General features: G+C 49.6%; 24 protein-coding genes across 24 annotated transcripts; 13 read left to right on the plus strand and 11 right to left on the minus strand.

Annotated features, from left to right (window-relative positions):
- Positions 1–2402: 2402 nt before the first annotated feature.
- Positions 2403–3557, plus strand: FIESC28_04425 (uncharacterized protein; the record flags this gene model as incomplete). The annotated part of the gene is made up of 1 exon (XM_031158572.1): positions 2403–3557. One exon carries the CDS (start codon positions 2403–2405, stop codon positions 3555–3557), a length of 1155 nt encoding a protein of 384 aa, XP_031017341.1.
- A 1038-nt stretch (positions 3558–4595) lies between these two features.
- On the plus strand, positions 4596–6071 carry FIESC28_04426 (uncharacterized protein; the record flags this gene model as incomplete). Its single annotated transcript, XM_031158573.1, has 1 exon — positions 4596–6071. One exon carries the CDS (start codon positions 4596–4598, stop codon positions 6069–6071), a length of 1476 nt encoding a protein of 491 aa, XP_031017342.1.
- A 461-nt stretch (positions 6072–6532) lies between these two features.
- Positions 6533–8875, minus strand: FIESC28_04427 (uncharacterized protein; the record flags this gene model as incomplete). The annotated part of the gene is made up of 2 exons (XM_031158574.1): positions 6533–8808; positions 8863–8875. The coding sequence occupies 2 exons, from the start codon at positions 8873–8875 to the stop codon at positions 6533–6535; spliced, it is 2289 nt and encodes a 762-aa protein (XP_031017343.1).
- A 1947-nt stretch (positions 8876–10822) lies between these two features.
- FIESC28_04428 (uncharacterized protein) lies at positions 10823–11590 on the plus strand (the record flags this gene model as incomplete). Its single annotated transcript, XM_031158575.1, has 1 exon — positions 10823–11590. One exon carries the CDS (start codon positions 10823–10825, stop codon positions 11588–11590), a length of 768 nt encoding a protein of 255 aa, XP_031017344.1.
- A 487-nt stretch (positions 11591–12077) lies between these two features.
- On the minus strand, positions 12078–14511 carry FIESC28_04429 (uncharacterized protein; the record flags this gene model as incomplete). Its single annotated transcript, XM_031158576.1, has 5 exons — positions 12078–12721; positions 12772–13531; positions 13584–14136; positions 14191–14321; positions 14377–14511. The coding sequence occupies 5 exons, from the start codon at positions 14509–14511 to the stop codon at positions 12078–12080; spliced, it is 2223 nt and encodes a 740-aa protein (XP_031017345.1).
- Positions 14512–16719: 2208 nt separating this feature from the next.
- On the plus strand, positions 16720–18622 carry FIESC28_04430 (uncharacterized protein; the record flags this gene model as incomplete). Its single annotated transcript, XM_031158577.1, has 2 exons — positions 16720–17757; positions 17807–18622. 2 exons carry the CDS (start codon positions 16720–16722, stop codon positions 18620–18622), a joined length of 1854 nt encoding a protein of 617 aa, XP_031017346.1.
- Positions 18623–19021: 399 nt separating this feature from the next.
- Positions 19022–19367, minus strand: FIESC28_04431 (uncharacterized protein; the record flags this gene model as incomplete). Its single annotated transcript, XM_031158578.1, has 3 exons — positions 19022–19093; positions 19155–19232; positions 19296–19367. 3 exons carry the CDS (start codon positions 19365–19367, stop codon positions 19022–19024), a joined length of 222 nt encoding a protein of 73 aa, XP_031017347.1.
- Positions 19368–19906: 539 nt separating this feature from the next.
- On the minus strand, positions 19907–20734 carry FIESC28_04432 (uncharacterized protein; the record flags this gene model as incomplete). The annotated part of the gene is made up of 2 exons (XM_031158579.1): positions 19907–20454; positions 20509–20734. 2 exons carry the CDS (start codon positions 20732–20734, stop codon positions 19907–19909), a joined length of 774 nt encoding a protein of 257 aa, XP_031017348.1.
- An 847-nt stretch (positions 20735–21581) lies between these two features.
- Positions 21582–24386, plus strand: FIESC28_04433 (uncharacterized protein; the record flags this gene model as incomplete). Its single annotated transcript, XM_031158580.1, has 1 exon — positions 21582–24386. One exon carries the CDS (start codon positions 21582–21584, stop codon positions 24384–24386), a length of 2805 nt encoding a protein of 934 aa, XP_031017349.1.
- A 324-nt stretch (positions 24387–24710) lies between these two features.
- Positions 24711–25433, plus strand: FIESC28_04434 (uncharacterized protein; the record flags this gene model as incomplete). Its single annotated transcript, XM_031158581.1, has 2 exons — positions 24711–24958; positions 25010–25433. 2 exons carry the CDS (start codon positions 24711–24713, stop codon positions 25431–25433), a joined length of 672 nt encoding a protein of 223 aa, XP_031017350.1.
- Positions 25434–25603: 170 nt separating this feature from the next.
- On the plus strand, positions 25604–26782 carry FIESC28_04435 (uncharacterized protein; the record flags this gene model as incomplete). The annotated part of the gene is made up of 1 exon (XM_031158582.1): positions 25604–26782. The coding sequence occupies one exon, from the start codon at positions 25604–25606 to the stop codon at positions 26780–26782; it is 1179 nt and encodes a 392-aa protein (XP_031017351.1).
- A 195-nt stretch (positions 26783–26977) lies between these two features.
- Positions 26978–27681, minus strand: FIESC28_04436 (uncharacterized protein; the record flags this gene model as incomplete). The annotated part of the gene is made up of 2 exons (XM_031158583.1): positions 26978–27459; positions 27516–27681. 2 exons carry the CDS (start codon positions 27679–27681, stop codon positions 26978–26980), a joined length of 648 nt encoding a protein of 215 aa, XP_031017352.1.
- A 322-nt stretch (positions 27682–28003) lies between these two features.
- FIESC28_04437 (uncharacterized protein) lies at positions 28004–28779 on the plus strand (the record flags this gene model as incomplete). Its single annotated transcript, XM_031158584.1, has 2 exons — positions 28004–28103; positions 28157–28779. The coding sequence occupies 2 exons, from the start codon at positions 28004–28006 to the stop codon at positions 28777–28779; spliced, it is 723 nt and encodes a 240-aa protein (XP_031017353.1).
- Positions 28780–28933: 154 nt separating this feature from the next.
- Positions 28934–32765, minus strand: FIESC28_04438 (uncharacterized protein; the record flags this gene model as incomplete). Its single annotated transcript, XM_031158585.1, has 6 exons — positions 28934–29116; positions 29176–31812; positions 31875–31925; positions 31991–32113; positions 32562–32646; positions 32695–32765. 6 exons carry the CDS (start codon positions 32763–32765, stop codon positions 28934–28936), a joined length of 3150 nt encoding a protein of 1049 aa, XP_031017354.1.
- Positions 32766–35416: 2651 nt separating this feature from the next.
- Positions 35417–36804, minus strand: FIESC28_04439 (uncharacterized protein; the record flags this gene model as incomplete). The annotated part of the gene is made up of 3 exons (XM_031158586.1): positions 35417–35808; positions 35857–36369; positions 36423–36804. The coding sequence occupies 3 exons, from the start codon at positions 36802–36804 to the stop codon at positions 35417–35419; spliced, it is 1287 nt and encodes a 428-aa protein (XP_031017355.1).
- Positions 36805–37369: 565 nt separating this feature from the next.
- FIESC28_04440 (uncharacterized protein) lies at positions 37370–39457 on the plus strand (the record flags this gene model as incomplete). Its single annotated transcript, XM_031158587.1, has 2 exons — positions 37370–37591; positions 37643–39457. The coding sequence occupies 2 exons, from the start codon at positions 37370–37372 to the stop codon at positions 39455–39457; spliced, it is 2037 nt and encodes a 678-aa protein (XP_031017356.1).
- A 3377-nt stretch (positions 39458–42834) lies between these two features.
- On the plus strand, positions 42835–45136 carry FIESC28_04441 (uncharacterized protein; the record flags this gene model as incomplete). The annotated part of the gene is made up of 3 exons (XM_031158588.1): positions 42835–43034; positions 43113–44840; positions 44893–45136. 3 exons carry the CDS (start codon positions 42835–42837, stop codon positions 45134–45136), a joined length of 2172 nt encoding a protein of 723 aa, XP_031017357.1.
- A 3673-nt stretch (positions 45137–48809) lies between these two features.
- Positions 48810–50156, plus strand: FIESC28_04442 (uncharacterized protein; the record flags this gene model as incomplete). Its single annotated transcript, XM_031158589.1, has 1 exon — positions 48810–50156. One exon carries the CDS (start codon positions 48810–48812, stop codon positions 50154–50156), a length of 1347 nt encoding a protein of 448 aa, XP_031017358.1.
- A 1103-nt stretch (positions 50157–51259) lies between these two features.
- On the minus strand, positions 51260–53361 carry FIESC28_04443 (uncharacterized protein; the record flags this gene model as incomplete). Its single annotated transcript, XM_031158590.1, has 2 exons — positions 51260–52881; positions 52968–53361. 2 exons carry the CDS (start codon positions 53359–53361, stop codon positions 51260–51262), a joined length of 2016 nt encoding a protein of 671 aa, XP_031017359.1.
- Positions 53362–55155: 1794 nt separating this feature from the next.
- FIESC28_04444 (uncharacterized protein) lies at positions 55156–55685 on the minus strand (the record flags this gene model as incomplete). Its single annotated transcript, XM_031158591.1, has 3 exons — positions 55156–55313; positions 55364–55423; positions 55472–55685. 3 exons carry the CDS (start codon positions 55683–55685, stop codon positions 55156–55158), a joined length of 432 nt encoding a protein of 143 aa, XP_031017360.1.
- Positions 55686–56004: 319 nt separating this feature from the next.
- Positions 56005–58137, plus strand: FIESC28_04445 (uncharacterized protein; the record flags this gene model as incomplete). The annotated part of the gene is made up of 3 exons (XM_031158592.1): positions 56005–56053; positions 56124–56556; positions 56604–58137. 3 exons carry the CDS (start codon positions 56005–56007, stop codon positions 58135–58137), a joined length of 2016 nt encoding a protein of 671 aa, XP_031017361.1.
- A 402-nt stretch (positions 58138–58539) lies between these two features.
- On the minus strand, positions 58540–59263 carry FIESC28_04446 (uncharacterized protein; the record flags this gene model as incomplete). The annotated part of the gene is made up of 3 exons (XM_031158593.1): positions 58540–58668; positions 58721–59131; positions 59195–59263. The coding sequence occupies 3 exons, from the start codon at positions 59261–59263 to the stop codon at positions 58540–58542; spliced, it is 609 nt and encodes a 202-aa protein (XP_031017362.1).
- Positions 59264–59637: 374 nt separating this feature from the next.
- FIESC28_04447 (uncharacterized protein) lies at positions 59638–63422 on the plus strand (the record flags this gene model as incomplete). The annotated part of the gene is made up of 2 exons (XM_031158594.1): positions 59638–59706; positions 59781–63422. 2 exons carry the CDS (start codon positions 59638–59640, stop codon positions 63420–63422), a joined length of 3711 nt encoding a protein of 1236 aa, XP_031017363.1.
- A 411-nt stretch (positions 63423–63833) lies between these two features.
- FIESC28_04448 (uncharacterized protein) lies at positions 63834–66494 on the minus strand (the record flags this gene model as incomplete). Its single annotated transcript, XM_031158595.1, has 6 exons — positions 63834–63981; positions 64033–65693; positions 65751–66017; positions 66081–66200; positions 66256–66447; positions 66492–66494. The coding sequence occupies 6 exons, from the start codon at positions 66492–66494 to the stop codon at positions 63834–63836; spliced, it is 2391 nt and encodes a 796-aa protein (XP_031017364.1).
- Positions 66495–67000: the final 506 nt, after the last annotated feature.

Consider the following 67000-nt stretch of genomic DNA (forward strand, 5'->3'; position numbering starts at 1 on the left):
GGTTTTAGGATCTACGACACCAACGGAAGAATAACAGAACGAAACTTGGGGGCTTGAGCCATCTCTCCTTATTACCAGTTCTTTCCCAGCTTAAACCCTGGGCCTGTAGAGACTGATGAACATGATCTACCAACCCTAGAGAGGTGAATAATACTTCCGATAAGGCATATATGGTAGTAATATGAGATCTCGTCTTACATCCAGTAATAATGATTCATAAACCACAGTAATCTAGACCCCTTTCCTTGCCCGACTCTCACTGTGAAAATCTCCTCTAAATCGCTGGCATTGATATCCACTTACCGGACGGACGGTGTAGACTCCCAAGCAGGAGTTCTTCCGACAGCCTCAGATTGTTTGTAAGTTTGATGGGTTTCTGATGGAGCAAGCAAAGACACGGAACAAACGGAAGTCAAGCTTTCATAGAAACAATACAGTCTAGTCTAGATGATTCAAACTTTATGTGGGATGTCATGTAGATCTATGGTACGATAAAATCGACTTGGCTACGGATACGGATACCGCTACTTTGGTTCAACGGCGCAACATGCCACGATCTAATCAGAGATTGATAAAGCAAGTTTCATCTCTAGCCCGGAAATCAATTTCCTAGCCGTAAATGAACCTGGTCGGCAGTTGAGACAGTTATATGGAGACGGAACATTTGTAAGTTTATTGGTCTCTTGACTAATCATACAGAAGAGAGAAAAAACCAAGAATTGTAACTGACCGACAAGGAATTGTCGCCGAGATGAAAGGGACCATGCTGGAAATCCACCGAGGATGTCACCCATGGATGATATCTAGATACACTGATACAGCACCCCTGCTCATTCTTCTTACTGCAAGGGGAAGTCTCGGAAGGAAGGGTTTGTTCCCTGCTTGGAAGGATTCCAGAAGAAAGAAGTAGATGGCATGATAGAGTAAGCAGGAATGGATAATTGTTCAACCAGCTTGAGTAAAGCCTCAGTTGCAACGTCAGTCACGTCGTAGTCAGTAAACGCATGACGAGTAAATAAACTCTAATTATTGGAATCATGTCACTGTCTTCAAAGAAACCAAGTGGGCTTCCCGAGTGGGATAATCTTGTTAGTGAAAGCTAGAGCCAGCAGAGTGACCTACCTCTCGACTCTGAAGAAAAGACTCCACCATGAGAAATGGGAGGTGAAACAGGACATTTTTTTGTCTCAATCGAAATGATCAAGAGACCCAGCACAGACAATTTAGGTGCAACAGTGGGTTGCCTCAGACTCAGACCCTGCCAGATATGGACAATGGCCGACAGAACAGTCCTGAGTCAACTGAGGCAGAGACAAAGCAGTGACGTTATTCTAAGCTTAAACATGGTTAAACTTTTTAGAGCACAAGGGGCAGGAGATTGTTTTTTTTTATGCAACCTAAAGCTGAGAAACAAGAAAAGAGGCGTCTATCAATCTTGGAGCTAACGTTGACAACCGTCTCTCCCGTTATTAACCTTTTTTGCTAACCTAGTTTTTAGGTTATTGCATTCACTATACTAGTAATTACATATGGATCTCAGGTGCTGTACGTGGATCATAGCGCCAAGAGCATTGTTAATATCAGTTCAGTTCGGCCCCAGCATTGCTACTGTAACTGTACTCCATTAATTCCCCAGTATCGATTGGGGTAGAAGTAGAACGGACGAATTCATAACCGATTGTGTTAATGTGCCAAGATGTGACAGACTAGACTTCAGAGTAACCTTCTCTTCTTGGTTGTGCGTTATGCGAACATGTTTGACATGACGATATTGACTCTTGCTGCCAAGTTATTAGACTCAATGCGTAAGAGGAATGTAAACTCCTTGCAACTAGTCCATGGTACTAATTCTCTGTCTTTATCTGTCTCTGTTATTCACGAAGGAATATCTCCACTACATCTCAATCCTTTGCACCTGTTACTGAAACAGAGCAGATGCATGCAGAGGCAAGATAACAACATCTCGTACACATGCAATTTAAGCAGTGGACCCTACGAATTGCTTTGCCTCGTTTTGAAAGCACATATACATGCCATTGGTTGTGCCGGGTCCTTGTTTAGACTTTACCAGGGAAGTCTTGACATGTCGCACTAACAAACATCCTCCATCAATCCCATCGCAGCACAGAGAAGCCATGACCAAGGTAACGGTACACGGTCCGATTTTATCGATCCTGGTCTCAAGCCAAGAGTATCCCACAGAAACAAGATACTAGATATCCTTGGCCGAGTAGTTAAAAGTTTAAAAGAGCCGCTCCGCCCTTTAGATCAGATCAACATCCGGTTGCTACTCTATTCAACTCTTCAGCGAAGACAAATACTTTCATTTCTCCCACTTTATACAGTCTTTCTTTCTTTCTTTCTACATTCATTACATTCACTCATTCATCTTCACATCCACCATGCGTTGCCAAATCCTCGCCTCTGCCCTCATCTCGGGGGCCATGGCTGCCCGACCTTTCCTCGACCAGCCTGATACTGGTCTCGACCTGATTGTCGGAAACCTCACAAAGGGAGAGCTTCCCAGCCTTGATGCCATGGTTGGTCTCCCTGACTTCGAGTGGGCTGCCCAGAACTACCTCCCCGTTGAGAACTTCACCTACTACCGTAACGGTGCCGCTGGCGAGTGGTCTTACCGTAACAACCTCGAGGCTTTCCAGCGTTACCGCTTCAAGCCCCGTGTCATGGTTGATGTCACCAACGTCGCCAACACTCTGCCCACTACCATCCTGGGCCACAACTTCTCTGCTCCCTTCTTCATCAGCCCTGCTGCCAAGGCTGGTAACGCTCACCCTGAGGCTGAGAAGAACCTGATGAAGGGTGCTGCTGAGGGTGATATCCTCTACATGCCCGCTCTCTACGCCTCTCTTACCATTGAGGAGATTGCCAAGGCCAAGGCTGAGGGTCAGGTCGTCTTCCAGCAGCTCTACCTCAAGACTGACAACGACACTGCCACTAAGCAGCTCCTCGAGCGCTCTGAGAAGGCTGGCGCTGCTGCCATTGTCTTCACCGTTGACTCTGCCGCCAACGGTAACCGTCACCGTGCTGCCCGCTTCGGTGTTGGTTCTGCCAACACTGACTACACCTACATTACTTGGGACTACTACAAGAAGCTCCAGAAGATGACCAAGCTTCCCGTCATCCTCAAGGGCATCAACTCTGCTGCCGATGCTAAGCTCGCTGTTGAGCACGGTGTCCCCGCTATCATCATCTCCAACCACGGTGGTCGTCAGGTCGATGGCAGCCCCTCTCCTCTCGAGGTCGCTCTTGAGATCCACGAGGAGGATCCTGAGATCTTCAAGAAGATCGAGGTCTACGCTGACGGTGGTGTCCGCTACGGTGCTGACATCCTCAAGCTTCTGTCCCTCGGTGTCAAGGCTGTTGGTCTTGGCCGTCCTTTCATGTACTCCAACATCTACGGTGTTGAGGGTGTCAAGAAGGTCATCGACATCCTCAAGTACGAGGTCTCTGTCGATGCCGGTAACATTGGTGTCGGTGATCTTAAGAAGATTGACACCAGCTACGTCAAGTGGCAGTACAACAACTGGGGTATGTAAATGTTGCATAGCGCTGGACGTTGAGCATTGATACCTATATATACACACATCCTTTTTCAAGTGTTTATATTTTTATTCGTATAGAGAGCAAAGAACAAAGGTTCAAAACCTTTTCATGACCTAAATCTGATCAACCTTTGACGTGTATGAAGTGATAAAGTTGACACCTGCCTGTTTTGACTACGACTTATCAATGTTTCACGGGCGAAAGGAATATGAATATGTACAAGGGACATGGATCGCTGACAACTGGCAACCTTAACAAACCCGAGTATTGCATACATCAATTGGCTTTATCATTCGTCGAGAACAATCATGCGTCATGCAGACTCGGCTTTGAAACATGCAAGGCGTTCTCTGTTCTGCACCGCGATGGACTCTCCCGTCTTGGCGAGAACATAAGTATATTAAATATTAAATACAGTAAAGTATATCTCAGCGCACCTGGCTGGACTGTAGACATTTAGAGCATCAGAGCCCTATCAACGTTTGTCTAAGCAATCTTGCTCTTCCTGGACCGAGTTACCTGTGGTATAGCAAAATTGGGTTGAAGAGAGACATCCCGGCTCGGATCCGGCCCCTCCCGGGCTTAACCGGAGTGGAAGTCCGGGGACCAACGATATCCCCTGTTGCATCAACCACAACAAAAGTAAACATACTCTCAGCTGAGGTTATAAGATGTGCATCCTAGTCGTATATCCTCGCAGCTCCAATGTCTTGCAGATATTCATGTGCCGATGACCAATACTCATGAATCAGGTGGAACAAAAGGTCTCTCAGCTGTCGTGTTTTGCAGCTGCTCAACATGGATCATCCATACAGATATATCTTTCATGGGGCGTAATGTCCCTAGTTGCCGCTTGAAAAGTATGGCGGCTATACGAAGATGAGGGATAAATATCTAGGGTTCTCCTGAGATTTGTCCAACTGTTCGTTTCTTCGGATTGGATCTCGTCATTCGTCACTCGGCTCCTCTGCTCTTCTTGTCCATCTCGTGCATCGATCGTACAGTCATCAATCTTACTCTTTGTTCTCACAATGCCTGGATCTATCAAATCCGTCAAGCGTAAGCCGACTGCTAAGTCAGCTGTCAAACGCATTGGCCGGATGTTCAAGCGTACAAACAGCGAAGACCCTGAAATGACCGCCGCCATAGAAACTGGCTCTCCCAAAGTATCCTACGACGCCCCTCGGCCCTCGACGTCTTCTCGATTCTCAATAAGTTCGCGTTTTGGATCGAAAGATGATGCTGAAGCAACTCCTCGGGCGTCCAAGGACCAGTCTCGAATCTTTGCATCGTGGTTTGATCCTGCTACTCCCAAGAATGAGAAGGGCCCTGAAGTGATGGCTCCGCCATCTCTGGTTTCTGCTTACTCGGAGCCTGTACTCGACCATGGCAAGCCAATTGTGCCCATGATGCCGGACGAGTCAATCAAGCATCTTCAGGCTGAAGCTCTCCCCTCGCCTGCACAACAACGACCTATGAGAGAGTCAAGGACAACTGAAAGTCTGCTCGAGAGAAACATCGGACCCATGAGTGAACCGGAGAAGATCGACCAGAAGGCCCAGAAACAACCCCAACCGGAGGCCAGACCTTTGCCATCCTCTCCGAGACCAAAGGCTGTGGCATATGAGCCTGAGTCTCCCATCATTCCCGTATTGCCTGAAGAAAAGCCCAAACAGAAGCGGAATCCTACTCCCTTGGCTGAGCCAAAAGTATTTCCTCCGCCAGAACTCAAGCCCCAGCTTGAGTATTTGGCTCAGTCTAAGCCAGGTCCCGAGCCCAAGTCCAGTATTGAACCAGTCAAGCAGGAAAACGATCTTCACTCCCTTGCGAGATATACACCCAAGCCCTCAGTATCAACGGAACAAGCACCAAAACTAAGCCCTACCCCCTTGAAGAAATTCACAGTGCCGCGCCCTACCGTCGAAGATGAGCCAGAGCCCATTTCCAAGCCAGTCGAAGCACCGAAAGAGTACTCAAAGACGAAAGTCAGAAGCGAAACAAAGTCAGAACCCAAGAGAGAGCCGAAGGATATGTCCCCAAAGCCTCAACAGAAAGAAACCAAGCCAAAGACCGACCCTCCCACTAGACCGAAGAGAAATATCCCTCCTCCTATTATCCCTGAAGCCATCCGCAAGCACGCAGAGTTGAGAATTTCTCCCAAGCCCTCGCCGACAATCTCTTTCGCACCAAAGATCTCTCTGGTCTCAGCTCCAACGCCAGTTCAAGTTTCACCTCCAGCTCCCCTATCTGTCCCCAAAGCAGTCGCATATACTGCAAAACACTCATTCGCCCCCAGCATATCCTTCCAGCCTTCACGAACAGTCTATTTCCCCAGAATCGCACCAGCACCCAAGACAGCTCGTGCCCCTGCTACTGCACGAGCTCCAACCATAGCTTCGACGCCTCAAGTTGTTGTGTCGATGCTTACTCGGGCTGCTCCCAAGACTGCGCCACTCCCAAGTATTGCTTCGACCCCGGCGACTTCATGGGTAATGTCGTCTGCTTAATCATCTACTTGACACTGTCATCTTCAGAATGGTTACGAAGTTTGTTTCTTTTGTATTATGATATGATGAGTAGTTGGAATGCTTTGTTTGTTCAGTCATGATAAGTTCGGCCCAGAATGAATATTCCTTATTAGTTACAAACTTTACAGTGTTGAATGATATGACATGATGTCTTGGATGATCGCATCCCCGTTGCCGGGCCCCCTTAAAGGTCACACAATTGACATCTGTGATCATCCAGGCATATATTGACATGTGACCTTAACTTACACGGCTCAGCTTCTGTTTAAACCTCATCATATTCAAATCTACGATTGGCCTATCGCATCTGATGCCATCCTCAAAATGAAATTGATCGATTGAACGTATCCCTGAATTCTCACTGGTATGGGTCTATCCCTCCCAAAATCCTGACCCAAAAACGCCAGCTGTAACGAAATCTCAACAAAGAAAATATACATCTAGGCATACTCCAACGAATCACCTCCCCGACGCTCTCCAAACAAGTATGCTGCTTCGAGACAGAAGCGACCATGTCCTCGCTCCATACGCCTTTCGCTACCGTAGCAAATCAGAACTGCATCGACGATTCCGCTCAAGATACCTTCCACCGCGCCCATAACAGAGTATCCAATGAAACTTGCCATCATACCAACAACGTAGGCGTAAGCAGAACCTCGAACACCTGCTCCGTCTGGCATTTGGAAACGGAGCTGCTTGGCGGTAATCACCCATCCAGCAAAACCGAGACCAGTAGCCATAATGAGTCGGGTTGCTACAAGAAGCAGTTTGGCTAGTCGGTATGGTAAAAGGCCGTTAGGTTGTCCACGATTACGCAAAGCCCGAGGTGTCAGTGTTGTTGTTGGCACAGCCGGGGAAACAAGCTCCATCTGATCCAAGCCTCTAGCTGACGTTGCAAGATTCTGCGAGTGGATGGCAGAGTAAGTAATAGTTAACGGGTTCATCAGAGCAACAACAGGTGTAGGGATCCAGAAAGAGGCGATGTTTGTCACAGCAGCACCGAGCTTTCTAGGCAGGAAGATCAGTGGAGCTCGAATCAGTAGTGATAAGAGAGTCGATTCGCATAGACTGCCAAAAATTGTCGTCAGGGCATGGTTAAGAGCAGCCGAAACAATCTCTCGCGATGGTGTGGCAGGGGCGGCATTTCGATGGAAGTACCACTGAGATACAGTGGCAGCCGTGGTCGCACGATGAACAGCGTTGATGACCGAAACTGTCCACATATACAGTAAGATGAAACCAGCTCCAAGCCACCAACTTGATAGTTGAATCACGAAGCGAACGAGACGCTTGGAGAAATAACCACCCATAAAGACTCTGGTGAACATGGCAAGCCATGCCCAAGTCCACAGCACAATCAAGGCCAAGCATCCAAAACCAACGAACAGCAGCGCTGAATTTTGGGCCAGAATGCGGCTGGAAAATTGTAGGATCTCGATCGCCTGTTGGATAGCACGCCGTCCTTTTACCACGAGCCAAATCCAGAGTACACATGAAGCGGCGGGGACGATAGAGGCCCATCGCATGACTGAATCCTGGAAGCTAGTTCCGTGTGTACGACCCTTGAAGGAGGACACAAAGGAGAAGATTGAAAAGGAAAACATGATAACGGGCACCGCAACTAAGATGACGCTGACCAGAGGCCGTACAAAGGAGCGGAGAGCTGCTAACCAGATGAAAGATACAAACACGGCCACTACTGTATCGACTGCAAGCATGTGGAATGACTTTTGTAATGTCGTATAAATCGTATCGCCAACAGGGCTCTTCCGCGGCGATGTATGAAGCCATACCAGGAAAAATGTCGATAACATGCCGGCGAGAGCGATAAGGAAGATCCAGGCAAAGAAAGGGTCATGTCTGAATATTTCGCCTTCAATGTATTGAATAGTGGTTTGCACGCGCTCCTCTTGGGGAGGGGCGTCTCGTCGTATGCTCATATCGGTTTCTGTAGTAGAATCCCGCCTTGCCATAAAAGGCGTTCGTTCCGTATCCGTACCCTTAAATCGCTGAAATGCCGGAGGGCTACTATCTCGTGGAGTTTCCCCGCCTAGCAAGGAAGCTGGAGGGTCCTCGTCCGGGTCCTCTTGCGATTCGAGTCCAACATCGACCATCTTACCCTTAACATCTGTTCGATTGCTTGTTTGGTCTTCGCTCGAACGGGAGTCATCCTCAGCTTCTTCCAATACGGTATCTCTAGCCACACCAGGACGGTGGGTGCTTCTAGTGCCGTTCCAACTGCTTCGAATACCGCGGCGCATGCTCATATCTCGATAAGGATCCTCCTGGTTCAAGCTGTCTTCCATAGATCCCCGACTGTGAGCATCAGACTCGACACTATCGGCAAGTTTGCTCGCTGCTGCTACTCGTCTTGACCTTTGGAGGGCGAACATGTCGGCCCTTTCCCTCTCTTCCTCGTCATCCTCTTCTCGAAATTCGTCCAGGGTGCTGTGAAATAAAGGTGCATCTTGGGCGGCTGATATTCGCGATGCGAAGGCTAGCTGACCGAATCGAGAGCCAGCCCCGGTTTGTTGATATGGGTTCCCTCGACCTAAGAAAGACCTACTGCCCGGTCCATTACTTCTTCCCGTATCGCGCTGGTTCCGTGTAGGTCGTGATGACCAGTCTGATTGTCGTGGCGGGTTCTCGTTATTGTTGTCGGCCTGGCCAAAGTTGGATATCCTTGACTGCGACTGGGCCAGGAACCTTGATGCATCTAGAGATCAGGTCAGTACTGAAGAACGCTGCAGATAAATATCAAAAGACATACACTCCGAGAACATCTCGCTCTTTCGACTCCTTCCACCTCACGTGCGCGTAAGCTTGTAATTACCAGTCGGTTTTGTTCGTGTGAAATAAGTTTATTGACGTGACGTAAATACGATAACAGGCAGCCAACGACGCTCGTGGTGTAAGCTACACCGTATAGATGACGATTATTTGGTTTGTCGTATCGCGAGATATGGGGCGAGGGGAATAAAGGAAAGAGTTGAGGGGATAAGAAGTTGACGTTAATACGAAAGGTAAAAATCACGTCCGAGTTGCAGATGAATGAATGGCTGGGCTGGATTGGATGTCAAGGCTCGAGGTACCGTACTGTACAGTACGGTCATGAGGCAAGGCGGCAGATGGCAGATGAATGGGGCTTATCAGCCAGCGAATGAGTCGCTGACCGATTGCGTCCCGCAGGTGCAGTGCCTTGAGTGCCTAGGCAGATCCGCTGGAGGACCCTTGTTAGTGGAGGTCGTGTCCATCATTCAAGGGACAACCTTAGGTATCTAAACATTTTGGGCAGGCGGTCAATGACACTGAACTCTCCATACTCCACTAAAACCAACTTTTGGACCCAGACGCCACAAGGCAGCCGTACCCCAGTCAGGTCGTGGGGATGATGAGTTGAATGCGGAAGAGGCACACGACGTGACAAGTACTGACTGCTCTTAGAGACCGTCTAAGAGACCTTCACGTGAGGGAGAGAAATGCTGTTGATGAAAATGCACAGAATCACTCATGTCAAGAGGTAGCACCAAGCAATGACCTCCACTTCAGTTGACGGTATTCTCACTTGAATATCGTCTGCATTGCCACAAGTCTTGCAGTAATAGACTGATCGCCTACAACAAGTGATGTGATAAATACATTATAAAATGTCATGACTTCTCTTTTTTTCAAACTCTCTTGACTCGTAGCTTATCGAGCAGACCACTAGACTTTGCTTGGTCTTGTGACGCTTGAAGATCCCTTCCAACACTCACGCGGAAATGTTCCTTATCAACATTAAACAAAACCATGAATGACTCCCGAAACAAAGACCCCAGATCAAACGACTCATATCCATCCTAAACAAGATACCCTACAATACAAATACAGAGCGAGACAATAGCCATCAACTGATCAAAGTCCCATTAACGAAGATTGCAAGGGCCTTGTGCCTTATCGCTCCATGCCCCTTGCGTCACCGTCGCTAAGAAACCTCCTAATCCCCATTCGGAGGCGAGCTCCCAGGCACGGGTACACTTCTACTGATACGTTACGACTTGTATGAGTGCCTGAGAGATAATCTGACTGTGGAGTTGATCTTGTTGAGGTTTGACAGTTGTGTTGTACAAATTGCACAAGTCAGTCCAGTCCTGCGTACCTAGGTATTGAGTGGCCTGTGACAGCTCATAGCCCGTCCAGTCCAGTCCAGAACCTCAAAACCACAAAGTCGACTCGTCCTTCTTGTCCCTCCAACACCTGAATTCTCTTGCTCCGACTCTTTGGCATTACCTGCCATAACTACCTATCGTTTGGTTTCCAAGGCCTCCTTATCTCTTGTGAACATTGAGTCGCTTGAACTTTAAGTCTCGGCTTTTGCTTTGGTCCTTATTGGCGACTATTGCTATCCATCTTCATCCATCCCTGGTAGTCTAAGCTAGCCCACCTCGAACCACGTCGCAGATCAACCAACCAAGCTTGCGTCAACTCTAAAACTCTGCCACTTACAAAACCAGATCTTCATCTTCATTGCCAGTCGCACTTACAAAAAGTCAGCGTCACCAACTCAAAGATATCTCACACCCGATCTGTACCTCGGTTTTCACCTCGCACAACCCCAGAGGACAGCTTGCACGTGCTTGACTTGTCTTAGCTCGAACACACCAAACGAACCATCGAGTAGCTCGCGCTCTACCCTCAACACACTTTCGACTCTTACCTAGTCCCCATCGAAACCTCTTCAGCCTCTCCCCATGTCGTCCACACCTTGGGATTACATCGCCAAACTCGTCTGCATCGGCGACTCAGGATGCGGCAAGTCTAGTCTCACCATTCGTCTTTGCGAGGGTCGCTTTTCGCCCCATCACGACGTCACCATTGGTGTTGAATTCGGCTCTCGTATCGTCCCTGTCGGTCCTCCTCACTCAAAACCCGGTCCTCCTGCCTCTTCAGAAGACGAAGATAGAGATCAAGAGGCAGCGGATGGCCTTCCTGAACCACCTCGGGAAGCAGCCAACACGCCCCAGAAGCATATGAAGCTTAGTCTCTGGGACACAGCGGGGCAGGAAACGTACAAGTCTGTCACTCGGTCATACTTCCGCGGCGCAAGCGGCGCCTTACTCGTCTTCGATTTGTCCCGCAAGCAGACCTTTCAGCACGTCACCGACTGGCTCAACGATCTGCGGCAGATTGCCGAGCCCGATATCGTGGTTATCCTGGTTGGCAACAAGGCCGATTTGACGCAGCAAGAGGATAACAAGCGAGAGGTCACACGCGAGGAGGCAGAGGAGTGGGCCAAGCGCAATGGAGTCATGGAATACGTCGAGACGAGCGCCAAGAGCGGCGAAAATGTCGAAAAAGCTTTCATGCGCGTCGCCGAGAGGATATACAACAACATCCAGGCTGGCAAATATGATCTCAATGATAGAAGATCTGGCGTCAAGGGTGCAGGGGCCGGTGGAAACCGTCAGGTCAAGCTGGCAGGCGATGCCAACAAGTCATCAGGGGGTGGCTGTTGCTAAGAGCACACATTAAGGTAAATTGAAGAGGAGGAAGACACAAATCTACAGAAACACGACGTATCATGATACCCAGTCAGCCAGCAACGTCGTCATGTCAATATCGAACAAGTGTGCGAAAAGCTCAATATGGATTGTACCCAATAATGCATAATACATCGTCGGCCTTGGTTGGGCCACCTTGATTAGAACCCAGAAATGAAACTCATATTGCATTACCGACGCAAAATTCATTCCGTAACTAGTTGTCTCGTCTCTTCTGACTGTTTCGTCTTTTCTTTTCTTTTCTCCATGCTTCGCTCTGCCAAACGGCCCATGCGAATTGTCCTTTCCATAAGACCCCAAATTCTATATCCTCGCAGAATATTCCCGAAACCCGATTATTACAAAGACATCTACATGGTGATCCATGAGACATTCTGTCTAGATCACACACAATATGCAATCGAGAGAACAGCGATCGTCCAAATCAAAAGAATTGACCAATCCCTTAGTCAGTGACTCGCCAGTTGTCGAACCACTTCATGTACTTGTACTCCTTGTGGGGGCCGGTCATACCCCAACAGATAGGGATGAAGTAGATGTAAAGGCCGACGATGACGGTGTACAGAACGCCATAAACAATGGATTTGATGGTGTTGTTGCGGTTGCGTGTGAACCAATCAACAAGGAATCCGAAGTTGAGGATGGCGAAGTAAAGAGCAGGGTAGTAGTGGTGCACGTAGGTCACACGAGCCATGATAACAAAGGGAAGGTAGTGCAGGAACCAGCCAGCCAGAGGATACAAAGCTGCGTAGTGGATGTGGTCGATCTCGCCATCGGAGAGGTCGTTAACGCCTCGCTGCCATCGAAGGATGTACCAGACGATGACCAGACCGGCAATACCAAGAGAAGCGGTGGAGCCCCAGTAGATGAGAGGGTTGCCGAGAAGGAAGTACTTGACGATATCATCACCCCAACCGCACATGCGAAGACCAACGTGAAGGAAAGGCCACTGCCACCACTTGGAAGCAAGGTCATCCTGCTTATCGGGATCGGGAACCAGAGCGTTGTTAGATGTCATCATAGCGACGTTCAGGTGGACGAAGTCATGGAAGAAAGGAGACTTGTACACGCCAGCCTCAGCAGGAGGAACTGTCTATCATCAGTATTGCATTATGAAGGAGATTCTGACAAAAACTTACGCTTGTCGTTCCAGTGAGCCTCAACGTTCCAGTGGGTGTAAGTGTCGCGAGGATTGTTCTCCTTGGTGCAAGTAACCTCGATTTGCTTGAAACCCCATTGAGGCAGGTTCACGTTACCGGCTCGGAGGTAGCAACCAAGAACCTCATGCTTAAGACGGAAGGCAGTGGTGAGAGTGCGAATCTTGCTACGGTCACGAGAAGCAGAGTCGCGGATGACCTCAACCTTCCAGTGGTCCTTCTCGTCACCAACAGTCAGGTTACCGTAACTGGAAACCTCCTTGTGGCCTCGTGAGACAGGGGCAGCAATATCGTGAGAGTGTAGGTTGCGGCCGGTCTGAGCGTGGATGAGTCGGATAACAGAGTTGTCGCCAATGAATCGGAGATCGCCCTCGGGGTCGTAGTCCTCCTCTCGACGGTTAGGATAAAAGAACCAGTCGTTGTTGGTGTCCTTGTGGTGGTAGCAAGTAACCTGCTGCTGCTTAGATCCCTCAGGGTAGGTCTGGACGTGAGAGTGAAGAAGACCACCACCGTAGCCCATGTTCTTGATTGTGGCGCGAGAGCCAATTGCGATCTCCAGAGGGCTGTCCTTTCCGACCTGGGTACCCTTGAGGTTGGCTTGGAAGAGGGAGCTCATCTGGGCGTCACCAGGACCACTGCGGTCGAGGATGGCGAAATGAAGAGCGAAAGAGAGGAGGTAGATCAGGAAAGGAATGACGATGAGTCCGACGACGCGGGTGACGACATGAGCACCGAAGGTTGTCTAGGACATGTTAGCGATGAAAGCCAATTCGATGGACTGTGAGAGCACTTACAACAGGCATCTTGGTGTCGCCGAACTTTCGCCAGAGGTCCTCAACGGTGTAGAGACCGACGAGAGCAGTAACGAACAGACCGACAAGCTTGACACTACAGACACAACCAATGCTGATACCAGTCATGAAAAGCCAGAAGAACCACTCGGGCTCGAAGCTGCTGTGGCGCTGGTTGTGGAACTTGGACCAGCAGAAGACAGTGGCCACAGTACCGCACAGAAGCATAGAGTCGAGAAGGATGAACCGGCTGATGGTGGTGTACGAGTTCTCGCAGAGCACCATGAGAGTTACAAGCCAGACAGCAGGACGACGGAGCTTGAGCTCGCGAGCAGTGAAGTATGCCAGAGGAATGCAGAAAATACCGAAGGCCGCATTGAAGATACGCATGATGGTGTAGTTGACCTCCTCGGGATACTTCTCGCCAGACTTGAATTCGAAGGTTCCGTTGTAGCCAGCAAGGACTCCGGAGAGACCAACAAGCATCTTGCCGAGAGGAGGGTGCACATCGAAGTAGTACTCATGCTTGATATAGTAGGAACCGAACTTGCCAAAGCTGTAGAGAAGTTAGGGGCGTGTCTCGAGATGCATGGGAATCAATTCGACGTACTGAGCTTCATCCCAGGTGACAATGTTGCTGATACCAATCTTGTATAGTCGAGTGAAGATAGCCAAAAGTGTGGAGATCAGCGGGGCAATGACAACCTCCCATCGAGAGAGAGTTTCGAGGAACGAAGGCTCCTAAGTAATGGTCAGCATCTTTCAAGTGCAATTCGTCGGTAGTAAGGCGCGGTACCTTCTTGACGAGCTTCTTGTTGTCCTCGGGCTGAGGAGTCGGGGGCGTTGAGGTAGCCTGTCCAGCGACGGGACGCTGTCTGAGACCATCGCCCAGATCAGCGCCTGAGGCGACGGCAGCCTTGTCGGCGGCCATTGTTTATTCAATCGTATAATATATCGGCTCGATGTTGATGTCGCAGGGTTTGAAAGAAGGATGTAAGGTGCAAGCCAAAAGGGGTGAGGTTGGCGAAGCTGGGATAGAAAAAAGATTGGACGAGCTGTTGAGACTCAAGGGAGGACCACCAACTTCAACCAAAGAGCTGATGCGGGGAGAGGAATGCCTAATTGGCAAGGACCTGTGGTTAAGAAAAAGACAACTCAGATCGGAAAAAAGAATAAGATCCAGAGAGAAAAAGAAGACAAAAAATAAAGATCCCGAGCCAAAGGAACAGGCGTTTAATGGTGGTTCTAAGAATATTGCTACACGACACGAATCGATGTCCCCTGAAATGCCACATATGCTCTACTGACCGCGCTAAACAGCTGCTCCCGTACGTTCCAGTGGTGGCGCCAGCTCCGATCCAGTCGATAGCACCCCACTTCAGCCTAGCCCAAGCCCAGGCCTTCCAGCTCCCATGTCCGGTTTCGATAGTGGCGTTGCACCCAATGTTTTAGGGGCAATCACCAGCAAGGATCCTCTCAGTAGAAAGTGGCATCTGCTGTCAGCTCCCCAAACATCCAGCGACATGTATGCTTTGTGAGCACGAATTTTCATTAACAAACGAGGTCGCGTGGCCCAATGGCAAGGCGTCTGACTACGAATCAGAAGATTCTGGGTTCGATCCCCAGCGTGATCATTCTTTTTTGCGATTTTTAGTAAATATCTTTCTTGTCTCGAATTATTTATTGTTTCAGGTTCGCCAATGGTTCCACTTGAGCAGTTGTTGTTCTCCAAGACTGTCGTGAGCCACCATCGTGTAGGTACAGTAAGAAGAACACAACTGAACATCTTAACTACTGGTGGCCAAGTCTACTTGGCTGATACATATTTGGCAATCACATGTCTTAGTTACTCCAAGTTATCAGCTCTGAAAGCAATTGTGCAAGACATTCTCTACGGGCGATTATCCGATGACGTTTCGTATATTGTTTGCGTACCTGACTATCCATGGCAGAGACATGCCGATGTCTGAAAGCCATAGAGACCCACGGTTCGGCATCTAAACCGGATTGCCGGGTTCATGACGCTTCCCAGAGCCTCTTACTGTACGAATATTTTCAGCTTATCACTTATGTACCACAGCGGTTGAGCGATAACATTTTGAATTGAATTGTGAAAGGCCGACAAAGTTTGCGAATAATTCTTGATTCAGTGACCAACCGTGTGAGTTCAACTCAATATAAGAAACATCTACACCCAAGATCTCGGCAAGGTATAAATAGTCTAGACCCTGAGCACGACTACGCCGTACTCGTGCAGATGGTCCAAGTGATCCAAGTGATCCAATCTTGACCGCCGATTTCAACAGAGATTCTCATTTTACGTTTCTTTTTCGCTGTTGCCAATTTTGGCGCCATCGTCCCCTTTTTCGTGCTTTGTATCGTTCAGTTTCCCCACCAATGTCCCTCTATATCCGAATCCTCGTCTGATTCAGGTCGCGACAACATGCGGTTTGGGTTGTTCCCGTCATCGGAGCTAGAGGTTTGGTGGTACTTCTCTGCAACCAATATATTGAATAAATCGATGAAATGTGATCATCATTGATCCTACTGTTATCATCTAGCCATTCACAGAACTTCACTTCTAAGTTAATTGTAAACCGTCAGTCGCTGAAGCGCAGTCACATGCTAAAAGCGATCCCCTTTCCCTCCAACTTTCGCCTCCCCCTTCTCAGCATCGCATCCATCCAATCCACCATCAGCCGCCAACCTGACCTACCTATGCTCCGCTGTTCGGGAACCTCCAACTCCACTGCATCAATGTCACTGGCGACCAAATCATCTTATGTCATCCACTCAAGTCGTGTTCAAAGCTCGAGCTAGACCAGAGACGCCGTAGAGACTCTGCTTTCCCCAGTCTCTCGTCATTCCGAGGCGTTAGACCCGTACCATTACTCCTCTTTAACCTGGATATTACGGCAACTTACTCTCCTTTGACATTATCAGATTACCTATCCTCCTGTCCTTCTCACCCTCCATTTCCTCTGTTGGGCTGTATCGACTTCGGCGCAAGCATCAATACGTCTACTCTAGTGCGCCCGTACAGTATCGTTATTGGCACCTTGGATCGCCGCTCAGGCCCTCCCCTCCTCTCGACTTAACCTTTTAAGCTTCCGCTGCTACCTACCTACCTACCTACTTGATGTCTTCTCTCGTCTCCGACTTTCTCATTAATCCGGTCCTGCGTCAAGCTCGTCGATTCTCCGAAATCTCACGATCTACCTTCATTGGCGATGGAGGCGATTCGACCGAACATGCCGACGCAGTAAGCGATTATAGTCACGCCGATAGTCCTGTGTCTTCGCCTGTATCTGCACCCGTACCTGAACCGGCACCTGCGCCGATCGTCGATTCTCCCCTCACTCGACCCCTCAGCGTCTCGACCTTGGAAACAAGAGTCGAGGAACCCGAACCGTTACCAATCATGTCTCAAGACTCACCTCCTCGCGATCATATCGGCATAGCTTTGAGCCCACTCGGCTCCCGTCGAATTCCGGAAGATGATGGCATGCGGGAGCTGCGATCTCGTATACATATAATCAATAATAAGGATATACCTCAATCTGACAAGGCGCGGTTAATCCACGATGCTCTATTGGAAGGCTACAAGTCCTCAAAGACCGTCCCGCTTGTCAATAAGATCCTGGCGAATGGCGACAACTTGGATCAACCACTTTCACAGTCTCCGTCGTCACCAGCGTCACACCCATTGAAGTTCTGGCAGAACCAAACCGAAGAGACATTCACCTTGAGCGAGGAGGATAAAACCCCGACATTTGTACCAGCGAAACCGCCGAAGCGACATGGAAGTGAAACCCCGGTGGAACCATACGACTTGCTACCAGAAACGGAACAGCCTCTCGGATGCCAGCACTATGAACGAAACGTTAAGCTTCAATGCTTTACCTGTAAGAAATGGTATACGTGCCGTTTCTGTCACGACGCAAACGAAGATCATAACCTCATCCGCACGGAGACTAAGAACATGCTCTGCATGCTCTGTACAACACCACAGAAGGCTTCGGATATGTGCATCAACTGCGGAGAATTATCCGCTTACTATTATTGTGATATATGCCACTTGTGGGAAAACCGTCAGAGTAGACCCGTTTACCATTGTAATGACTGTGGTATTTGCCGTCGAGGCCTAGGTCTCGGCAAGGACTTTTTCCACTGCAAGGTGAGAAAGCCGCTGTTGCTTCACGATATCGATCGCTAACTTGCACTAGACTTGCCGTGCATGTATCTCCACCTCGATTGAGGGCTCTCATAAGTGCATTGAAAGGTCGACAGAATGCGATTGTCCTATTTGCGGCGAGTACCTCTTTACATCTCCGCGACCGGTAGTCTTCATGGCCTGTGGTCATAGTATTCATAGGAGATGCTATGAACAGCACATGAAAGTATCGTACAAATGTCCGATTTGCAACAAGAGTCTCACAAATATGGAAAGCCAATTCCGGAATCTGGACGTTGCCATCCAGGCCCAGCCGATGCCGCCTGAATTCCGGGATACTACCGCTGTTATATTGTGCAATGACTGTTCTGGAAGGAGCACAGTTCGGTACCACTGGTTGGGTCTGAAATGTTCCATATGTCGGTCGTATAATACTGTGGAACTGAACATTATCGGGGGCGACCGGTCAACAGCACAACCGTCTTTGAATGGCGAGGGGCAGCCTGTAGTGGAAGCAGGACGAGAACCTTCTGGCTCGATTAGTGGCAACCGAGGAGCAGTGGCTGTAGGGAATAGACGAAGGCACTCATCCCATGCCGCTGAAACTCAATTCCGTGCGCCCGACAGAGTCGCAAGATCAGTATCACCTGGCAATCTGGGCTTCGATTCAATCATGTCACATCTGCCACCGGACGAAGAAGATGAGGATGATATCCTAGGGCTTTGGCGAAGCCGGAACCGTGGCAACGCGTCGGACCATGATGAAGACTCTGAGTTGGAAGATCTCAGTGATGCGCTATCAGATATTGAAGATGATGACGAGGACGAAGATGATGACAACGATATTGTTCTTTTTGGACATCGATGAGTGGTTCTTTATACCACAGCCTGCTGCTGTCATACTACTTTACAATCAGACTGGCTGAATTTCTGCAAGGCGTTTTGGGGGAATGGGTGCATGATTGGGCGACGGACCCCGGATGGAGACTGTTTGATTACATGCTTATGATGGGACATGGTATAGGCGGTTTGCATCTTGGGCGCTCAGTATTCTTCTTTGATCTTGGTGTTTCGAAATTGGGACCAAACGAATAGCATGACTTTTTGTATAAGTGAACAAGGATAAATCAGACTCTATTCAGACCAAATTCGCGATCTGTACTTATAAGGTGAAATGCAGTTTCCCGTGAACGCCTACCATAACCATATTTCCATAAATGCCACGTCCAATCATCATTGAATCTGGTTTGACTGTCTATTTTTCGCATCAGCGTCTTCGGGCTGCAGCGGCAGGTTGTTCCACCCGCTGTCCCTCCTGTCTAAGTTCCTTGATAACTTGCTATATGTGCAAAGCACTCATCAGCACGGCTTAAACTCTCTCAAACATGATCATGACATACCGCCAAAGCCTCTGGGTTAACGCCGCGCTCGATCATAGAGATACAGATAGATAGAGTGCGACGATCAAGATGGCAGTTCTGCAGTGGTACAAGTTAGCGGTCTAATCAAAACATGAGTTGTATCGCAGCAGGCTTTCATACAAGAATTGTAGATATCTCATGGAGGATATCCACGGCCTGTTGGGCGGCAGCGTGTTTGTCTGGTTCGGGCATGTTGGCGATTGATGTGAGTTGGGTTTGATATGGAGTGTGAAAGAGAGGGAAGTGTAGGTGGAGATTTACAAGTTACAGCGGGCAGACGATCATGGCGGGGGAGACGCGGAACGCGATTTGGCTTGGGTTGGCATTCATATCATGAAACTGAAACAACCTGATTGCAAAAAAAGTGATTATGAACAAACCCAAGTAACTTTCAGCTGCTGAAAGCGTCACATAGGTAGACATGCTATTGTTCAAGAGTTCCAACAGATTCACGAACTCATTGGGGCTCTGTTCATCAATTAAGGTATACAACAGTATTGGATTAGATCCATATCAGAGAAATTGTCCTTAGAGGCTTAGGCCGCCAAAATAAAATAGTCTGGTTAATGGTCCGAACATCTCCAATGCAGATCAATAATTCACAAGCTCAAGATATAAACATCATGGCTAATTGAGTATGTTATAAACAAAACAGTGGACTTCGTATACAGGTATAATATCGTTTGAATCGCACATAAGGTCATAACTGCATAATTCAATCAACCAACTCTTCAAGACTTTATAGCCTCCACAAACAATTCTCTCATCCCCTTGAGCAAAACCACCAACTCTCTCGATTCATTGAGCTTATCAAGAACCTTTTCAACCTTTTCTCTCTCAAGCTTGGGCCGGCAATGCTTTACATCGTAGTCGCGTGAGCTCGTCACCAGCTCAAACCAAGCCTCGCGCTCCCAATCTTTCTCGTCAATATGTGTGTACACAAACTTGAGCCGATCGTCGTGACCAGCCCCCTCGATCTTAAGACATAGGTTGGTGATCCAAAAGTCCAGCTCGGGTACGTTGAAGCGTGATTGAGCTTGTTGCTGCTGAGCGTACTCGCGCTGAGCGGAAAGTCGGGCTTCGATCTCGGCCTGGGTCTGAGCAATTTCTGCCTTGAGGCTTTCCCGAGTAGAAAGGTGGTTGTCGCGTTGGGAGGCGAGAGAGTTGATAGCAGTCTCCATCTCGCGGGTCTCGGCCTCTTCCTTTTCGATTGTCTGCTGGTGCGTTGAAGTCTTGGCCTGGATAATTTCGATGTCTCGCTTCTTCATCCGTTGGTCCTCTGTACCAAGGTTAGCAGACATTCAATGCGCTTCTAGGAATTAAGTTATCGTACCTTGGAGCTCAGCAACGTTCATGCGGAATTGGTTGCGCTCATCGAGAACCCGCTTACGACCTTCTTCAATGAAGGCATCGAACCGAGCGGTGAACTTTGCCATGCGATCGCGCAGATCATCGAAGCCAAAGTTGATATTGGGCAATTGGTTTGCGACAGAGGGGCCAACAGGTGCCATGCTCTGTCGCATACTAGCGGAAAAGGAGGATTGGAAGTCGGTGGCCATCGCGAACAGCTTAGATACCAGAAGAGTTGTCGATAGTTTAAGCAAAATGTTATTCGGCTTGCAATTTGTTGTCGCGAAAAGAGTGTGAGTGGTCTTGATCTTGGTCATGCGAATCGGGCATTAATCTAACAATGCATGTGGATGTATTTACACCATTAGATTGCGTTGCTCGGTCGACTATCCAGGTGTGGCGCATGACGCTTGCACCGCCACGTGGGGCTGTCGAAAGCTTCAATCCGTCCAATCCGTCTTGTATCGCGTAACATGCATAGAACAAAGCCTTTACAGAAATTTACTTTACTCACCGCTACAGCTTTCATATTAATGGTTTGCTGTCTGCGCTCACGTTACTCTCATTCTATCCCCACAAGTGACCTAGGATGCCTTTTTAGTGCTCCAAATACAAACAGTTCCCGCTCGAGACTCTCTTGCGCCTGCACCTGCACCAGCCCATCTCGCGATGAAGAAAGAAATATCGACCAAATTTTTATTACACTGGAAATCGATAGTCGGACCAAATGGTTGAGGTTGAGAAAAGGAAATTCTTCACGGACCAAACACACGGTCACGTAGGGAAACTTACTTACTTACCAGCAAAAGATGCGACAACCCAAGTTGGCGCTCTGCACACCAGTCGCATAACGTCTGAAGGTGAGTTTCGGAACATTTACTTGCGCGCATCGTAGTATTGACCCAAGTTTCTTCAGCGCCGTACTTTAAAGTCATTGGGTCTTCAGCAGAGCTCTATCCGCCTTCAAAAAGTCCATCCCCAGAAATCTCTTCAAATCTTTGGCAGGAACGAAGAATTCAGAAGCGATGGCTTCTTCAGGCTCACCCCGAAGCCTTCATGGGCAACTCTGCTATTTCTGGACTATTGGAAGAGAATATGGTTCGCTATTCCAAAGTTGAAGGAGAGTTGAGTGACCGACCTCTGCTTTCTATCGGTCAAATGACAAATATAGCCGATCATTGGATGGTTTCGGGAACGCCAATGCTCGCGGCTGCTACAGGAGAATCAGGAGAACTGCTAAGACTAGCCCGCATTGATGAATCAAAATGGCAATGGGAAGCTGACAAACACACGACTCTTACGTCCTCTGTAATTGACCCTGATGATCCTGAGGAAGAGGCTATCTGGAGTAGCGATGGCCTGCCAATTTCTCAAGTCAAATTCGCAACCAGCTTATCGCGATACGAAGCTGTCCGTTGGCTCATCGTTCAAAAGCAGACTTCAACCACGATCCTTAACCCAGAGTACCACAAAGTCCCAGTAGCGCAGTCTTCTATTGCCAACTTCAACACTGAGCAACCTCGACTATCTCGAATTAATCCTAACCCTATTCTGATCATTCCACATAAGATGACCGGCGGCAACGCCCAGATGGATGTTGCCTTTAACCCAAACGCAAAAGGACAATCACCACAAATTGCCATCATCGATGAGTGCGGATATTGGTCCATATGGGACACCTTTGGAGGCAGAGCGAGAACGCGACTGTCATCTTCGAAACTCGGGCATATCTCAGATGGGTTGTTGAACGAGATTCCCCCCACATCGGAGCACAAGGCTGCAAAGCACGGGATTCTGTTTGTTGGCACTGCCAAGGTGGACAGTTTCTGGGAGGACGAATCGCAGAACGACGAAAATCCTGAAGGCCTAGCAAAGCGTGCAAGTCATTTGTTGATCTGGAATAGGGGAAAATGTCAAGTTCTTGATCTTGAATCGCATATGGCTTTACCTCAGCTGCCACTCTTCGTTCTTCCAAAGAAACCTGACGCGATTCTTGACATCAGGGTCAGTCCCGCCAACCAGAACCACATCTTTGTCTTGACTATGCGGACTCTTCACTGGATCGATTTGTTTCCAAAGGGAGAAGACGACGATGAACCATCAAAACCCGTCATCTTGATTTCCTCTCCCCGGTTATTGGATAGTGAGGCACTGCGCATGACGACTTGCTTGACTTCAGAAGGGGGGCAACAAGCTGTCATGGTGTTCGTCTTTTCTCCGACACGCAAACAGATTCAGACATACTGGTTCGGGTTTTCAAAACAGACCGGTCTTCCTTACTGGCACCGGGACGTTCTAAGCATACCTGATGAGAACAATACCTTCAAGGGTGCATTCCAGTCATTAGAATTTCACCCTGTCAGCCTCGCCCAGGACGGGCAGCCCTCGCCTGGTCTAGGCGGTGATTATTACCGGGCAGGTGTTCAGTTCTATCAAGGAAGCATTCTCAGTAAGGACCTTGGCGTGCAATACTGCATTTGCGGTTCGGTCAAAGATCGCGGCATACAATTGAAGCTACCAACTGAACTTGCTGTACGGTCCAAGACATCCCAAGCTCAGCGGTGGAAGAAGAGGCGCAGGAATTTTCTTCGATATATGGACAACGCCTTCGTACTTCCAGATGGTGTAGCTAATAATATCCATGAAGTTGTCAAGCGTCCTGATCGATCTACCAAACCCGCCAACAGATCTGCAGCCTTCGGTCCCATACGCCTTAAACTTGATCTACTGTGTCGCTCTCTTCAGAAATCTCTTGTTGCAGTCTCGCAAAGCATTCATGATATACCTCCTGCCCTACTCTTTGCTATACAGGAGAACATCACGGAGGGCACGAATGAAGGAAGACTTCCCCTCAAGACCTGGAAAGAGATTGGTGACGAAATGGGCTCAATGGAGCTGGTCACTAACGAAGATGCGGAACAACCAGATATACTTGACTTGTTTTTAGGCGACGATGGGCAAACGGTGGTAACGCAGCTAGGAAGACAAACTTCGGAAGAGTGGATTCAGGAACTTGTCAGTTTATCACATCTCAATCAAACATATGTGGATCTCTGGCTTGATCCCTTGGAAGGAAGATTGCTTGACGGAGAGGAGGAGTTAAGGAGAGGCTGGATAGCAGACTTGGCCAAAGATATGTTTCTGGCAACTGCTGGAGTTATGGTTCAGGACACGCCGCTGTTAGGCCCGGCAAGACAGGGAGGAGACGAACGAAACCAGCCCGCTCAGTCAAGTGCAATGCGAGTTCAGTCATCCCAGTCGTCACATGGTGGGATTCCTTCCTCGCCTCTCAGCACGACATCGAATACCACCAGCGACGACGCGATTAGGCGGCTGCAGCTCCTCGCACCTTCGTTGCGACTGGATAAGATGGAATCAGTCAAACAATCAAGTGTGCTAGCACACTGGCCGACCGAACGTGGTATGAGCACAGATGATTACATTTCTAGCGTTGCTATTGCCAGCGATAAGAAGTTTGACGATGCGAGATCGCGTTTGCGCAGGATAGAAAGCAAGCGCAAAGCACATGCAGAAAAGTACAAGCTGCCCTCAGCTATGCGACAAAGCGGTGTTTCTACCCCCAAGAGCAAACAGTCGCAGTCACAAATCCGGACAGGAGGACTTGGCGGACCACCACGGTCATCCCAGATGCTTCCCCAAAGAGAAGACCCTACAGAGCTTCCTCCCATGCCTGCTGCACCAACGCCTGCACAATTCATGTCAAGTCAACAGGGAGCTCCCAGCTCATCTCAGAGCCAAGGAATCTTTGGGCCTTCAATTGCCATGAGTCAGCCTGTATCAGGCATCTTTGGGGATAGGAAGAAGAATAAGAAACCTAAGAGGAAGAGCGGATTCAGATAAACGAAACAACCCATAATGAGCCTTCAATTAATATTAATTAATCAATCATTAAATTGACTAGGACTTGATTATTATGGTTGACTTTGTACTGTGCAACTTGAGACTGCTGTTTTGTTCATGATACCTATCCCGGATCCAATGGCTGTGTCAGGAGGGACCCAGTGCTACAACGTCATTTTATTCGCTATTAGGCAGTTTCACTTGACTTACAACCAACATCGACCCAACCTCAACCACAAACAATACAAAGTCTTTATAACACAGCTTTGAGTCTCTCATCTTAGACGAACGCGAACTTGATAACATCTCGAACAACTACACATCATGTCTCACTGCCATGATGAACACTCCGGCCATGGCCACGACCACCATGAGCATGACCACTCAGACGACATCACTCCAGCCGTACAATTCTCGCTCTACAGTCAAATCAACTTTGATCACATCGTGACTCTGAACGAAGCCCCTCGCGACGTTGGACAGCAAATCGTCAAGAAAACCTGGCAGGAAAGACTGAGCACTGAGCCTGAGCTGGCGAGCGATGTTGATGAGCAGCTTCTCATGACAGTGCCGTAAGTACAGCCTGTTCACTTCAAACTTCATTTGATACTGACTTATACCAGATTTACTGCTCAGATCAAGCTTCACTCTATTCTTATCCGTACATCCAACTCCGCCTCGGCGCCCAAAACTCTGCATCTATTCATCAACCGTGATGACCTCGACTTTGCCGCTGCTGAGGAGTCAGACCCCGTGCAAACCCTCGAGCTCTCTCAAACAAGCGATCTCCAAGAGATTCCTGTTAAGCGGGCACTGTTCGGCAAAGTGCAGCAGCTGGTTCTTTTCTTTGCTGACAACTTTGGAGATGGCGACGAGGATGTAACTCGCATTTCTTACATTGGCTTCAAGGGCGAGTGGACACAGCTCGGAAGAGCGCCTGCCAATATTATCTACGAAGCCGCTGCTAACCCAGGAGACCATAAACTCAAGGGCACGAGTGTGAATCAGATGGGCAGCGGAATTGGAGGCAGAGGACCTGGAGCGTAGAGAGCAAAGATGAAGCACAATACTCAAAGTTACAAGACGTCGCAGAGATCTCTCCGTTAATAGAAATATTAAAATATTAAGATTCCCTCTGTAAAGAATTGTTATCCCATGTATGAAATTACTTGATCTTCTTTGAGTCGTCGTTCTCATCTACTCCATTATAGTGCTCAATGGTGCTAGCCGGGAATTCTCCGGGCCTTGCAAAAGATCTCCAGTATCTCAACCTCGCCCAAAATATTTCACCACTATCAACCGATCCAAAGCCATCCGATCGGCCACCTCAATTCGTAACCCACGGCGGCATCAATTCCCTTTCGGCCCTCGTCGACCTCGCCGCCAGAAAAAAAATGTCTCTCCGACTGCCAATTCGATTGGCTCTCCCCCGGCCATGCGCCGTGGCCGCCCGCCCTCTCCTCCTCCCACTCACAGCCACCCGTGGTGTAAAGAATGGATGGTCCACGGCCCCTCCTCGCAACAAGCATAAGCGATTCAACCAGCCTTCTTCAGGTCTTCCTGCTCTTACGACCGGTCCCGCTGCTGCTCTTAAGCGAAGAGAAAACACCACACCTCTACGATCTGGCGTCCTCGCTGTGAAGAAGGGCATGACAAGCATGTTCGTTGGAAAGACCCGTGTGCCTTGCACAGTGCTGCAGCTCGATCAGGTTCAGGTCGTCGCCAACAAGACTCGAGAGAAGAACGGATACTGGGCTGTGCAGATTGGTGCGGGTTCTCGTGATGGACGAAACGTTACCAGCCCGCAGCTGGGTTACTACGAGGCCAAGGGCATTGCACCTAAGGCTGATCTCGCCGAATTTAAGGTAAAAAACCAGGATGGTCTTCTGCCCGTTGGTGTTCAAATTCTTCCCGATTGGTTCAAGAAGGGCCAGTACGTCGATGTCAAGGGCCGATCACGAGGTATGGGTTTCGCTGGTGGTATGAAGCGCCACGGCTTCTCCGGTCAGGAAGCCTCCCACGGTAACTCCAAGAACCACCGAACTATCGGTACAACAGGTCCCTCGCAGGGCAGTGGTAGTCGAGTCATGCCAGGCAAGAAGATGCCTGGTCGCATGGGTAACGAGTTCGTGACAGTGCAGAACCTCAAGGTCATGATGGTGGATAACGAATTGGGAATTGTGTTGGTTGGCGGTCCCATTGCTGGTCCTAAGGGTCGTGTCGTCCGTCTCCAGGACGCTAAGAAGCGAAAGGCCCCTCCTCAACCTCATCGTGAGGCTGCTCTCAAGACCCTACATGAGCGAAACCCTGACCACGAGGCGAAGCTTCAGGCGGCACGGGAGAAGCATCTCCAATTGAAGAACGAGAGAGAAGAAGCACAGCTAAGAGACCAATGATTGTACTGAGGAATGTATGAGACGTTTTGTACTACGTATGACAAAAGGGGAGAGATCGTAAGCGGGTTTTTTGTATTATACACACAGCTTCTACTACTGTACAGATTCGACTACAACCGGAGTACCCAGGGTTATCAAATTTATTTTTACAATGATGCTCTCTTCCCGTAATCTTTTTTTTATCTCCACCATGCTTCACTTGTACTCTACTTGCTTTCGGAATCCTCTTGTGGGAGCATCCTCCTCCAGCGGAGGCAAGTCCTCTCCACCACCAATAAGCGCCTTGAAAGGATCGCCGTTATCCAGAAGATCCAGCCTCGTGCCGTCCTCCATGGTGAGACTCCACTCTGTAGTAGAGAAGAAACCCTTGCTAGTAGGTCTGTTGCTGGCGAAGCGCATAACACCCTCGCCCTTTGTGCCACGCACAGAGAACCAGATATCAATGCGGCCGTGCAATTGATTCATCTCTCCATGGATCCAAGGAATCTGGTGTCGGAAGTAGATCTCGTCTCCGAGAAGCGCACGGGCTTCGGGGTTGGTCCGTAGGGCATAGAGTGTCGAAGAGACGACCGGTGATGACATCTTTTGGTAGTTGAAGATGGCGACGGACGAAGCGGCCACGATAATGAGGAAGATGGGGAATGTGCGGCGCCAGCGGAATGTCACATCAGCAATATCTACCAGAGTTAATCAGTACGAGTTATTGGCTCATTGGTACATCAATTGCCCTGACCTGGAAGCTCTCTGTCCGCCCTCCTCGACATCATGGGCCCATCGCCAGGCTTAGGCGCGGGAGTTAACCATCTCCTTTGAGCAGGTCTCAATGTGACAGTCCTGGTCTTGAGGGCAGCCGCAAGTCTCCTTCGGAAGATCCGAGGCAGCGCTAGTTTTTGCGACATGTTGATTTGGCTGTGGGCTGATTTCTGGTGATCAATCAATCGTTGTGGTGGTTAATCAGCTGAGGCTCAACTCAAATGAAGTGGCATCGGCCGAATTTTGCTGCCGGTCGCCGACCAACGTTCTCAAGAGAGAAGGTGGGGCAAGGTCGTCGTCTTGTGGCGTCATAAGACTGAGCCTCACTTTGAACCCGTGGACTTTGTGTCCTTGTGACAACGACGTCTTACATCGCACCCTGTGTCGTGTCGACGGCATCTCAATTTCTCTCTTATCAAATTATATTCATATGGCTGTGTGAGACGCCTTATAGCCGCAACTACCACCATGCCGAATTATCAGGGTACAACCGCCCGTTTGAGGCGTACATTCCACTACCCCGAGGAGGACTCAACCGACTCACAGCCAGAGGCTCTGGATGAAGAAGGTATGTCGCTAAGCCTTAATGAAAATGAAGAGAACCTAACATATAATCTCCAGAACAAGAAGACTACATCAACCAGCTGGCTGCTGAGAATGCTGCCCGTGATATCCAGTTCCGTCGCTTCCTCCTGGCCATTCCCCTTCTCGCAACTATCCCCTACCTCCCAGCTCTCATAAACCCCCCTACAGCACTTCTTGCTCTCCTCAGCTTAACGTCTCTGTGTTCAACGGCATACTTGCTACACCATCAACCGCCCTCATCCTCGGGAATTCCTTTCCTTGATACCTGGGCACGGCCCAAGACGCCGCGACCCACACGCCCACCGTCACTGTCGACGAGGGACTCTTCAGGTGTATTTGATGACGACGATGGGGATGAGACAGACGATGTGCATTATGCGCCTCGCGGGCGACCACGGCAGCGCAGGAGTTCCTTCAGCTACATCGAAACGCGGTCGCCCCTCGAAACTTACCTACCTTTTCTGAACCTAGGTCTGGGTGTTGTTTTGATTTTGATGGCTTGGGCAATTGGCAGAACAAAAAGTGAAGCTGTCTGGCCTGGAATGGGGTACTTGCCATTAGTAGTCTATGCGATTATTCTGGTTTCAAAGATGGTTATGGGCAGTGTCGACCCTGAGAAAGAGTTGTCGTCGCTCAAATATGACTACAAGGGCGCTTAACGCTCTTTTATTAATTATACTCGTTGGAAGACGCAAATACATAGCTACCAGAGTAGATCTATCTAATCAATGCAATCCTTAACTTTGCTTCCTCTTTTCTATTCAAACCGGGCCATTGCAGTCGTTACGCGGGCATGTCTCATTATAAACCCATCTACATGTCTATCGAATCATTGAAGCGCAGAATACCATGGCTCTTCAAAACTCCATCAACGCCCTTAGGCGGCCGTGGGAAAGGGTCTATCATAGGGCTCGCGTTAGGTGAGTCGGACGACTTGTCTGTCACCAATGCCAGTCCATGAGACTTGATAGCATCCACAAGGGCCGGCACCATATCCTGTTGTTGGTCAGTATCGGCTCAAATATCAAGCAAGAATTTAGTGGAATTATACATACCAATAGTGGGGAATAGCATATTAATCCCATGAAGTTGTTGCTCTGGGCAATTCTTACGACCTCCTTGATAGAAGCACTTCGTCTTCCACTGCTCAAGGCTGCATCGTTGACTCCTGAGGACTCCTCTCGTCCGAGATCGTTGCATAGAAAGACAGGGAAGTTAGGCTGTTTCCAGTTCAACGCTGTACATAGCCGAGGGCTATAACTGCTAAAAACAATCGATCGCACAACGTCAGGGGACTGCGCACGTTGTGTACGAGCATGCTCAAATACAATGTTGAGGATGGAATCGACGAAGACGTTGACGTCCAATGCAGGGCCCAAGGAGAAAGCCTTTTCTTCTTCCGGTGTAGGATACAAAACCTGGAGGTTGACATGCATACCAGGGTTGAGAAGTGCGAGTGCTTCTTGCAGGGTCACACCAGCGGTGGCAAGAATATGGTAGACCTCAGCGATGCTCTCACTTGATTTGTTTATCAAACTGGGGAGATCTGCTCGGCTGTTGCTTCTGATAGTCATAGAACCGAATTGCTCCAGTGTCAGTCGACAGACAGGAATGTCAAGGCCAGCACATGTTATTGTCCATCGAGGCCAGAGCACAGGAACCCCGTCACTCGTGTATTGAACAAAAAGTCGTACATAGTCTCCAGAAAGGCTTGAGCCGGTGACGATGGCGCTTGTCGGTTGGTTAAATTGACTTGTTGCTTTCCAGTAAGTCTCAAAGTCGGTGATCTCCAGGGGTTTGCCCTGGAAAGGCTTGATAACCTGGACAGTAAAGCTGATTTGCCCAATGGCGCGAAGGCGAGGGTCAAAAAGAGGTAGGCAGCACACCGAGGTGCCTTGCAGTCCTTTGAAAATGCTTGACAAAGCAACTGTCTTAGCAATCACCTTCGCACCATAAGTGGGGAATACGTCGATGTCCAAACTGAAAGTATCCAAGTTATCGACCTGGAAGGAAACGATACGTGTATCTTCTTGGAAAGGCAGGATGATGTTCTTGGGTATGAGATCCGAAACTTTGGAAGAAATGGTAAGGCGAGCGGCAGGGTACTTGCCGTCCTGGAAGAAAACAAGAGGTTGCTCGTCCACATCTCCAAACGAGATTTGAACGACCGTCTTGGTATCAAGGAAATTGTGGCCATATCTGCGTAATGGTATGATTGGAGGAGGAAGCTCGAGCTCGGGGATCGCATCGGGGTCAAGCGACATGGGCAGTGGTGCAGTGCTTGAATCCATAGGGCCCAGGGCAGGCTGCACCATGAAGGGGCTGGCTCGAGGTCGTGTGTTAAAGGGGGTCAGCAGCTTCATACATGCAAGATGCCCCTCCCATGCCGCATAGTACATCGCAGGAAGATCCTTTTCATCCACAATGCTAGCGTCGACCCCAACCTTGAGTAGTGCCTGGAGGCAGTCGACGTTGCCTTCGCTTGCAGAATGAACGAGAGGTGTCCATCCATAGAGCTTGTCGATTTGGTCTAGGTCAGCGCCAAACTGTTTGAGTAGAAGCAGCAGCTCTGATGTCTGACCTGCTCTTGCTACAAGATGCTGGGGGTATAGTCCTTCCGCATCGGGCAAAATCTTGGCCCCGTGCTTCAGGAGCATCTCGACAACAGCAACTGAGCCATGTTCGCATGCAAGGTTCAGAGGCACATGGTCCGCTTCAGAAACCGGGTCGATACGTGCGGATCTAGCGAGGAGAAGTTCGATACAATCGAGATGGCCGTGGATGATGGAATGGATTAAGGGGGTGAAGTTATCGTGGTCCGTAAGGTCGATCGTCTTTTGATTTGCTAAACTGCTGTCAGTAAGGTAAGTTAATGAGTGGTTACTCTGCTCCAACTTGCCGTCAAGAAGAAACTTCGACATCTCCAATCGTCCGTGCAGACTAGCATAGTGCAGAGGAACCCGACCGTAGACATCTGTCCTGTCCACGACAACGTTGACCGACAAGCCCCATTCCAAAACATATTGCTTTCCATAGATGGCAGCTTGGTGCAGACAATTTCTTTCGTTGATGTCGTCATATGAATGGAGATCAACAAGGCCTGTGTCAAGTAAAACTCGCAGAGACTCTTGCGGGGCTTCGGAGATAGCTGCCAAGAAGGTGCGTGTGACCCTTTCCATCAAAGAGCTATCTCCATCTCCAGCATCGTTAGCAGAGCGCATCCGCAAAAGAAGGTCCTTCAACGATTCGAGGTTCCCCGTGATGACAGTGTCGAGCAGCAAGGTATCCGCATCCCCCTCATCAGTACCAACGAAGTGCTGCGATGTTACAACGTGCCCGGATTGGAAGTTGACCTGAATACCATCTGACCAAGCACCGAGTTCTTGCAGGCTTGTGGTGGCTTGGTCAGACAATTCGCTGATGACTGTTGCATTGAAGAAAGGTTGGACCTCGACAGCCCTTGAGAGGTAAAGTTCCTTGGTCTTGGATTTGGAGGTCTTGTCCCACTTCTTCAGGATCTTGGAAAACGCAGTACCGTTGATCTCAACAAACTGTTGGAGTTTGTTCAAGTCTGTGGCAAACTGTTGGAAGCCTTCCTCGAGGGTGGTGAACTTGGCAGAGCGCCTAGAGATACCTTGACGGGACTGTAACACCTTCTTCTTGTCTAGGAGTGTCTTGAGACGAATCTTGAGCTACTGGGTGTCAGATGGTGGTATCGATGACGGTAGGGCTTTGAATCGGACGAGTCACGAACCTCGGCCTCTTTCTGCAGGTAGAAGGCATTGACCTTGTCGAGTTCCCGTTCCTGTTCGTTGTTTAGCAGCCATACCGGGATGTTCATGGCGGAAGCGTAACACCAAAGCTACTTACCAGTTGGAAGAAAAAGGTCGCCTTGTTGGCTTGAAGAGCGGCCTGGGAGTCTACGGGGGTGGCTGAGCGGAGAACATCATTTTGTGATGTTAGGGTAGGGGTCGCGGACAGCTTCTTGATGAGCTACACAGGAGTGTGTCAGTGGAAGTTCAACCAAGTATTGGCCAGGCCAGAAGTTGGTAGCGATCGAGGCAACGTGCTTGAGAACAGCAGGAAGAATGGACAATCAAGGAATTGTTTCTCATCAACAACCGTTACACACAGCGTGATGCTCCCTGCCGCGACAGGACCAGCATTCGTAACTCAAGCAGGGCAGAGAGTCGGGGAAGTTGGGCCCAGAACGGCAGGTGGGCATGGTAAGGGTAAGGGCAGGCATGGAGACAGAGAAAGAAACAATTTTGATAGCCCAAGCTGAACAATGCAATGCAGACCGAACGCCTGGGAAACAGAAAAGTGATGCAGTGGACCGGGCGCTATGGGGAGATGATAGCGGAGACGGTAGATGGAAGACGGGGCTCTCGGTGGCGGGAAAGGAAAGGTCGCCCGGGGGGCGGGAATGACATGGGCATACCTTTTTCAGAGCCTTGTAGTTGACAAAGCTGGCAGCATACTCGGGAACCTCGAGTTGGCGTTTCTGGATCTGCTTGCCAAACTTCCTAGAAGAGAACGTGAGTAAGTTGTGGTCTCAGAGTGCCTGCTATGACCTCGGAGTAGCCTTTGTTCTGCGACGAGTTTGCAGCCAAGAGTGGACTCTCGAGTTGCTAGAGCACCGCATACTCGGGGAACTCTTGACATAGGACAAGTGAGGGACGTGTATAACTTACATCTTGCGGCGTGGGCGCCCTCGGGGGCTCTTGGCGACTTATAGAACAGCAGACAAGGAGTGAGTAAGAAGGAAAGATGGTTACTGCCAGTTCCTTGTTCGAATGGGAGATGAGCAAGTATGTGTGGCTGAAAATATGCGAGTCTCAGTGTCAGTTACAGCGCTTGTGTAGTATCTTTGTGTCTTTTGTGCGTGTGTGCAACAGTGTTGAGGGAGAGGATAGGTAGGTAGCGTTATAGAATCCAACAGCGGAGACATGACCCAGGGAAGGAAGCAAAGCGAAGCATGGAATGGAGTCTCAAGGCAGCTCCATAAGATCAGTAAACACGGAAGCCAAGTCAGAACAAAATCAGCTCAGTCCAAGACGAAGAGCCAGGTTTGATCGAGGCCAGGTGGAGTAGTGGTCAAGTGTGAATTGAGACCCTGTGGATGCGTGCATCCTCTGCTTCACAGCAGCCACCACCACTTGCTTCCAAGTAATTCCACTTCTCTTTTCCTCTCTGGAACAAGCTCGTGATGTAGAGGGTGACACGATAAACGCCCGGTTTCTCAGGGTCTTGCTGCTTAACCCGTCACCCGACAGCACGGTTCCCTTGGAAAGACGACCTGCGAGATCGACTCCTTGAGGGCACGTGGGGGGGTATTGTATCCAACGTCAATGCTCTAGTCTCAAGGGCGTGAAGTCTCAACGGCCGGCGACAAGAGAAGACTCTCCAATAGTATGTTCTTGACTTGACGTATGGCACCCAAATGCAGGCAGGGTAAGGGTCCAGTGTAGATTTATGAGAGCGAGGGGAGGAAGCGGATGGATTCAATTGGATATTGAGAAGCATCACTCACCAAAAACGCCGAGGCTCTTGCTATTCAACACTCTCAGATAGTCAAAGTGCTATAAAGCACAGACCGATATTATAAGACCAAATACTAGGGAATCCCCTCTTTGACCGAGATTCGCCGTCCAAGTAAGGAGTCCAGACCTGTAAAGAGCGTCGTCGAGTTTCAAGGTGGAATTAGCCGGGTCCGAGTCTGAGCCGGAGTAAACTGAACTGAGATGAGATGAGGCTGCTCAGATTGTGTTGAGCGAGCTGATTTGACGTGACGTGGATCTGGAGGCGCTGTCGAAAACGGTAACAGTGTTTTTCAGCAGCAACGATCTCTTCTCAGTCAGCACAGAACTTTGCAGCGATTATAGCTGGTAGATAAGTACTAAGGTAATCTTCTTGAGAATACAAAATAAAGCCAAGGTCGGGGAATTTTTAATTATGGCAAAAGGTCGTGACGGGAGCCAAAAACTCGACCTGCCCCTCTGTCTACTAAGTAGGTACCTAGGGACCTTAGCAGGTAGGTACGGTGGACGTCCACTTTGACGCTCACAAACTCAGCCCAGTGGCTCGCTCTTTCCATCTAACGAGACGGTCAACTGCAAATGGCAGTAAGAAAGAAGCGGGGACAGCCAATAATAATTCAAGCCCACGATGACTACACTTAGACTATCCCAATTAACCATATAAAATCTAAGCGGTAAACGACCTGGTACTATGGATTGTCCCCTTTTTTTTTACCTCCTCTTTCTCCTCTCTCTAAGGAATCGACTTGATCATGGTCTCTCACTGTGACCTTCATGGTCCCACGATGTCGTGAGCTAGGCGGGGTGTTTGAGAAGTTCGAACTGGCGTCTTCTCATCCAGCTAGTTCCCTAACAGAACCTCCCACCATAACGCTACTCAGAAGATATGCTTTTATCAAGCATAAGACAGCCGAACGTGCATCCGCTAATCTCGACCCGGTGGTTGCACGATCCGCGCATCCAATAGCTGTCCCGTATTCAACCCCGTGCTCGAGCGACAGGTCCGGCTTACAACTCCGGGGCATGCGATACTGCTGTATCTCCATTTAACTATCAACTGTGGATGCATCGCAACGGAGCCTCTTTGGTGTTTCTCCGCGCGGCGTCGCACAACTTATCGTCAAATCCAATTACTTGATGTGTTTCCAGTGATAGACCCGAGAGGAAACGTCATGAACAAGGGGGGCTCAAGAGGATCTCGGCGCATCCCGTGAACTAAACCCTGCGGCTGGTCTCTGATTTCAACCTTTTTGTCGTGAACTTCTAAACCCTACTGTTCTCTAATTACATCATTGTTTCCCGTTCAGTTCCATTGGGATCACTTGACGACTCAAGGTGTGTCTTTGGTCTCTACACTTTTGAGTAATGACATCTTTCAGGCTTGGTTCGTGCCAGATCATCAACATTCATACCGGCTGATCGGGTGGAATCACCCTTTCGAGCGTCACCAAAGACCTCTTCATGGGACAAACCGCTTCGTTTGATCATATCGTGGGGTTTGCCACAACTCGTAACACAAAAATCACGGATACAAGGCAGGATATCATGCTCATAATACCAAAAGAAAGGCTAATACTATGCTACCTACAGAACTGTCAACTACGGTACGCCCAGAACCAGACAGCCCACGTTGGCCATCCGGCCAAGGTAGTACCAAACTTTCCAACTTGGTAGCCCTTAACTCTCGGTTATGCCTGAACGCCTTGTCCCTTTGAGGGATCGAATAATGACCGTATGGGTATTCCACGCCATCTATCTAGTTCTTCTTTGCTTCAGTCTCTTTTGACTCGCTTAGACTATCAGCCATGGCTTCAGCGGTAGCCTTCTTGAGGCGCTCGCTGTCGTCAATCTTATCATCCTTGGGTTTCTGATGCGTCTCCCTCTCATCTTCACTGTCTCCCAAGCTAAATGGGTCGTTCTCTACAATGGGGCTAGGTTCAACGGCTGACATAGGCTGCCACTTGCTTCCTCTTGTGCCACTGGCAGGAGCCGCATCCTTGGGGGGTACTCGTGGTGATGAGTCGTACATGTTGATCTCTTCCGTCTCCTCTTTGAAGCCAACTCGTCGGCCATTGCTGGGCTTGGGCGAAGTTGATGGAGGCGGGGGCTTGTACATGCCAGTGTTGGCCATCGGGCGGTTCATCGGAGCTGGAATTGTCAACACTTGCCTCGGCATATTATGTTCGTGATACTTACTTCCATCAGACGAGAACTTCATGCCAGCGAAGTCATCGCTAAGCACTTGGGGGTCCGCATCATAGCGGTCGTAGTCGCCGCTGCGGCGGCTAGATTCTCCAGGACGGCGGAAGGGTTGTCCTTGTCGTTGGTTCTGCTCTTCGCTCTCGTCGAAATTCTCCTCGATCTTTTTCTTCAAATTCGTAATCCATCCATTGACCTTCTCCTGTGTTTCAAAGAACCCTTTTCGAAGGTTCTCACGGATGACAGGGAGATCGTCGTCGATGAAGCTGTGCTCGCGATCATCACCCCATTCTGGGCCTTGTTGACCTTGCCTTTGTCGGCCATCGTTGCCTCCACGGTTGGCAGTTCGGTTCTCGTAAGCACCAACATTATCGTAGTGTTCCGCAAGCTGGCGCGCATATAGCTCATCCGCCTCCATTTGCGACATCTGAGATCGATTCTGGGGCCTGGGAGGTTGAGGAGGTGGGACATCGGCGGGTTCGTTGTGAGCAGCATCGGGGTCGGTCATCTCTGTGCGCGTGTTAGTCTATCGTGTCTTCATATAATATTTTCGTGAAACAAACCCAACAAAGCGTTAAATGCTGGCTCAACGCGACCACCGCTAGCCCTCAGCACAGCCTTAATAACGCTCATCTCTACGCTGGGGAAAGCTTCCTTAAGAATAGTCTCATTCTGTTGGGTCTCAGAGACAGGTCGGGGGGGTTGAGGGGGTGCCGTCTCGTTCGTCGGGGTATGCGCCTGTGTCTGAGCAGGAGCAGGAGCTTGAGCTTGGGCAGGAGCCTGGGTCTGCGAGGTGTTTGTCGCAGCAGCAGCAGTTGTGGTTGTGGTATTGCCATCATCACCTCCTAAGATGCCTGATTCCTGAACATCATCGTCGTCAAGATCAAGGGGTCGGACCGTAGTGGGCGACTCAGGACCACTCTCGGTGCTGGTGTTGTTCTTCATGGAAAGGGGATGTTAGCACTCATGATCTAGTCGCAGCTATGCTAAGCAGTTCGCGATAGGAGTACTGTACCGTTTGTCCAGGGGCTGACATCGTGATCGCACTTCTCTTTGATACGGTTTGTGTTCAGTCTGAGAATCTCACGATTGTATAGACGAGATTTGAATGAGGCTTGTTAAAATACGGACAATGTCAAGGGAAATTGGAGATTTCGCTTCAGCCTGGCCTTGCTCGTGATACTAATGTCGAGTGAGGCGCGAGGGGTCAATTAGCCTAGACGAAGCTGATGACGTTGACCCACTCGCCACAATGCACCCTTATGCAAGGCATCTGTTTGATTGGATGCCACACTTGCAACGAAACTCGTCTCGGGTCTAGGGTAGCTTTAATGCAATGGATCTTCTTTGAGGTTGAATTGTGAACCTCGGTGCTTCATCCCAAAGAGTCGTAAAGTAAGTTACAAAACAAACTTTGGTGACGAGAGTGAGAAGCAGTTGACACTGCTTGGATATCTCCGACTTTCTGTTTCTCCAGGCTCTAGTCCCCGGACAGTCTGGTTGCGTCAAGATGGCAGATTTAGATTTGGACGCTTCCTTCATTCCCGCTTTACACAAACCAGCAGCTTTGCTACCAATCGCGAAACATCGCGATAGCCTTTTATATGTCATCGAGAAACACCCGGTCACCATTATTATAGGCCAAACAGGCTCAGGGAAAACGACACAAATCCCGCAATTCTTGGATCAAGCAGGATGGTGCTCGGATGGAAAAATCATCGGTGTCACTCAGGTCAGTACTTGAAGTGGCCTTCATATTCACAAAGTTACTGACATCAACTAGCCCCGTCGTGTCGCGGCAACAACAGTTGCCGTGCGTGTTGCGGAAGAGGTTGGCTGTGAGCTAGGCAAAGAGGTTGGATACTCAATACGATTTGAAGATGTAACTTCGGCCTCAACAAAGATAAAATTTCTCACAGATGGTCTCCTCATCAGAGAGGCTCTCGTTGACCCATTGTTGACACGTTACTCCGTTATCATGGTGGATGAGGCACATGAGAGGTCTATCAGTACCGACGTCCTACTAGGGCTTCTCAAAAAGATTCGCCGGAAGCGCCCCGAGTTGCGTATCATCATCAGCAGTGCTACCTTGCAGGCAAAAGAGTTCCTGGACTTTTTCACGAGGAACATTGATGACCAAGCCAACCCTAAGAACGATGGCAATGACAAGCAAGATGAAATCGGAGCCATTGTGAGTCTCGAAGGCAGGACATACCCCATAGATATACTATATCTGGAGTCACCAGCAGAGAACTACATTGAGAAGGCGATCGATGTCGTTTTCGGCATACATACCCAAGAGGGCGAAGGAGATATCCTGGTCTTTCTTACTGGCCGAGAGGAGATTGACAACGCAATACAAGCAGTCACTGAGCGGATGATGGATCTCGGTTCCAAACATGGCCCGTTGATGCCATTGCCATTATATGCTGGCTTGTCAACAGAACAACAGATGTACGTGTTTGACAAGCCGCCCGAGGGTACACGGAAGGTTGTGTTTTCAACAAACATTGCAGAAGCATCGGTCACAATCGATGGTATTAACTTTGTAGTTGACTGCGGCTTTGTGAAGCTGAGAGCATATGATCCAAGAACAGGAATAGAGTCACTTACCGCCACACCGGTTTCTAAGGCAGCTGCATCCCAACGTGCTGGACGAGCTGGCCGAACAAAACCTGGAAAATGCTTCCGACTGTACAGCGAGCAGAGCTACCAATCACTACAAGATGCGAATATCCCCGAGCTACAACGGTCGAACCTAGCACCGGTCATTCTGCAACTCAAGGCTTTGGGGATAGATAACATTGTGCGATTTGACTTCCTGTCCCCACCGCCGTCTGAACTTATGGCCAAGGCCCTTGAGTTGCTATATGCTCTGGGAGCTTTGGACGAATATGCCAAACTCACTCGACCTATGGGTTCTAGGATGGCTGAGTTGGCAGTTGAGCCGATGATGGCCAAAACACTACTGGCTGCACCATCATTTGGATGCCTCAGTGAAATGCTGACTATTGCTGCCATGACAAGTCTTGGAGGCAGTGTATGGTTTTCTCATGAGGGCGAGAGAAAGAAAATGGAAACATCACGCAGAAAATTCGCCGTAGACGAGGGTGACCATCTCACGCTTCTGAACGCCTACCAAGCTTTTGTCTCCAAGGGTCGAAAAGAAGCAAAGTTCTGTCATGAAAACAACCTTAACTTCAAGTCGATGAGTCGAGCAGTCAGCATTCGAGCACAACTCAAGCGGTATCTTGAACGATTCAGTATCAATGTAAATGAGACTCTCGCCGGCCAAGCATCATCGGAAGATAACGCCAAAAAAGCAGAACAGATCCGCCGTTGTCTTACATCGGGTTATTTTGCCCATGCGGCAAGGATGCAGCCAGACGGGACGTTTCGCAATGTGGAGGGTAACATGACTCTTCACGCGCATCCGACTTCACTGATGTTTAACCGCAAGGCGGATTGGGTGATCTTTCACGAAGCGATGGAAACTGGTAGCAAGATATTCATCAGGGATGTCACCAAGATTGAGAAGACTTGGCTTCTGGAGTACGCACCAGAATTCTACCAGGTCACGACCGATCGGCGGGGATGAGACTAGAGGAATACAAAAGGAGATGGGGCCGTTGACATATGAAACTGCCAGACAGGCCAGGACGGGAAATAATAGCTAGGTTGTCAGATGAATGGCGGTTTCAAAGCTTCGGCATCAAGGATAGCAATGTTAGTTACGGTGTGAGGCATTTCGCCATTTCCCCACAGGCGACATAAAAGAACGATTGCTTGACTTAAAAGAGAGATACTACGGTACAGGGCATAAGTAGGGGCCATGCATAGAAAAGAATGGGTCCAGCTACCTGTAGCTATACTGTAGAGCAGTGTTATTTGCACTGTATTTTACAGACATCTACGCTATAGGTGCTCTATAGCTAACCTGCTAAATCAGGGATAAGCCCACTATAGAAGAATAAAGTTAGTTATTAGAGACCTAAGATGCGCTATAAGTCTGATTATATAAGCTCAATTCTGCACTGTACAGCTACAGAAAAGCGGGTCTCATCATATCGGAAAATGGCCCCTACTTATGCCCTGTACCATAGTAGCATGATGGGACCGATTCTTGGCTCTTTCAAGGGACTGCCTTGATCTCGTTATGAGATACTCCTAGGGACATCCATGGCAGTTGATCAGGTCATAGCTGTTTGTCATCTTGTCAGACAATCAATTTATCACTGACCGCCATCAGACGAAACTCAATATTAACGTTCACGTAATAGCAATTGAACGGAAGAATCTCGCCAAAGAAGCAAAACAAGCTTCAAAACAACCTTATGGGTTTAAGAGCGACCAAAGCAAGGTCACAATGGTGATGGCTTCGTCTCAAAAACACCAGGGAGTTTGTCATATCTGAGACCAAAATAAGCATCCGGTTTCCCCGGCGGATCTGTAGAATATGCCGCGACTGCGGCTCGAGGCCTAGGCCATCGGTTCAAATTAATTACAGGCTCCATATTAACGTCTCTTATAATCGTTAGTTTCTGTAATTTGGGCTCCGATCAAGATTTTCTAGGTCTGTAAGCATGTGCGCATACGTAGGCAAGCGATATAACTACAGTTCTAGTAGTAAGCAGAAAAAAACGCACGGAAGTGAGGAAACTGCACAAACCCGCATTGCATTAAACAACGCATTGTGGGCAATCTCTGAAATTATGACCCACGGTAAGCCAAGAATCTAATGCAAGAACATGCTGTCGGAACGATTCAGCCTTTAAATAACTAGCGATTTGCAGCTTGATATGAGAGAGTTGACGATCTCTAAGCAGCCACCAGAGACTAGGCTGGTTGGTCGGCAAGGGGTTGAAACCGGGAAACCGACAGTGTGATTGATATAGGCATTGACTGTGTTTTCGTGAAATATTTGTCGCTTTCGGATGCAATGTCTTATCCAGCCTCACCTAGTCCCCTGGTGACATGAGACTGTAGGACGTCTTCGGTCATTTGTAGCGGATACTGTATTGAAAGTCTCAGCTGCTGAGACGAGTTCGTCCAAAAGGTCTTTGGGCCCTTCAATAGGCCAAACTACTGTATAATACAGCTGCATGTTCCTGCAGCAGCCACCTCAAGACTTGACTTGCTTGACTAGTAAGCGCCCCTGACGCCACTGTGCTGCGGACAGGCGGGGATAGAGGCTTCTCCCCCTTTATTTACTTTCCTTTTCAGGGCTTGGTGCTGTCCAAGCAGACCAGTTCCACGGCATCCGTTGGCTCAAAGCCTGTTCCTGGATCGCCGGTTCCACATAATTGCCGGGGTTAGTCTCAATCCTGGACTCGTGCCTTGCATGAAGCGCTCATAACTTAATGCATTCTTGTGATCTGACTGGTCAGGGGCCGATTGTGCATCTTGGCCTGTCGCTTGTGCGAGATTGTGCCTGGTTGTGCATCCTAAGTCGGCTTCTGAATGCTTCTTTTGGGCATCTACGGCTGATGTGACTGGTGGTTTTATGCGGGCGCTAACGGGGTGGCGAGGCAGGAGAGTCTTTTTTGGAAATTAAACGGTTCTTTTCTTTTCTTATCTTGGATCGTGTGTTGGTGTTGATGGACCGAATGACGGGAAGGCTTGCGAGAGAGGTTTGGGCGTAGAGGTATTTGTACTATCGTATTTGATAACTGTGATGCTTTACGAGAATGCGGTCAACAGCTGGCCTGAGCAAAGCAAGGTAACGCAATCAAGCTTCCATCAATCGTTGTGCAACTGAATAAGGCTTCCATGACGATTTGAGCCTTGACCGGCCCTCGTTGCAAAGTCTCCATGGATCCGTAGGATGAGAAAGCTGTTAAAAAGGTCCACCTTAATCTCTCTTGGAGGAGACCTTGGAAGGGGTTTGGAAAAGAACAGGGTTCAAGGGCCAATCCGATAGTTCGACCTGGTGTCACTCCATTTCGCTCCGTCTGAGCTCCCCTGATTGGGATATCGTTTAATAGTTAGTTTGACCAAAGCACAGGCGCATTGTCTGGGATGGACGGGATCCATGGATGGCCTTCATCCCCTGTCTTGCTGCGTTGGCGGCCCCTCCGACGGGGAATCAAAGTCTCAGGCATTATGCTTCTGTAAGAATAATTAACGACGGGAGAAAAGTCCAGGTCACTGAAGCAGGGCAATTTCAGCCACTAAAGTAAGGGAATAACGTTCCCAGCTTCTGAGGCGGGTTTTGTGTTGTCAGGTTGTCAGGGTTGTCTTTGGTGGATTAGCAGGTAGGTAGCCCGTAGGTTCGCTTCCAGTCCAGTCCTGTCCTTACTCCTTCTCAGGTCGCTACTCCTGTGCCTCTCCCGTAGCAGTGCTCCACCCACATCGAGCTCCACCTCCTCCTCGTCCGTCCTCTTTACCTACTACTCTCCTTCTCTCACTCAATTCGTCGTTTCCTTCTTTTGTTCTTCAACTGTTTTTCGGTTGACGACAGCATCATTCTGCATTTTGCCAAAGCTGCACGCCAGCGGGCTTCCACTCTTTTTTATACTGCTTAATTCTAGAGTCTATAGGCTCAGTCATTCGTTTCGTTTGGTCTATTGTTTTGGTGACCACGACCTTCTTTCACAGCATCCATCACAATCGCTCAATAGCTCTCGCTCGCTCGCTGGCTTTTGGCATTTATACAGCTTCGTTCTCTCCGATCCCACGGTGCTCAATATCTACTTGTACGCTTCTCGCGATCCTTCGACGAACGATTTCAACTTCAATTTCATTCGACTGCCGTATGAACAACGTTCAGTGGAGACGATAATAATAGACCTCTACCCAACTGTCTACCAACCTTGTCCACCCCATGGTTGCGATAGTTGTGTTTGGACTTTAATTTTCGACAATTCTTAATATTCTTATACGCCATCTCACGACCTTTTCTTTGGAGGAAGCAAGACAACTTTGACGATCGTTATTTGTTTGGATTGTATGCGCCAGTAGCCCACCAATAACACCATGGGGCTTGCTCACTATCAAGGCCAAGGCCTTCGCGCTCGCGCCAACCTGCACCAAGATGTTTCCTCGATCACCGAAAAGACAGCCTCGTCCTCAATCTTCCGTCGACTAGTCACCAGGGAAAGCTGCAAGGAAGACAACAGTTGCGCTGCTGCAAGCGCTGGAACCAACTTGATCATCCCCATCGTAGTCGCCATCATGTATGCTTCAACCGCTCCTCTGCTTTTCTGATTTTGGTTTGTCAACCGGATCGTGTTTGCTGACTTTGGTTCGTTTAGTGTTCCTATTGTTCTGATCGCGGCCTTCTTGTACTACCTCCACCGTAGGAATATGAAGAAACAGTTGATAGAGGATGCTCACGACCCTCACAAGAGTCTCGACTTCGGACTGGATGATGGAGGTGCAAAGAAGTCTGCTCGCCGAAGTATCTTTATGGGAGGGGGTGAAAAGACCCTCGCCCATAAACCCAGTCAGCTGTCGATGGATATGAACCTCTCATCGCCTTACCTGTTGCCTCCTGGCATGCAGGAATCGCGCGAGTCGCTCAACTCTCTGGCTAAGTCGTTGGGTAATGATAATCAGGACCCATACCAGTATGTTGCAGCCATTACGCAAAGCGAGACCGGCTCACTGCGGTCCTTCAATCCCAAGGATTCTAATTTGCGCAATACTAAATTAAACAGTCCTCGTACCTCTGGTAAACCCGGAAGCCTCAAGATGCCTCCATCACGCATGAACTCCTTGCCTGAGACCCCTGTCTCAGCAACTGAATCCAGAGTCGATCCGTTCGGCACTCCCAAGATGCCTGCGCCAGCTCACCAAGCCAAGTCACCCTTTGATTCCGACAAGGATGGCTTCCACCCTGCTCCCATCGTCCCTGAGATCGGAACCGTTTCCGACTTTGATGAGAAGCGTGATGTCCCCTCTGTTCAGCAACCTCCTGTCGCGAGATCCAAGACTCCCGACTTTGAGTTGCCCAACTTCTCATCGGAGCCTGCCACCGACTTCCCTCTGCCTCCTGCTCGTGAGCACGAGGCAACTGGTTTGGGTTTGAACTTTTCTCTTCCCCAGCCCAAGTCTCCAACCGTTACCTCCCCCGATGCTCCGAAATCTGCTCCTGCCCACAACCGACAGAGTGATGGTTCCAACTACACCCCCGCCGCTGACATCTCAAGTTACTACGAGGACCATGACGATGACGCTCGTGGTCGCACCATGCAGCGAGGGTCATTTGTTGAAGACACGCCTCAGTTCAACGGTCTAGGAGTTCCTCAGCAAGACAACAAGCGACTTTCAGTTGGATTCCGTCCTCTGCCTCCGGATGATATCAACGAGTCTGAGGATCCTGAATACCGCGCCAACCGTATCCGTTCTTTCTACAAGGAGTACTTTGGAGAGAGCGAGGAGGCCCCTCCACCAATGCCTCCCATGCCTCCTATGCCCCAAGGAGGGCGCGCTGGTGGCCCTCAGTACTACGAGGACTATGATCAGGGCTACATGGGTGGTGCCGCAGCCCCGTATTTTGACCCGGAGACAAACGCATTTGTCATGCCCTACGCCCAGCCTGTTACTCGTCGTGCCATGACACCTCCTCCTGCCGGCCGCCGACCTGGACCTGGACCTGGTCGCCCTGGACCCCGCCCTCGCGGTCCCAACGGTTCCATCGGTGGCATGAGCTTCCACAGCGGTCCCGGAGGTCGATCCCGCGCCGGCTCAGCCCTCGGCCCCCGACCTGACTCCTCCGCCTCCGCCAGGATGCGACAGCCTCCCATGAAGAGGATGCCTCCTCCCGCCCCTCTGACCACTCTGCCAACCCCTTCAAAGCTTCGTGATGATAACTCCTTCCTTATCAACGCCGCCGACTTCGCTCCTCCCAGCAACATCCGAGACACAGCCGCTGGACGTTCTCAAAGCCCCTTCGGCGAGAGACGCCCCTACTCTCCATCAGTCCCTGCAGCTCAAACCCTCGTCTCACCCTTTGAGGAGCTCGCTGCCCTCCCCAGCCCGTAAGTCTTGTTGCATCAGATTGCTATACACCCCGTTACTAACTAGTTACAGTCATCTCCTCCGTAAGTCTGGTACCTTCACTGGTCTCGACTTTGCGCCTCCCAAGAAGTTCAAGGATTCCGACAACATGAGCGATGCTGGAAGTATCAGGAGTAACCGCAGCGGCATGTCCCAAGCCCAGCTCGGAGCCATCCGTAACGGTGCTGGACGTGTGAGCCGACTCCCAGGTGACCAAGTGTTCACCGCAGACGCGCTACAAGATACACTGAAGCCGTCTTGGGGAATTCGACCTTGATCGAATAAAAAGCAGCGCAAACACCGCTGTGTATAGTCCGACTTTTCGGACATCACAGATGTGTCAAAAGTTCTCTTAGCGTTGTCTTTTCTGGCATTCATCACTCACAGCGTGCGCGGGTCTTGTCCACTTTGCACATTTTTCTCTTCTCAGGCGTATTTTAGGGTCATGATGTCTTGCGATATTCTTATTCATACTGGGAACCTGCAGGCTTGCATATTATAGAAGGTCTTGGATTACCACACGACAAACTAGATGACGACTGGCGGCTTGGACGACTTCCAGCCGTTGTACATAGGTCAATTGGATCTGCCGTTGATCGCTTCAACATTGGCATCTTGTTTCTACCACTTTCGTTCCGATAAAAGTTACCGCGTGATCTTGTCCTTAAGAGACCGTCCCATTGATGGCCTGAGGTCATGTTGAATACATTCGTAGTATTCTTAGATGTGATGTTCGGATTGCTGGTACGATAATCGCAACACACTAGATTTACGCCGTATTCACTGTCAACTGCGATGACATTCTACGATGTCAGACAAGCAAGGCACCGAACGATTGGCAGGTTTCGTAATAGATTTGGGCATCGTGGATACTGGCGATCAGCGGCCTCCATCGAATCAAGGCCGTGTTCCTGAACCGATACGACAACACGCGATCCGGATTCTATTTTTGGTCTCTGCCGTGCTCTAGTGGAAGGCAGACATCTTCAGGTGGAGCTGACAGCGAATCTAGCTGGATTCAAGGCGCACGAAAGAAAATTCCAAGATTGAGATTTGTCGTTCTTTTCTGATGAGATCATTGTAGTTGATCTTTGTAAATATTTGGGAGAGTTTCCGCGATAAGACCCTGGACTACGTACCTACCTAGGTACCAGGTAGTCCTCTGTTATAGTACAGGTCATTTACCTTACCGTGGCAAGCCTTGTAACTTTCGATATCAGTCAGGTCTCAATAATAATTACCAGCAAACCCTGCCTATTTGTCGCAGCCCTAGTTTGATTAGACAAAGCTTATACCTAATGACGATAATCAAAGACTATTTGAGCCCTTTGACGAGGCTGCCAAGCGATATGTTTTGGCTGTCGAGTTTCCAATAGTCTGGTTCACCAAAGTATAGGGATCCTCGCCGTAGTGGATCATGTCATTTACCATTCAGGTCAGCGTATGAAGGTACGTATGCCTTTTTAAATACCCAATTCTAGACGGCGTCTGCGTCTCAAATTCAACATTCCTTTTCATAGACAAGCTTTTGAACCGAGAGTGCAATTTAATCGTGGACGGAGGTTCTTCATCCATTTGAACGTGGAGTGCCAGGCCTTGAAGCTAGGGTTGCATTGACAGGTCTTTTCATCTATCTTTTTGGGCATGTCACCGAGATTACATATATGCTCCCAGTTAAGGCAGAGGGCACGTGAGTTGACGTTGTTCTTGAGACTTGAAGCGCTCAGCAAGCAGCAAGGGCAGTTGATCGATCCATTGGGATAGTCACAGTGGGCGATATGGATCTACTACTCCCTATGTGTGCAGGAAAATGACATTCCATTGCAGAACCGATTAAATTAAAAGGGTTCCTGACGCGCCATAGAAAAAGTTGAATGCCAACCACCCCAGTGGTGGATTTGATTGGCACTACAAAGTATCCCTCGGATCCTTTCGTGTTTTCATATGCAAAAGAGTGATTTGTGTCGACAAGGCAAGATATCCAACAATCAATGATCACCACAGGGTCTCTTGTCCCTCGAAGCTGAAGTCCGGTGGCGGATTACATTGAAGGATTTATGACTTGGCTTCATCACCATGACGTGTTAACCCCGTTTGGTGAAACAACGATGGTGAGGGTCCAGAGAGGAACTTTTTCATACTCACAATTGGAGCTGCAGGACAGTACAGTCTTCATGGACTTTTGCTGGTATTGTTGTGTTTTGATTTCGATGGTGTGGTTGTGGTGATAATCTCCATGGGGAATGCAAGGGAGAGAGTTTTGGGGTTAAAGTTTAATAACTAATTGCTTTTTCAGTCACTCTAGCGATGAAAAAAATATCAATAAAATAGACTTATGATGATAGTAATTCAATTGAAATTCATAGGACAAAATGCCCAGAATAACAACTGCTCTTGGCCAACGGAGTTTCTGGTCGCATCGCTCCGTTGATCGTCCCGAGGGCGTCAGAAAGCAGACAAGTAAGAAACCACAGTCTGCCTCGTATCGTCTTGGGGGGGCTCCACGCCAAGAAGACCCCGAAGCAACCAAATTGGGACAACCAATTGTCGGTTCGTGGCTGAAGAAGTCAAAGTCTTAGGCTTTTTGGATGTGTGCGAATGGCTCTGTTGAATGGCAAACAAAGGCCCGATGCTGATTTTAACAATCATGTGCCACACTCGTCTCAGCCTGTGATTATTAGTTGAGCATTCGCTATTTCTTGTTATGCAGTTGTATCCAATGTTTCTTCTCTTTTCATCAAATGTTCTTCAATTGATACTGATACTCACTGTTGGAACAAACGACACGACTTGACCAGGACAGCATAGCGCAATACGCCCATCCCGATCCCGAAAGCAAACCGACACCCGTTCTGTTTAGTCGCCGTTTTCATTGCTACAAGTCAAGTCAAGTCAAGTTAGGTTGCTTAGCTGAACGGTTCATTCACCTAGGCTATGCTATTTATCTCCTAAACTCAGTATCATCTATTGAGCTTAGGTTTGCTCACTCTGAGCTTCTTAGAACAAGGCGACTTTTGCCTATTGATAGGACAAAACCAAGGTACGTTACATTACGTTACGTCGGATCTCAATCTGGAATTCAAAGCCTTGGAGGGAAAAAAAAAAGAAATGGAGCTTGAGCATTGTTCGCCCCAGGTCCTGGGCCTCCACTGTCATGGCACCAGTTTGGTGGAGCTACGAGGTCATTTACTGGGTCGACCAGCCTGGGCCTCCAGCGGCCGCTAAGACCTTTGGGTTCCTTCCTGCCCGTTACGTCCACGTTCAGTTGGTGAAGGGTGGGTAGGTGTACCTGCAACATGCGGCCTTTCTAGGCTATTACTCCCCATAGCAGCCAATGCTCCCGTCCCGTCTAGTTTGTCTGTTTTTACCCGACCGACCTGACTTGATTCTCCATCCACCCTCACTTTCGCTTCCTATCCATTCTCTTTCTCACGCATCAATCAGGTCAATCTCGAATCGTTACCTTTTCGTCCTTGACGCGTCCCTGGCGAATCCCTTCGTTTCTCTCCCATTTTGAAACGAATCAGCTGTTGCTCAACAGATTCAAAGGTATGTTGTGTCACGGTACATGCATGCATGCGTGCATTTGCATCTTGTCCTCCTTTTGTTCCAATACCGGGCAATACTATACACTGCAATGCCTCATCTCACTCAATCTTATCCTCCATCGAACCCCCGCGCTCGTACTCGCCAATCTAAGAGTCCTGGTCTGAGGAAATTCAATCGCCAATATCTCTTCAATTCATTCCGACCTTATCGCGTCTAACCTGTCAACGATCGCCCTTGTGTTGATCGACTTTAACCGTCGCTGCACCGTCTCCCTTAGACGCATGTTCCCTAAACTCTACCTCTTCTGAACCCCTTCAAGCCTCAATGCGAGTGCTCGACAAGTCGCTAACATGTTTCTCAATCTTAGGCAAATCCCCAGCGTGAGCACGCCTACCTTCGCCATGTCTACACCCCAACCGGCCCAGCCCACCGCTGCGCAACCATCCGCCAACCCATCTGCCGATGACAACAATACCGACGCTGCGAACCAACCTTCATCACCAGCTGACGATACTGCTGCTGCGTCGGCTACATCAAACCCGGCTTCCGCACGGCCTTCCAACAATAACTCTTCACCTACTCAGAACCAGCCAAGTCCAACCCCATCTGAAGACGAGCAACCGTCAAGCGCTCCTGCAGAGGCATCTGATGATGCCAGCCCTAGCAACACACCTCCACCCGCTGCGGAAACATCAGCTGCGGATCCATCGCCTTCATCCGACGATCCTTCGCCATCCACAAGTCCCAACAGAACTACTCAAGCCAACCCAACTACTGAAGCCGCAAACCCAGCTTCCACCGACGACAGCAACGACGATCCTAGTTCAACTCAAGAAGAAGAAGCATCTCAGATTACTACTTCCGAGGTTCTGTCAACTGTCATTACAGTGACAGGTAGCTCAGGACCTGAAACAAGCATTGTTTTGGTTACCGCTATCCGTACCCAAAGTGTCGCACCTTCAGAGGCTTCTGCGTCTGCCACCAGCACGGATGATGCTGATGCGATCGGCGGTAGCGGTAGCGGTAGCGGGAATGGCGGTGATGGTCTGAGTCAAAAGAGCAAGGTTGCTATTGGTGTTGCTGTACCAATTGCTGCCATTATTCTTCTTGCGCTCCTGGGTCTGTTTTGGTGGAAGAAGAGAAAGACTAGAAGACAAGCTGAAGAGGAGCGACGAAAGGAAGTCGAAGACTACGCTTATAATCCCAACGCTGACCCTACGATCCCTGCTGTTGGTATGGCAGACAGCGGTTACGAAATGAGGGAAGATGGATCTTCAGGTTACCGTGGCTGGGGAAACACTACTATCGGCTCAACTGGTCGCAAGGCCTCTACTACTTTGTCTGGTGGCATTAATGGCGCTTACTCCGACATTACTTCACCAACTCGAGGAAACATGTCGGATGCCCGCTCCGGCGAGCCTCTTATGGATGGATCACACTCTCCTGAGGGTGAGATCCTTGGAGCCATGGGTCCTTCTGCTGCTAACAACCGCGGTGCCGATGTGCACCGCGGCCCTTCCAACGCTTCCTCTTCATACAGTGCTGCTGGTCGATCTGATGCTTCAGACCCGATTGGAGTTCCGTACGGGGCTGGCGGCGCATACTATGATCAATACAACCAGAATCCTTACAGCGATAACGGCGCTCAACAGGCGATCATTCGCGATAACCCTGCACGCCGGAACACACGCATCGAGAACCCTTCTCATTACCCACAGCAGAGTGCGGGTATCTCGCAAAACTTCTAAAAAAAATGTTATTGTTTTCACATGCTACCACTACCGGTCGCTACGATATTTCTTATGTCTCTAGAAAGATACCCACGTCCTTCCGAAATCTCTCGCTAGGAGGTGGAATGTGCACTCAAACGGCGTTTCACACTTCCCGGCGTCTACTTTGCTTTTCCAAATCAGCCATTTTCTTGGAATAGGCTACAATTTAATCACTCACTTTCTGGCATCTTGAGCACCATCTCAAGGGCATCCTTTTTCTTCAAATACAGCCATTCAAAACCGGTGGACTTCTGGTTACTTTTTCTTTTTTACCATTTTCAAAGGCAACAACCACAGGGTGGCTACCCTTGTGAGTACGTTTACATTATGAGGAGGAACTTGTATATACGATGAATGGCGGAGTTATTCGTTGCCCTCTGTCATGGATCATTGGAAGGGCTACTTATTCACAGCCCTGTAATACTGTATCGAAAGGAATTGTGAAAAGTTATTCTGAATCGAAGTGGATCAGTTGTATCAGGTGGACTTGTTGCGGTTTTAGAAGTTGGGGGTCGAACGATGCAGAGGTACGGGCTTAGAGAAGTACATAGCAGGCGAATTGACGAAATACTATTTGCAAAGACCTGTATGCTTTGACTTCGTACTGAGATGCCATGCCAAGCTTCCTTGTACTGAGAAACCCGTCCTGCTGGTGTGCCTCTCCGTATGTGTAATGGCACTGACGACGTTCAGGATTTGTTCCATTCTCCTCTCTCCAGGAGCAATGTAATATCTTAGACGACGAGGTGGATGTCTAAAGGTGCCAGAAAAGAGTTTATAACTGCATAGTCCAATAATTCAATTCTGAAGCTAAGCTTTCCAGCTGTTACAGTTTCCAGCTTCAGGGACTTTTGATACGCCAACGTCTCCTTAGAAAGCCAAGGGACGCGTGCTCACCCCAATACCAAGCCATCAATATCTCAATAAGAAAACAAATCTACAGTACCGGTGCTGAAACTCCAACCCTTCCAAAACTCCCTGCTCAGAACATACAAATATTAGGGGCTATAAATGCCCTGATCCCATTGGGAGATGAATATCAGTGAAGTGGGCATATATCTTGCCCAGGTACGACCCGTTTACTGTCCCCTGATGGCCTGCAACAAAGCTTGCTCCTTAAGGCGTTTTTTCTCTGCCCATTCTCGGCTCGCTATTCTAGAGCGTTCTGCAGCCTGCTCTCGGGCCAGTCGGGTCGCTTCCTCACGTTCGCGCTTCTCGCGTTCCTTGTCCCGCATATAACCATTGTTGTCTCGTTGGAAGATTTCCTTGCCGCGGACCTTGAGTTGGTGTGCTTCTTCGGCAGTAAGAGCCCGCTTCCCACTGCCGCTTCCCGTAGACACTGAGGTTCCCCGACTCAGATGCTCCTGTGACGTAGCTGTGGACAACCGACCTCGATTTTGGGGAATCTGCCCCTCGGAGCTGGGGCTTGGGCGTGGACCTAAAATGGATGCTCTCTTTGTCTTAGCCGCGTTCGCTTGCTTTTTTGTATCTTCTTGTGGCAGCTTCCCTTGTCGAGCAAGGCTGGCGATGGTCTCTCGCGGGATGCTAGCTGGCGTGAAACTATTACGCATAGGTCTGGCCTTGAACTCCCGCTTGCGTTTTTCCTCTTCTTCTTGTGCCTTGAGGCGAGCTTCACGCTCTTCGCGTTTGCGACGAGAGATGGCTTCTCCAGGAAGCTCAAAAATTGGCTTAGTGAGTGGTTTACTAGACTTCGGTCTCGGTGGAGGCACATAAGCTCTCTGAGCCTCAGCCTGTTGGGCTCGGCGAGCTTCACGCTGTTCCTTCAGACGACGAGCTACAGCCTCACCAGGAAGCTCAAATTTGGGAATAGTAGGTGCCTTGGTAGACTTGACAGGCGCTTTAGAAGGAGTAGACTGAGAGTTGTTTCCGCGAGTAAATTGCGGCTTGGGCTTGAGGGTATCGTCGGAATCGTTTTGTTTCTTATCACGAAACACGAGAGAGGTTGATCGACGAAGAGGAACTTGCGACTTTTCAGTCGGCTTGACGCGCACTGTCGAAGACATACCGATTACTGATGCTCTCTTAGAGATAGTCGGCATTTTTGCTGGAGAGGGTGGCTCTAGGTGTTTGCTGGTGGGTACGTTCTCAGGTAAAGCAATTCGCCGTGACTGCGTAAAGGCGTCAATAGCCTCGAGCTCATCCTCAAGTTTATCAAGTTCTTCGAAAGAGTCCTCAATTCGGGGCACGGAGAAGGAACCGTTCCGCGAAGACCCCCCGTAGCTACTGCATCTGTCGCTGATCAAAGTAAGAGAAGGCGAAACCGCCTGTTCTACCACTTCGACCACTTCAGGTACTTTGAGTGGAAGAGTTTGGTGGTCGTCATACGCGGGAGGTGGAGGCAACGCCATGTTGGGTGTGCTGAAGGAAGTTTGTGGGGGCTCAAAACCCAGAGCCATGTATTCTTCAGGTGTCAATGGAGTCGCTACGAAGGTGTAGATGTCAGTCTCGGGAGTGTTGAAGAGATTGTATCGTGGCCAGCGTGACAACAAAGTGCAACCATAAACCTTGGTCTCCATTTTGCAATGGTCGCTTTCACCAATGTCGGGAGAGTCACTGTTGTTGGCTTCACTAGTTGGCGCTGAGAACGATACCAACCATTCGAACTGACCTGGTCGGTGATCTAGATGAGGGCTCAAGCTTGGCCACGCTTCGGCCAGCGGGTGCGACTTGCAAATGTACCCTTTGCAGATGTCAGTATTGATACAGGAAGCATGGAGTTCAAGGCTTAAGTTGATGAAGGGGTCAAGAGCTGAACAAGAAACAAACCTTCTGATGACTGTTGGTGAACAGAGCGATTGCTATTCGCAGGCGAACTGGCAACAGACAAATTTGAATCTTCTTCCTCTACTACCTCGAGGAGCTCGAAAGCTTCGGGCTCGGTAGATGATCGCCGTGCTCGACGAAATGACGAGGGGACTTTGACAGCACTAGGTCTGAGGTGCAATTTTTGATTTTGGTACTGCTGAGGCGAGTTTTGGGCAACACCCTGATTGTGAATATGACGGGCTGAGAGCTCTTGGAGTGCTCCTCGGGTCGACGAAGAGGAAGAGGGACTTGAAGTAGATTTGGGTTCGATAAAATGAACATCCCGGTTGTTAGCGGAACCAGAGGAGACCGGGGCCTTATTAGTGGCAGGGTAGATTTGGGGTTGATGATCCATCATGGTAGTCATAGTCTACCTAGTTGGCTTCAGGACAATGAGATGAGCCTCTGGATTGGACGTTTCGATGGAGCCAAGGGAGACCCCTAAGGCTAGAATGCCGGGGTCTACTCGAGGGTCTAGAAAGACAATAAGTGAGACTGGAGCGCCACCAGGCTTCTCGTAAGTCAAATCTCAAGTGATAATAACCTGGGATCTGAGTGTAATTTCACAGACAACAGGGGTAAGACTATCAAAGCGACGGCCAACAGCGGGGCCTCGTTTAAGTCGAGACCTGGATAAAGTAAAGTAAAGCACGGATTGTACTGTACAGTACTGTAGATTTGATTGAATTGATGAAAACGGAACGACCAAGATATTTAGCAATGGTGGATGGAGCAGATGAGAAATGTTGGTGATGGGGAGGAGAAGTAGAAGATGGCTGCATGGAAGTAGAGTGATGTCAATAAAAACAACAACAACAATGGGTGTGAGCCACGGCAACCGCGAAGCTGCATACTATGGTACTTACTACCCTTACCTTCCCATTTCCCGTCCCGCACCTTCTTATTTATTTTTGGTATATGAGCAATTGCTTGGTCCCTCTTTCTTGAACGCAACTTGCAATTGACCCCATCACATCACGTTTCTGATAGAGCCTTTTCCATCAGCTTGCCGAGTCCTGGTAGTACTACCTACTAAGATACCTGTATTACAAAGTCAGTATGACTTCGATATAATGAAGTCAATTGCTGCGTTTCATTGGCTACTGAAGCTCCAGAGCGGGAGTCCCACTATTGTGCAGAAGCCCATGCACTAACTTAGATGATATGCGCAAACGAGATCCACATAAATTGTGCGAGATGCTGGGCTACCTATGGTATCCATTGTATGTGCTTCATTATTATCTTGTAAGAAACACACTATCACCATTCTACCACGTCAAGATAATACTTTCGTCTTCAATTACCTTATAGAAAGGTGCCGAGAATATAATTTGCCACTGAGGTCAGAGAGTGTCGGAGAGTCTCAGCCAGTGTTGAGATCAGGTACGGAAATAGAGTTGTGCTTGCGAACTCAAGCAGTCGTATCAAAAGTTCCTGGCGATGGGCTTTACACGGTAAATACCGGCGTCTAGATTCATTTACTGTGTTCTTGTATTATAACTCGAACTCAGCAAGAATTGCTCGCGTTCATGTCCTAATTTCTTATCTCTGATAGCTAAGGAAGGCTTTTTATCAAGCTATCCAGGGCCTTGTGGACTCAGGTTCGTTCCATGAGCTGCTCTCCTACTTTTAACATGTCCACCCCTCAACCAAACGAATCAAGGTTTACTGAGTCATCTTTCAATCAGAGAGATATGACTCTAGCTGTCAATCAAACCGAGTTACTTCCGGAGCCCTCTGAGAAGTACTGCCTACTCTTGTTCGTGTCTCAACCAAGCAACCCTCTCTCCCTCAAAAAGCCGGCTTGTGCCGGGCGCCGTTCTTCTCTTCCTCGAACATGCTGTTTGCCTGACCCTGAAGTAGAAATTTGATTACCTCTCGCCGTCGGGTCTGAGTGTTCTGAGATAGCAATGGGCTGCTGACTAAAAATTGGAAACCAGCTATTGTTTCATGGGCGGATTTGGTACGGTTGCGTGTGACTTTGTTGGTTGGTGCAGTTCCTTGGTACGGTACTCGTGAGACGAAGCTTGAGACAGCAAAGCTTATAAGGAGCATCTATGCCTGGCAAAGCATCAGGCGAGATAAACCTGCAGATATCACAAGAGGCTTGGCATTCGTTTCGATTGATTTATCCGAAAGCCTCTATAATTCATGACTGCTCTTCTTCGGCGGCAGCTTCAGCGGCCTCTGCCTGAGCCTGTAATGCTGGCGCATGTTCTGTTGGGATTCGAACTAGAGTCTGAGGAAGTGGCCCCGCCGAATCTTCAGATGCTTGTGTAGGGTCTGCTGCTGTTTTTGCGAGTTTGGCTATAATTCTGTTAGACAAGCTTTGCCAGTTGAAGAATAGCAAGACATACAAGAAGCCATGTTGATGGCACGTAGAACATTATGCCAGTTGCCAACGACCGCCGCAATTGCTGTCAGACATTAGTCCAAGCACGTGAGCCCGAGAGGAACTTGGTTACCTTCTGTCCCATCAGATAGTGTTGAGAGCTTTTGTTCCAAAGCTTCCATTTGTGTTGCGACCGCAGCGCTGAGCTCTCGGAGCTCTTTAAGATTTTCGAGTTCGGCCTTCTTTTCTTCGATCCGCGCTAATAGTGCTGGTGATTGTCCGCTTGAAGATGCTGAAGCACTCGGTGCGCGCATATGCGAGGATATCGGTCGCGTCGGGTAGGACATGATGACTGGCGGCGTTATTCAATAAACCTTCGAAATGGTTAACGACGTCGTTAGCAGTTCAGCTGCCACCGCGTTTGCATCCATCGAATTGATGGTGGGGTTCAACGTGGGGTTTCCACAAAACCTGTAGCTGGGGCAACCGGTAACCAAGCGCCAGAACAAAAACAGTCATCGCCATGGAAGTAAATACATACAATCAAAAAATCCCTTTTCAGGTTGGCATTGTACAACAGTTTGTGACTTAATCAAAAGCACATATCAGCGCTCGACTAACCGCAGAAAACCTCAAATTGGTTGCCGCAAACCACCCCATTATGCTATGGCTAGACTGAACGAACCCCCGGTGTCTACGGACAGTCTTGAAACGCGTGAGTTAAGCTCAACTCCTGGAGCCTAAACTACTGGGTTCATGAGAACTGACTTTATCTTGTGATCAAGTTCGAAAGAAGCTTCTACGCCAGAACCGCGATCTCGCCAAATCAAACAATGCCCGCGCTCTTCGTGTTCGAGAACTTGAGAATGACTGCGCTTGCATGTTGTCCGAAAACCTCGAGCTTCGGGGTCGTATTCTAGAGCTGGAAAAGGAGCTTGAAGACAACGACTCTCGAAGAATCGCCGACCATGCGCTCGCAATCAAAACCAAGTTAGAATCTCAACTTACTGAATGGGGTAGCCTTCTCGCTGGGCTCGGTTTGGAGCCACCCATGAAGCGACACTCTCAACAACCAAGAAAGTCATCAACCAAGCCAAGATTGAGCTTCAGCTCTGCCCGACCCAGCCCTTCACAGCGACGCCTTCGGGATATTGCCCGCGAAATCGAAGAGCTGGGACACATCTCAGAGACCAAATCGTACCCGAGACAATCTATGAAGTAAGCCAACTTGTTAACGTAGATGGAAGCGTTCTAACAGTACACAGTCCCGAACAAATCCTAGCACTTCGATCAGAGGCTGATTATGACGATATGGCCGATACATCTCAATCGCCTGAACTCGGCCCCCCTCCCGTCTCGCATTTTATCGAAGAAGAGGAAGAAGAGCCAGTCAAGGTCGACTCACCTTCCCCTTCACGTTCTGCTCCCGCTCCCGCACCTGTACAAGAAAGCCCCAAGACGAAGCTTACGCCACCCGAAACATTCACATCACCACAAACCGCCAAGATGTTACCGAGACCAACTTCGCCGGAGAAGAAGCGAACAGAGGAAATTGTCAAAACCCAACAGCCGAAATTAATGGAGACCAAGCCCCTGGCTACCAAGTCCATTGAAACCAAGACCGAAGAGCCACCCATGGAACCCCCTATGTCCCAGCCCCAGCAAATCAAGATAGGATCAAAGAGGAAGCTCGCCGCTAGAGACGATATGGTCACGAGTAGATCGCAAAAGAACAACGATGAGAATGAGAACCCCCGGGTGGTTAGCGAGAAAGCAGGAGGCCGAACACTGAAAGAGGTTTCCGGTTTGAAGAAGGAGTCGCGGGAGAAGGCGAATGCCACAGGTACAAGGAGACCACTATCGGCAAAGAGCACGAACGACGATATGACTTCACCAAAGAAGATTTCTAAGCCAGTCAACACGGATGAGATCGCTGCAGCCAAAGCTGATCTGCTGAGATCAAAGATTTCACCACATCGACCCAAATCCAGGTCCAGATCCTTGGCCCCTATTGCCATTGAGCCCATCCAGGACCCCGAACCCACAGTCCCTACTGTTGCTGAAGTTCAGTGTGGACTTGCAACACCATACACAGACCCATCACTCCTCTCCCCGCACTCACCAGATACCACCGCCTCGAAAGATACAGGACGAGGAGGAACACCGCCACCTGCAGATGTCAATGCAAACCGAGAACCCGCAAGACCCAGCCGACGAAATAGAACTGCAGTCAGCTATGCTGAACCCAACCTTCGAGACAAGATGCGAAGACCCACAAAGGAATTGCTTGATGCTGTCGCAGGAGATGGCAGAACTGCCCGGCGTTCTAGTGTAGCTGAGCAAGCTCCAGACACAACCAAGCTCAAGCGCGAGAGTGATGCCGAGGATTCCTGGAAGCAATTACCGAGCGTCAATGCAACAAACGCAGAGAACGAGCCCGGCAGTATCCCTGCCAGTCCCTTGGCTGGAAAGGGCTCAAGTCCTGAGGCCTCTAAGAACATGGCAATTCGAAGCGGTAGACGCACCTCAATGATGATACAAGACTTGGTTGCAGGCAGCGAAACCTCTCATGAAGATGGCAGGGATGACATGGCATCTGATACAACCGGACTAAGTGAAGTTGACATCTACGAATTCACACCCTCGTCACCACAGTCTGAAGAACAGGGCCCTACCAGAACTAAGAAGAAGCCCGTCAGTCGGCAAACTTCACGGCGCGTCTCATCTGCGGTTCATGTCGAAGAAGGTTCTGGGGCTAGGGAACGTGCCTCATCAAGGCGAAGGAGTATGATGTTGTAATGACTGCATATTATGAATGGGAGTTTGGCAGAGCATTTGAGGCGTTTTTTGTCTTTTCTTGTTTCTTCAAAAGGAGTATGTTGCGTGTCAGCGCTGATACTGCTTTGACGGAAATTATTCAGACTGGTTGCATGCCCGAGATACCTCTACAAAGCGATGGATAGTTGTTTGTGTTTTTTTGAATATTTATTTATAGTTGTAATGTTCCTTCTTGGACACAAGCACCCAATTGATGCATGCATTGGTGATTCGTCTTGCCAATTGACGCTTTGTTGGTCTAAGATGAGAGCCTCTTTTTCTAGTGAGGACCCCTGCGCATTTGTTCAATGTGTGACTGGGTATAGATTCTGCTGCTGGTCTTGAGTACGTCGCTGAATGTAAACTCCCCCTATCTATATAAAATCATGATGATGCTCCTCCTGAAGGCTCTACTGGTTTTGTGTATGTCACCTTCTCAACTGCCACGTTCTCGTTGCCCTTGTCGTCTTTTCGTAATTGATAGACGTATAGGGTGAGTGAGATGCCTTGAACCTAGGGTAGGGTCAGTAATCATATCGCCAACGATAAACAGCAAGTAACATACATCCATAAGACAGAAGCTTGGTGTAGGGTCTTCAGACTCTTGGCTGAAACCTTCCATGAATGCGCCAGTTGCACTGCCAGGGTTCACGAAGAACTTGTCCATATACTCGAAGGCATCAAAGCGGTGAGTACCACCCCAGCACAGAACATCCACGTCCAATTTGTTCGCCTCGGCCAGAAGAAGGTCAGGTTCATTAGAGACGAGCGTAAATCCCTCTAGGAAACCAATGCGAAGACTTCCGTGGGTGACTACCTGGGTCAATGGGAGGGAAGTGGCCTCGACGTCATAGCGGCCTTTCACAATCTTGAGATCGGGGGAGACGGATCGCAAGTACTCGTACGTGTGCTTATCGGTCAAGTTTCCAAGGCAAAGCGTCTGGCTGATCTTTCCGGGGGAGAGGAGCTTCTTGAACTACAAACAGAGAGCCGTGTTAGCGATGCGCGCGACGTTGGAAGCACTGCGCGCTGGATGTACCTTGGCGGGGATGTCAAGCGCCCGATCCGGGATGTGGAGGTCCCCTATAACGAGAATGAGAAATGCCATATTGTCTCTCTTGTATGGGAGAGAAACGAGGCTGCAGATGTATTTGAAATTGAGTAACGAGAGGCGCGAGCTGCCAACACCTTAACCTAGGTCAGCTCCGAGGGGCACAGTTACAGTAGGTACAGACAGTGGAGGACAGGCCATACGTAGGGCGCTCGGATACAGCGGTAAAGCTGGCGCCGCATCTTGGTAACGGGGCCTGGAGGTTGGCGGATGTGGCTTAGCACGCATTAGCCACCCCACTTTCTTATCAGTCCCAGCGGGGTGCGATAAGCATGTAAAAATTTGGGAATTTTTGGCTGGGGTCTTGACTTTTACCGAACAGAACAATCCAGTTCAGTTGGTGGTTGCGGATTGAATTGCTCAACATCAACATGGCGACCCCTTCTCTGGCTGAAAAGCTGGACAAGATCAAGTCCCCTGGACTTCAGAGTCAAAAGAGGGTAAGTTGTATTTCTGCGCTATTGTCTTATGCGCCGGCAATCTCGAGTCGCACACTGACATCTTTTTCTTGTAGACTGTCGTTGTTCTGCAGGCTGTCGAGTCGACTCTCAAGGAACAGAACGCGGATCCCACGCCCACAGGATACTTTGCGGCTCTTCTTGCCCTTCTTCAACAGGCAAACAGCAATGACACCGTGAACCCGGAATTGGCGACCCCCGTCGTCTACCTTCTCGACGTCGTTACACCTTATGCCCCGCAACCTCTTCTCCGATCCAAGTTCACGCAGATTCTTACTCTTCTCGCCCCCGTACTCCTGCTACAGGATGCAGAGCCCATGCTGTTGCGATCGTCCATAGGATGTCTCGAGTCGCTTCTTCTTGCTCAGGATGCCGCATCTTGGGAGCTGTCCGTTTCCCAGATTGGTCCTCGACGAGCTGTCGCAGGACTTTTGAACATGTCCCTTGACCACCGACCTAAGGTGCGAAAGAGGTCGCAAGACGCCTTGAAACAGGTCCTCCGAAACCCGCCACCGAGCCCCTCGCTGGACCATCCTGCCGCCGATATGTGCGCTCAGACTGCCACCAAGAACTTGGAGGATTTGGCCGGTAAGATTGCGCAGGCGCGCAAGGGAAAGAAGGCGGATGCTTCCCACGACCCTGCCATGATCCATGCCCTTCAGCTGGTCAAGACAGTTGCGGCCGCGAGTGGTGGCTGGCCAAGCAAGAAGATCGAGTCTTTGTGCGAGTTGTTGCTGGGTATCGCCAAGAGTGGAAACGAGTACATGACCATGGCGGCTTTCGAAATTTTCGAGATGATCTTTGAGGGTATGACCGATGAACTTTCTTCAGCCAAACTTCCACGACTTATGGAGATTATCTCCGAACTGCGACCTTCTGCCAACGACACCCAGCTTGTTCCCCCGTGGCTCGCCATTCTGTCCCGAGGATACGATGTTTCTTCACAAGTCGAGCCTGACGAGACCTTCCAAAACCTTCCACAGATGTTCGATATGGTGGCTCAGTTCCTCGAGGCCCCCTCCGAGAACATTAGAATTTCTGCATCTGAGTGCCTGGTGTCCTTCATGGCCAACTGCATTCCCCAGCAGGTTATCCTTGAGCCCTCAATTTACGACGAGAAGATTCTCGAGAAGATTTCTAAGTCAGCAGAGTCTCTTCTCACCGTTCAGTACCAGGCCGCCTGGCTACAGACTTTCAACGTTCTGGGCGCCATCTTCGACACCTTGAGATGGAGGTCGTATCCTATCATGATGAATGTCACCAAGACGATTGGTGAGATTCGCGAGAACGGATCTTTCCGTAACAAGAAGGAAGCTGACGAGGTTATTGGAAAGGCGATTCGAGCGATGGGCCCTGAGGCCGTTCTCTCAATCCTTCCTCTGAACCTCGTGAAGCCTGCCAAGGGCCAGCCCGGTCGTGCTTGGATGTTCCCTATTCTCAGAGATTACACATCGAATACGAATCTCGCTCACTTCAAGAGCGAGATGGTGCCCCTTAGTGAAGTGATGTTCCAAAGGGTCCTCGATCACGGCCAAGCTGAGAAGACAATGGAGATCAAGATTTACGAAACCGTGGTTCAGCAAATCTGGTCCACTCTTCCCGGCTACTGCGACCTTCCTCTGGATCTCACCCAGGCCTTTGACCAGGGGTTTGCGGAAATCCTGGCCAACCTTCTGTACAAGCAGGTTGAGTTGCGACTTGATGTCTGCAGAGCCCTGAAGACCCTTATCGAGTCTAACCAGGCCATTGCTGGTATTGAGGAGCAGGAGGAGGACCTTGTCCTTCAAAGCCGTGTCAGCCGTGCTGATGCCAAGAAGAACCTCGAATACCTCTCTCAATTTGCAGGCAACATGCTCGCAGTCATGTTCAACGTTTACACGCAGACACTTCCTCAGAGCCGCGGACCTATCCTCCAGACCATCAACACATTCCTCAGCATTACTCCCAATGGTGAGCTCATGGAGACTTTCGACCGTGTAAGCAAGATGCTTGCTGCCGAGTTGCAAAAGGAGAAGCCAGCGGACAAGAAGAAGGAGAACCAGCAAAAGTCCAAGGACCACATGCCTTCGACAGCCCAGACTCTGATGGATCTCGTTATCACAATGTCTGTCTACCTACCACGAGAGAGTTTTGCTTCCCTTTTCGAGATTGCTGCCGTCATCATCAACAAGGAGGAGGAGCCCCAACTTCAGAAGAAGGCATACAAGCTCATCCCCCGCTTGGCGGATTCCGAAATTGGCAAGGCCGCTCTCCAGGAGCGATCTGCGGAGCTTCAGAACCTGATCTTCTCCAGCACTGACAAGGTCTCTGCCCCTGCTCGACGAGAGCGACTCGCTGCCATCATCGCCCTCCTTCCCTACATCCCCGACACCTCTCTTCACTTCATTCCTGCTGTTCTTAGCGAAGTTGTCATCTCATGCAAGGAGAACAACGAGCGTGCTCGTGAAACTGCATATGAGCTTCTGGTTCGCATGGGACACCGCATGGCCGCGGCCAACAACACGACCATCGACAACAGCAAGGTCCCCCACATGCCCGACGATGCCCCCACTGGAACCGCCAACATCGAGGAGTTCTTCACCATGGTTAGCGCTGGTTTGGCCGGCAGTACACCTCACATGATTTCTGCCTCTATCACCGCCATTAGTCGACTTCTATACGAGTTCCGAAGTGATCTGAGTGACGCCACCCTTTCTGATTTGGTTCAGACTATGGATCTCTTCCTTACATCTAACAACCGAGAGATCGTCAAGAGCTGTTTGGGCTTCGTCAAGGTCTGCGTTATCGGTCTCCCCGTTGAGCTCATGCTTCCTCGCCTTTCAACACTCGTTCCCAACCTTATTGTCTGGAGCCACGAGCACAAGGGCCACTTCAAGGCCAAGGTCAAGCACATCCTCGAGCGCATGGTCCGCCGCTTTGGCTATGACAACATTCACAAGAACTGTCCCGATGACGATAAGAAGCTGATCGTCAACATCCGAAAGACGAAGGAGCGTTCCAAGAAGAAGAAGGATGCTGCTAGGGGCGAAGACGGTGAGGAGAGTGACGACGATGAGGAGGGCCAGCCTAAGCGCCAGTTCGAGAACGAATACGACCAGGCTCTGTACAGCAGTGATTCGGATGATGGAGACGAGTCAGAGGATGATGCTAGGCCGAAGAGGAAGGCTCAGAAGGGCGGCAAGACATACATTGTCGAGGACGATGACGAACCTCTCGATCTTCTTGACAAGAAGGCTCTGGCCAACATCTCCTCCACCAAGCCCGTTAAGATGCGCAAGCCTCAACGTACCAAGGCCAAGTTCGACCTCGATGGCAAGCTCATCCTCGGCAAGGACGATGACGACGAGATGGAAGTCGATGACCCCAACCCCGAAGCCTCAGGCGTGGGCGCCTATGTCGCTGCCCTCAAGGGCAAGGATGTGGCTAAGCGCGGTCGTGGAGGCAAGCTCAAGTTCTCCAACCGACGTACAAATGACGACGATGATGAGGATTTCGAGATGGACGATAACGATGTCGCCGCAGTCAAGAGCAGAATCAGCCCAGGACGGGATCGCGGCAGCCGTGGAGGTTTCCGTGGTCGAGGAGGTCGTGGAGGCAAGAGTGGCAGGGGAGGCATCGCTGCAGGACGAAAGGGATTGGGCGTTGAGAAGAGACATGGAACGTCAGGTGTGGGAAAGCCTAGGAGAGGACGCAACTAGATGCCATAGCTATACCCATTCGATGCGTCATGTCTGGTTCGGGCATTTACATTATTTTATAAGTTCGTCATTTAGATCATGGGTTGTTTTAGGGTAAATAAAAGTCAAGCAAGTTTGAAATATCGAGAGCCAAAACTTCTTCATTATTCCACATTACAGAAGTGATACGGTGACTGAAGTTTCAAGTCACTGTCTATGTAATGTAGGTCTTAAAATCAAATCCATGCCTCCGATTGGGTATCATCCGGTATTGCCAGTTCAAAGTTCATTCCAACAGCAGCGCTTTCTCAGACCTGCAACATCCACTGTGAAACCTCCAACGCCTGCAATGTGCATGGCGCTCCCACATATAAGTTCACGAGAGGGAATCAAATACAGTGACCATCTTCCATGCTATCATCCCATCCAACGTTACTCAAGCACAATAACGTCCTCCGGTCGACGCGATTGCAATGGCGGAGGCCGGTGACGGTCTTCTGTAATAGGATGCTCATCCCAATAGTATCTGTGTACTGGCTCCCGACGCTGAAAGGTTTCGGGTCCTCGTTCTTCGTAACGGCTAGATTGTGTAAGTGAAAGTGCAATATCGAACTCCACCGATTCTACTCACATTTCGTGCAGTGCCTCGTATCGTGGTGCCATGTGATCATTTATGACTGCACGAGGCTCTGGGGCAGGTGGGTTGTAGCGAAGGAGACGCGGTTCAGGCTCAAAGTATGCTCTTATGTCACTTTGGGCTCTTACAGGGACGGGGTATGGTACAGCCCGAGGTTCTGCCACGACAGCACGCTGTCGGCTTTCAAGGGGTGCATGGCCAATTGGAACGATGTCATCTGCGTTGCTTCGACCGACCCGTAACAATCGAGGCTGTTCTTGCCAAACAGCCGGACGATCGCCCAATGGCCTGGATACTTCTGGAATATCTCTTCTGTACTCTGGAACTCTTTCATCACGGGACATTGCGATATCTCCAGTGGAACGAACTGGCACGCGCTCATAGAACCCACCACGATCTTCCATCACGATGGGCGTATCACGGTCTCCATGTCTTTGCAGCTCATCGAAAGGTCGACGACTTACTAGAATCCTTGCAGGATTCTGCACACCATTGGACCTTGTATCATAGCTATGCGAAGGCTCGTTAGGGATACCATTCCCAGAATGCGCAGGGACTGGTCCAGGATATTCATAAGGCCTTTCCCCATAAGCCAAGCGTTCGCTTGGTATAGGCCGCGAGACTTGCATAGGCTCGTCTCTCATGTTCATACGCCGAGATGGAGACGTTATGACGGCCGGACGCTGCAGACTGGAACTCTGAGGTGGTTCATCCCTAAAACCCTGACCTCGAGGAGGCACTGCACGCACAAAAGATGGTTTCATAACGTCAGGGGATGCTGGTTCAATGGATCGTACCAGCATATCTTGTAACCGGTCTGCCACAACGGACACAGGTGGGCGCGTAGAAAGCGATGGCTCATAAAATGGAGACTTTACCTTGCGAGCAACTTGCGGCCCCGAGCTTATGAAATATCCATTTGCAGGATGCTGAGGCTTTCCAACATAGCCGTTCTCATAGGGGGCAGGCCCAACACCCCCTGACACCAACCTTAGCTGAGAAGCTGGTGGTAGGGGATCACCTATTGAAACAAGAGCAGCGGGCGGTGGCCCGTGTGTGTACTGCGAGACCGGTGCTTGGGGTGATTTCGGAGCATGGTCTTGGTCATTGCGGTTTCGATCAAGGGCATCTTGCCAGGCTTGATATCTCTTGAACCCACGCTGACCTTTCTTCTCGGCCGAAGTCTTACGCTTGGCTTTCTTCACCTTTCCTTTTGATTTGGGGGTGACAGGTGCTTTTACGCCAAGGTTGAGCCTGGGGGATTGGCGATGACCTGGGCCGGCTTGACCGGAGATGTTTTGGACGGATCGGCTGGGAATGAGGTTTGTGGATTGGTAAATAACCTCTTCGACGGAAGAGTCAGACTCGTTGCCAGACTCTTCGCCCTCGGAATCGGATATCACGACCACCTCCCGCAAAATCTCATCCAGCTGATCCCGACCACTCTCCTCGTCTCCTCGCCACTTAACGAGTGTATCCAGGCACAGGTTTTCGACGACTTTGCGAGCATTCTGCCAGCTGGTCTCTCTTAGTAGGGTATCATACCTCGTGTGAGTATGACGAATGTGAGCAAGCACTGCCAGTTGAACTCGTCGAGCGAGAGTAATATCCTCCGAAAATCCAACTTTCTCTTTTTCGCTTTTGTTTGTGGGATCCTGTAACCATAAGTATGCGTCACCTGGAATGGAAAGTCAAGGAAAGGGAATACAAACTCGTCTGAAAGCATGCTCAATGATCATCTGGCGATCAGTGTTTGGAATTCTTGGGAATAGATCGCGCAGGGCGGCGTCGACCTGTGCATCGTATTCTTCCTGAGATTTGGGAATAGGCTCAGGGGCACCGCGAGAGACAGGCAACATCTGATCGATAGATGGTCCTAAACTGGCACGGGCTTCGTCAACTATCGTTTCCCGGACATGATGTCCGATGCGATGAACCTGATGCGATAGAATGTTGGAAGTAGTAGGATCTTTTGCGTTCTTCAACTCAGTAGAGTCAGCAAACAAGACGTTGAAACTCTGTCATGTTGATATGCGGCATACCGAAACAATGAAGATCATCGCATCCTTCTCGCGAGATAGTTCTTTGCATGCTGTCGTTAGTTCAGGATTACCGGCGGGAACGAACTCAAACCCAGGGGGTGGTGTTTTTTTCGTGGTGATCTATATGTGGTGGTGAGTGCTGTGATAACCTCGGCGCGCAACAGTCGCATTATACCTGGAATTCAAGCTTCTTTTTCTTGTCCTTGTTTTCAACAAACTCGAAGTACGAGTGATGCTTGGTAGTTTTCGGTAGAGCCGGTTTGGCAACAAAGCCTGGGGGTACAGGCGCTGCATGATCAAATTGTGATCTCTGTGCTCGTCTATGTCTTTCTTTGGGACCACCTGCCACAGCCGCGGGCAGGTTTCGCTTTTCTCTCCCCATTTAAGTTCGAAAGGCTGCGATCAGCTTACCATAGTGACGGATACAATAAATTCAAATCAGATGGCACAATGCGGCCCATAAGCAAGCCAGAAGGGACCTTCTGATGCTGAACAGTAACGTAGCGTGCTTGTTGAGCACGTTCCTCTCTGGAGTCTCTGTGCAGTGCAGTGCAAGCGAGGGTGGTATCCTCGGAGCTGGCTGGGAATGCGAGATGTATAGATAGTCGTCAAGCGAAGCAAACAACTAACGGAACGAAGCGAAACGAAACGAAACGGTTGAAGCTATATCAAGTCTTCACGAGTCGGATCAAGGCACAGACACGGTATATACAAACCGACAGCGCGTCCCAGACGACACTATGACCGGGCGAGGAAATAGGATGTCAGACAAATTCAGGCGCGAGTGCAGTGGCAGTTGGGCGCGCACGGCTGTAGGGCGTAAGGCTCCGACGAGTTTCTGCAGATGCGGATGCGGATGCAGATGCAGATGCAGGCAAACGGAGCCATCAATAGATGGCCTCAGGAAGGCTGAAACCACG

Source organism: Fusarium coffeatum (genome assembly GCF_003316985.1).
Source record: "Fusarium coffeatum strain FIESC_28 chromosome Unknown BRIP53273_contig_90, whole genome shotgun sequence".
In the NCBI taxonomy this organism is placed as follows: Eukaryota; Fungi; Ascomycota; class Sordariomycetes; order Hypocreales; family Nectriaceae; genus Fusarium; species Fusarium coffeatum.